This window comes from Abrus precatorius, unplaced genomic scaffold, assembly GCF_003935025.1.
Source record: "Abrus precatorius isolate BTA unplaced genomic scaffold, Abrus_2018 Scaffold2, whole genome shotgun sequence".
Taxonomy (NCBI): domain Eukaryota; kingdom Viridiplantae; phylum Streptophyta; class Magnoliopsida; order Fabales; family Fabaceae; genus Abrus; species Abrus precatorius.
In genome coordinates this window covers 20,227,353-20,299,441 of record NW_020874362.1, presented here as the reverse complement: position 1 = coordinate 20,299,441, position 72,089 = coordinate 20,227,353, and the positions used below count along the sequence as shown (strand labels likewise).

Here is a 72,089-nt window from a genome sequence, read left to right as displayed (position 1 = left end):
ACACTCCAGAGAGCCCCAGAGTTCAGGACCCTACGCGTGTTTACTCTTGTGAACGATAGTAATCACTATGCTCGCGCGTGTTTACTCTTGTAAACGATAGTAATTACTATGATCGAGAGTGTTCACTGTCGTGAACGAGAGTAACTACTCTGAAGGCGTCAACTTTTCTATATATGGATTTTTACCGTTTAGGGTAGGGGGACTTTTGCAGAACTTTTTTCTCTCAGATATACCACAAATTTTAAGATACTCTTGGAGAGCCTAGGGTGGCCTTGGGTGACAGCCAAGGGTCCAACCTAGGGTTTGATTAACATTTTCTCCTTGCTTCTCTTTGATTTTTGTATTGATGTTATTGATTTCTCTTTACTTTCATTTTGCAATTGTGAGACCCATCCTCATGAAGGGTTAATTTTCTTGTAATCTCTAATGAGTTCATATGAATTCTTGAATTCTTGTTTTTTTAAATGTTAATGCAAATCTTTTTCTTCCATGAATTTCTTCCTCCCAAACTCCTGAATTGAATTAATGGTTGAATGAGGGGAGCATTACGTAATGAACCCTAATTCGTTTTAAGGAAATTCTAAATTTGAATTGCTTAATTCTTGTTTAATTCCAAGATTGTGTAATCAAGGAATGAGAGATTGGAGTTCATTGGATTGCTTAATTCATATGAAAACATAAGGTTGATTTTCGCTTGTTAAATCAACCTAATTCTGGGAGGAGAGGAAGAGTATTAAATCTTGAGAGGAATAGGGATAGAGTTTATATGAATGAACTAGGGGTTACTACATTTTATCGATTGAACTTTGCAATTTAATTTTCTACTTAAGTTGATTGAACTTGAAATCACAAACCCCCCCCCCTTTTTTTTACTTGCTTTCTAAATACATTGCACACTACATGTTTGATATTTGGTCACTTGTCCAATGATTCATGGGAGACGACCTAGGCTTGCATCCTAGACTACATAAATTTTTCTGCATATTTTGATGAAGGTTCACGATAAATCTTTTTGCATAACAAGTAGTGAAAAATCGTTCCATCAATTATGCAAAAACCAAAGTACAATTTCCTTTGAGATTTTCGCTGTAGCGAGAGGGAGTGTTACTACAGCGAGGGATGGCTCGCTGTAGCGAAAGTGTCGTGACCAGAGGGGTATTTGAAGGGTTTAAAATTTGGAAAATCAATTTCCCACTTTTCCTTTTGAGATCTCTCTCTATCTCTCAATTCCCAACTCATTCTTACCGATTAAACTGCCTCCAAAGCAGTTCATGAGTTGGATTGAAGGTTGAGATTATGTTTGAGATGCTTGGAGGTAAGTTCTAAGAGTTAGGATTTTGATTTTTCGTTCCTCTTCTTGATTTCTCAATTTCTGATGGAATTCTTCTATGTGTTTAGGATGAAATCTGTGTGGCGGAGGTTTTCATTGTTGATTTACATTGTGGGTCTTCATTTTGAGGTAAGGGGGACTCTACCTTATCTTCTTATGTTTGAATCCGTTATTTTGCTATGTATTGTAATGTGAATAGTTGGGAATAGGTGTTTTAATGGAATTGATTTGATTGTAGTGAGATTGTGGTGGAAAGATTGTATAGAACATAGCGTGATTGATGTTTGAGTGTAATGTGGTAGTTGTGGTGGGTGTTGTGTGTGATGAAATGAATGATTATGTGATTGAATATTGTGTGGTGGAATATGGATGTTTGTGCCTGTTGGATCTATTCCTTCAAACACAGCAAGTGTACCGAGTATGTTGCAAGCAATAACCGGTAGAGTACCGGAATATCGTCCTCAAAGAGTAATTCAAATGTATTAATTAATAAGATACAAATAATTGAGCTTATATACAATAGAATTGGTGAATGATTTTCATGAAATATTAAACAACAACTAAAATGTAAAGCACTAAAGTAAAATATGGTAAAATTTAAATTAAAAAGCTGGGATTGAATTTCATTTATCTCCCCCTATATATACTAGTAATCCAGTGACAAATATAGCAATCACTTCCAATGAATTTGATGCAAAACACGAAAGTCATATATTTCAGTTCCTTGAAGATATATTCCTAAGACAATTTCTTAAATTTTGATTCCTCAAACATTTAATAAACTATCCAGCATTAAAACCAGGATTTAAAAGCAATCAACAACTTGGAATCTATTCCTAGAACAACCAGTTATTGAGTCTCAATCAGATCTAGATCTAAATAATATCTTCCCAAACATAACTCAGATCTGAATTCCAGAAACCGTCAAATAACTAGATTCCACCATTAAAACAGATTGAGATCACCAAATCAGTAGAAATGAAGAAGAAACAACTATATTTATATAAACTACTAAGAATACATCAGGTTTGAAGATTTACATTCAATCCCATACAAGGTTTAGCTGCTCATGACAACCATATTAACAAAAATAGAGATACAAAAGGGGTAAAACATCAAAACTGAGTATTCCTACTCTTTTTCTTTGCCTTGCGCCATTCTGGAGCTCTGGAAAAATTATTTTGGAATAGTAACCCCCTTCTAAACATATAAGTTTGCCTTTTATACAGGTCTGCTCGAGCTCATTCGCTACAGCAACAGTCCCTCGCTATAGCGAGAAATGGAGATAGAAATTAGGCCATTTTGATTGCCTTTCGCTGCAGCTAGGATTCTCGCTACAGTGATCCAAAAATATCTCGCTATAGCAAACCATTCTCCCTGTAGCAAGAGGAGCACAGAATCACCCTCTTCACAATAGCTTTTCTCACTACAGCGAGTGTGTCTCGCTACAGCAAGAAACCTCCAGAAGCTGACTTTTCTGCAACTTCATGCTTCAATTACTTCTTCTATAACTTTTTCTAATCTTCTTCAACCTTAAGTGATGTTTCTTTTGTGATTCTGGCTACAAAATAGATCAAAAAGAGTTTAAAACCATAAAATTGCATTCATTTCAAAAAAATATATATGTGTATTTGTAAAAGTTCCAAGTTTGAAGGGAATTTAACAAGATAATCCAACTTTTAACATTAAAAGTATTTAAGTCACCAACTAAAATCACTTATTTTATACATTTATCAGTGCCTTCGATTGAGAATGAATAATATGAGATGAATGAAATGTGTGTGTGGAAGGCATGATGAATCGTAAATGTAAATATGTTTGAATCTGTTGGAAACTATGAATGGTTCAGCGATACACTGGGGTGTGAAAGATGGAGACAGTAAAAATACCTTGGAGAAGAGAGGGCAGTGGTGCACCAACAGTGAGCATGGGTGCACCACAGGCCACACACTCTCCTTCTGACTCAGCTTCTGATGAACACCTTTGCTAAGGGGCCCATGACCGTATACGTTGTATCCGTGAGGCGAGGTTATCTGACAACCATCCATAGTGAGAACTGAGTAAGTCTCTAAGGTTGAGGGCATTAGGAAACTGTGATCATAGTACCACAGTGAGCGTGGCTATGTGCAGTGAGCATGGCTACATGTAGTGGACACACGTGTGTGTATGAATTGATTGATGATGCAATGAGCGCACATGTTTGGTGAATTGGAATGGAATGTTGAAAATGCATGATTTTACATTTGTTTGATATGTGATTTAAAAAATGTTAGAAAAGTGTATACTGCGTAAGGTGAGTCTCTATATTTATGTGTGATAGTATGGAGTACTCATCCTTACATTTATTTTTCAAGTGACTAAGACGATCAACACCGAGCCTAGTGAAGGGATGGATGATACTGCTATAAGACTTAAGCGTATTTATTTTGAAATTGAAATGTATTAATTAAGTTCTGTAACAATTATTTGATTTAAATTGTAATACATCCTTATTTTGAAATACTTTATTGAACTATGCATTGGGAATCATTTAAATGAAAGATTTTATTATTTCCATTTCTGTGAAATCTATTTATTTCAAAAATTAAATTAAAGTGTTACAAAAGGGGTAGAAAACTTTTGTTATTGCTACAAAACTTTTGTTAAATGACCAAGCATGGTTGTGTAATGCTTAAAAATGATACATTACCTTTGTATATTTACCTCATACCAACCAAAGGCTTGCAAATAAAAAGATAGGAGAAAATGAAATTTAGATTTTGTACAAGTCCAAAGAACGTTGTTGTATATAATGCCTGTTAAACTTAATATTTAACTACACTCCCAACTATGATAACTGTTTATATTATAAGTAGGGTTGAAGAGAAACTTGGATTGAAGAGAGAGAAGTGCAATTGAGAAAGTTATGGTTAGGATTACTGGGTCTTGTAATGCCTCGAATTTTGTAATATTAATTATTGTTATTTATATAAATCTGAATGCATATATATGTGTGTGTGTGTGTGTATAAGTATATATGAATGTTAAAAATTTGCATTGGATATGTGATGATGGTGTTTTGCATGTAATGAGTATGAATATATGTACATATATATATGTTGTGGATGAGTGAATATATACATGTGTGTACGCATGACTGGATAGGGCTGAAATGGGCTTAGTACCTAAGTGCATGGAGTAATTCTGAGCTGTTCGCTGCAGCGAGAGGGCCCTAGGAGGAAGGACCAGAACTGTCACCTTCTCGTTGTAGCGAGAGACATCTCGCTGTAGCGATAGAGCGACAGTTTGGGGTGCATTTTTGGATGCAGTCTTGCTGTAGCAAGAGTGTCATGACTAGGAAAGGATTTAAAAGGAGTTAGGGTTCGGGGAGGGTTATTTCTCCCTCTCCCTTCGAATTCCCTTCGATCCTCTCATTCTCAAACCCTTTTCTACCGATTATATTGCCTCCAAAGTTGTTCGGGAGCTTGATTGAAGGTTGAATCCGTGTGGAGAACGCTTGGAGGTGAGTTTTAATGGTTAGGGTTCCATTTCTCATCCCCCATTCTCTGTTTTTGTGGTTTCCTTGGGTTCTCATGGAATTCTTCCATGTGTTTAGGCCGAAATCTGTGTAGGGAGCAAGTTTGTGGTCGAATCTGAGTGTGGGTCTTCAATCAAGGGTAAGGGGGAACTCTACCCTACTCTTTTTATGTGTAATTGATTGAATATGGAGTTGTGGTTGAGTTAGAAGGTAGAAAATATGCAAAGAATGAAAGTTGATTGAGAATTGTGATAAGGGCCATGTGCCGTGAGATATGAATATTGTGTGTGTTTGCCCAAAATGGATGAATGTGAATTGTATGCTAGATGTTGCATGATAGAATGAATATTGTGTACAAATGTGGGCCCGAGGGCCGTGTAATATAGATGAATATTGGCCATGTGCTGTGTGATGTGAAATGAATGTAGGCCTAGTGCTGTGTATTTGAATGTAATGTGGGCTAAGTGCCGTGTGTAAGTATTATTATTGCATGTGTGAATGGAATATGTGTGAATGAGCGTGTTAGCGCCGTTTTAATGTGCTGTGAATGGTTCAGCGACACTGGAGTGTGGAAGATGAGGACGGTAGAAATACCTTGGGGAGGAGAGAGTGGTGGTGACACAGACTGTGGAACGGGTGCACCACGGCCACACACTCTCTTCCTGACTAGACCGCTGACTATTACCTTTGTTGAGCGACCCGTGACTACCCACGTTGTATCCGTGAGGTGGGGGTAACCGGCGACCATTCATAGTGAAAATATGTGATCACAGTGCTTCAGTGAGCGTGGTGGCGTGCCATGAGCGAGCGAATGTGTATAATTGTTAGTGCCATGAGTGCATCAGTGATGAATTGCATTGAATTGTGTGAAAATGTTGTTTATGTTTATCTTGTGTAAAGTATATGCACGGTGAGACTCTATGCTTGTTGTATGCTGAGTAGTGTAGATTACTCACCCTTACATTCATTTTTCAAGTAATCAAGACGATCAGTACTGGACTCAGTGAAGGGGTGGATGGAACTGCTATAGGACTTAGGATATTATTTTGAAAATTGTTGTATCTGAATAAGTCTTATAGCAACTGTTTAATGTAATTTGTAACCCCTTTCTTTATTTGAAATGTTTGATTAAACTTGGATTAAAAATGGAAATTTTATTATTTCAAAAATTTGTGAAATTCTTTATTTATTGAAATTAAATTTAAGGTGTTATAGGTTTGGGAAAATTAGGATTGAAAAGGTACATTAAAAAGGAGATGAAAAAGAAAGATTTTTTTACAAATAAAAATTTATAAATAATAAACTATTAAAAATAATAAAAATAAATAACATGTCGATGATGAGTTTTATAAAGAGTGATATTTTTATAAAGAATAAAAACATAATGATAAGGTTTATCTTTGTGAATGTATATTGTGAGTTTACTTATAGTTCTAGGATCTACTTAAAATATTATATTTTATGCTATAATTATATGACCTGAGTACTTTAAAATTAAATTTTTTTATAATTTTAAAGTATTATAATTTTGCATGATATGAAATGATCTACAAGAAAAAAAGTATAAATTAAAAATGATTGTTAGACTATATACGTAAAGTTAGAGACAAAATTAAAAACTGAATTAGGAAAGAAAGTTTTGCTAAGTTTAGATATGAAAATTAAGATGAAATAGTTATTAAATTTAATGAGGGATTTAAAGATAAAAATATTGTTAAATTTAAAATAAAAATTAGATTGAAAGTGTTATTTAATTTAAATATGAAAATAGAAATAAAAATAACATTAAATTTAAAGATAAAATTATAAATTCATCTCAAAATTAGAAGAAAAAAGAAAAAATACAGAAACTTCTATCTTTATTAAAAATAAAATCAATCCCTTAATTTAGATACGAAAAATAATAAATAGATAAGAAATGATTATGTCTCTAATTACGTGTGCGGAGTATATGCTAATTTAATAAAGCAAAACCATAATTGATTTAAAAGAAACACTTTAGATAAATTATAAATATCTAACGTTATAAAGAATAACAACTAACCTTTGTCATAGATTATAATATTTATAAAGGACAAACCTTTTGACCTCGACTTCGATTGGAGTATTATTCTCATTATTTGTATCCAGGTTCTTCCATTCATTGATTTTTTTAAGATAAAATTCTTTTCTTTGGTGTTTGGGAAAGAAATTAACCACCATCTTAGGCAGTCACCGTCAAACCACATAACAAATTCGAGTCAAAGCAGTTCAGCCAATAAGGCAATGAACTAGGCATCCACTGATGTTACAATCCCTTTCCAAGAACCCTTCAAGGTTTCATGGTCAACTCGCATAAATCTAAAGAGGACAATGACAAAAGTGCACTAAATCAGCATGCATCTTCTCCCAGGTGTGCTTTAGATAGACCAAATTCTATAGATATCGAATTTAAATAGCATAAAGTAAGTGATGCAAAACTCTAAATAATTTCTTAACAATTATTTTCCAAAAGTCATGCACTTAGTTTAGAATTTGCATAAAGCTTGAAAGATAGGATTAATCACTATAATTTTTTACTTAATCAAGCATTTCTATCCCATTATTAGTGGGTTAACATGTTTGCATGGCCAACCACAACATAACATATCAAGCTGTTTAACCAATTATGCTCTACATCAAGCACCCGGTCTCGTTCAGCTTCTTTATGGCACGATGAAATTTTAAACGTACACAAACTCTCTGTTCGTTCTTTATGAACGTGAATTGTGCTAGTGAATCGGTATCATATAGAACAAAATTTGCTACAGAAGCTAATAAAAAGGACTTGGACCCAATCGCTAAAGCCTAAAAGCAGCAAGTTTTGGGTTTGACTTCTGGAGTATGCAAGATGATGATAACTTTGTTTATTCGGATTGCAATATGTCAGGTTTCGGTATGTTAAACTACTTTGCCGACTAATCTAACTCTTCATACCTTTCTAATTGTTATTAATTAGAAGGATCATGATGAAAAAAGTTCATGATAACGAGTGACATTTGACCACTAACTAGGGTAATGTAATAAACACGTGTCCTTTATTTAAAAGGTTAAATGATCACTCTCATTCTTTTTATGTCATGTTCAAGATTCTTCTTGGTCTACAGAAAAGTAGAGGAGGAGTGGAAACTAAAATCTCTACATTTTTTTGTCACACTTTTCTCTTCTTTTTTTTTCTTTCTTTCTGTTTTTCTTTTTTCTGAAATGAAACGGAGCATAACAATATTCCTACCGTTAATTAATTACTAACTAAAAGTCTCATTCATAATATGCATGTGTATGGTAATGAATATTGTTCAAATTATGAAAATTTTGATGTTTAGAAAGAAAAGGATAAAAGAAATATATTACAACCTCTTGATGTATTCATAAATTCTATAATTATAACTCTTATTATCTTAATTATGATCTAGCTAACTAGGTTAATAAATCATAATAGAATAAGGAAACATAATAAATAATCCTATGAGATAAAGAAGAATTAAAAAATCAAAACAGAGAAAACTTTAAGATTTGATAAGTTCTTTTATTTAGATATTTTCATATATTTTAACAAATATGTTTAAAATATATAATATTTTGGATCTTTTGTTATTCAAAATATTTTTTATTTTCATATTTTGTCCTTATATTTAATAAAATAGTCTATAAAAGATTTACTAAAAATAACTAAAATTTAAATAAAATTAGCTACTAATCATATAATTATTTATAATATTTTATATTTTTAATTGTAATAAAATCCCTTTATACTGTGTGTGTGTGTGTTTTATGTATGATTAAATGATTTCGAGTGTTAAATTTAATAAATTAATACTATTGAATATAAATTTTATCAATTATATTGTTGATTTGTAGTATATTATCATGATAAATTGATAACTATGTACATCCAAAATTTTATAAAATATAATCATTTATCGATATAAACCTCAATAATAATAGCTTATTTATATTGAAATAATATGTCATACATTAAAATAAATTATAGCAATTAATTATTAATTAGTTAATTTTATAATAATATAAAATTTTGTAAATTAATCTACTTTATCAGAATTTTAAATTTAACGGTTAGATTTACAAAATTTATTTTTTAAGCATAACTTATGTTTATTTCATGCATATTTAGAGATATTTTTACAAAATAATTAATCTTTAAAAAATTATCTTAAAAATTGTAAGACAATATTCATTATAAATAAAATAGCTCAACCTGATATATATATATTATATTAGAAAAGAAAAAACGATACTCCACATTATTATTAGTATGTCCGTGTCTTGTAAACCGGTAAAGATAAAGGAGTTTGGAGCAAATTTCTATGATAGATTCATGCAACATTATTTAATTTATCCTAAAAGAGTGCAGAAGATGAATACATAAGATGTGTTAGGAAAACTAAAAGGAAGGAAGCTAGCAAGCAACAAATTAAAGAAACATAATAAGAATAGAAGAAAAGTGAAGCAATGACCTTAACTATGACTCATTTGCAACCAGCCACTTGAAAAAAAAAAAAGAAAAAAAAATATATATATATAAGTGTTCTTATTTAATTGTTAAATTATAATGTGTTTATCAATTATTTATTTTAAAGTTTAACGAAGGAATAATATACTCTTTTTATAATTTTTTAACACTACAAATATTTTTTATTAGAGATAATGTTTAAGTGATATAAGATCATTATGAGTAACAAAATTTTCTCTTTAAATATTTAACATCAATTTTCTCGTCAAACCTTATATGCAAAACTTATATGAAAGGATAGATCTGGAGAATTACTATCAAACCTTATATACAAAACTTTAGTAGATTTTAGATGGTATAAAGATACATTCCTTACTAGAGCTTATACTAGGAAACATAGTCAACAATTTTATTTTATTTTTTTAATTTTAGCAGATCTTCCAAAATCCTTAGGAGACAAGATTAGAATTTTAATTCCTAATGGGATAGTTTTCTATGACAAATTTAGTTATGAAAAATTTCTCTTCCATTCAAAATGTAGCCTTAAAAATTTGTTAAGATAACAAGATCCAAAGATAATTGGCAAGGAAAAAGACACAAGATAGAAAAGATTTAGAGATTTTCTTTGAACAATTTAGGTTACCAAAATGATAAAAAAAAATATCTTAAAAAACTACTAAGCAAGACCATGAGACCAAGTTATATAGAAGAAAGTCAATGAATTATAAGAAAGATTTCAAACCAAGAATTTTAAGAAAACAAAAACTCAATCATTAGTTATAGCGGTAAAAAAAAAAAGACATACTAGCAAATATTATAAACTTAAGAAGAAAATTAGTAGTTTTAACCTTGAACAAACACAAACTATAGAAGATTAAATTAACAACATTTTAGCAAAAACATTTTTTTAAAGAAAGCAAATCCCTTCCAAGACAAGGTCAATTCAAATTAATGAAAAATTCATTCAATATTATTAAAAGATATTAAAGATCTCTTAAATAAAGAACTTATTAGAATCAATAAGAGTCTTTGGTCCAGCTTGGCCATCTACGTTAACAAATAGAATGAACTAGAAATAGAAATTTCTTGACTAATTATCAATTACAAACTTCTAAATCAAGTCTTATAGGATACATTCTTTCAAATTCATCTCAAACATGATATGAAATCAAGATATTGACATATCCAAATCTAAGAGTCAAACAAGTATAAAACTCCTTTCAATGTCCTTTTTAGGCAATATAAATGGAATATAATATCTTTTGGTCTAAAAAATTGATGCTTATGAATTTTTAAAAATTATGAATAATATCTTTAAAAAATTATGAATAATATATTTAACTCTTACTTACAATTTGTCATTGTTTACATTAATGATGTCTTAAATTTTTTCTAAATCCATCAACCAACACTTCATACATGTTGATATATTTGGTAGGATTGTTAGTCAAAAGGCTTGAAAGTATTTAACTTAAAGATTAGTCTTTTACATACTAAAATTAGATTTTTTTGGTCATATAATTCATCAAGCGACAGTTACCCCTATTATTAAATTGATAGAATTTTTTAAAAAGTTTTCAAATCAAATTATTAACAAAAATCAATTCCAAAGATTTTTAGGATGTCTTAATTATGTAGGAGATTTTGTCCTAGTGTGATTAATATAAAATATTTACATGAATATCTTAAGAAAAATCTTTCTTCTTAGACTAACTACCATACAAATATAGTCAAACAATTAAAACTTCAGGTAAAGACCTTTCACACCTTTATATTTCAATACTCTAAGCTTATAAAATAGTAGAAACAAATGCATCAAACCTAGGTGATGGTGGCATTTTTAAACAAAATTGAATAACAAAGAACACACAATTGCATATAATTACATTATCAAACAAAGTATTAGAACTCTACTCAGCCAAAATATTTTACTATTTAAAAAGAAGTTTTAGCAATTGTTCTTTGTATTTCAAATTCAATTTGATCTACTTCATCGAAATTAAGTAGAGTTGATTATAAATAAGTCAAAAATATTTTACAAAATAATGGTAAAAACCTACTATCCAAACAATTTTTTACTAAATGACAAGTAATTTTAAATGACTTTTTACTATTCAAACATGGAAAAGGTCTAACCACACTTTATTATCAACAAGTTTTAGCTCGTGATCTAATATTAGAAGAAAGAGATCAAAATTTTAGCTTCAATACAAATAATGTTTATGAATGGAATATAGATGGAAAAACTAAGTACAATATCATGAATATGCTTAAGCATGTGACTATGATTATACTTGCTACCCAACAACTCATGACAACTCTGAAAAAGTTTTAGTCAATATTATAGAGTCTGGATTCTCTACCAACTCAAAGGATAATGACATAATTATCAAACTCATAAAGCATATATATATATACACACACACATATCAAACTCTCACTAGTGTAAAACGTCAAAAGACTTAAATCTTTAGTTAGTGAATTTGTCAACATCCTCTTGATAGTAATATACTCAATCTGAAACTCGAGTACTTTCCCTCTAATAAACAAGTACTTTTTTTTATCAAAATGCTTTAAATGAGAAGAGTTTTTATTATTTAGACAGAGAAGTATTGCAACAACATTATTACATTATATTACAAGTGACTGAAATATACTTTTAACAATGCGAAAGGCAAAAATTAATTCTTTAGTCATGTAACTTGATAGGTAGTCTCATAAAAGTGATATACTCTACCTTTATAGTAGCAGTTGTAAGTGTTTGCGTGATACTCTTTCAAGAAACAACTCCTACCATCATAAAAATGAAGCCTAAAGTATATTTACATGCAAAATTAGAAGTTGATCAATTTTTTTTATAGCTCAACATATAATCTTTTGTGTCTTGCAAATATATCAAGACCTTCTTCACATCTTTCCAATGACTTAAACCTAGGTTGCTCAAGTACCATCCTAAACATTAACTACAAAAACAATATCAAGGTAAAAATAAACTTGAGCACACATTAAATTACCAACAACAAAAGCATATGAAATCTTTTACACTTCAACTAACTCTATCATCTTGAAGACATTAAGATTTGAAGAGTTTCTCACCTCGTTAAATAGTCACAATACATGGGAGTAAGAGTACATATTAAGCATTCTAAGTATTCTATTAATGTATCTTTTCTTAAACAATTTAAAAGTACTACAAAAATGAAAATACCTAAAACAATCAAAATATCACCAAAATCTTTTATATATTGAAATGGTTATTCAATATATTCTTTATTTCATTCAAGACCATAATGTTGTTGCTAGCAAGAAGAATATCTTCAATCTACAAGGCAAGATGATAAAATTATCCCCAATCAAATTCATGTATGTTAGAGACCAGAGTAGAGTAAAATATTTTAAATCATGTTAAAATCGTATGTGTGTGGATTTGTTTTTCTTTTTCATGTGATTGCGCTTTCAAAGATAGAGAATACAAATAAGTTTAGTCTTTTCTTTATAATTATAAATGTTTGAAGAAAAATAAAGGAGTGGCTTATGTTAAGTCTCACTTTAGAGTATGCTTTTTTGTAATATAACTATAATTTGTTTAGAAATTTATAAAATAATAGTGTATTTCTTTTTAAAATATCAAAATAGGAAAGAAAATAGAAGATTATTTAAAATATACAGGATTTTGTTTTTAAAACATCGAAGAAGAAAAAACAAAAACAGTGTATAAGAAAAGAGATCAACAAAAAGGAACCAAATTAATTAAATAGGTTAAAAGTGTTCTTTGTAAAAAATTAATGAAAAAGAATTTCTCGTAGTTGAGCAGGTAAATAAATGCTTAATTAATCGAGATCGTGGATTTTGGACCCCGTTATGCACAATACTTAATGAATTATATGCGCATGAAGTTGAAAGATACCTTTTTATATTCGATTTGATTTTTGTAAAGTATGATCTACATTTCAAAGTTAATGAAAATAACAACAATAATAATAATATTACAACGAACACGACGATAATGATGATAAATTTGTTAAAATATTAGTTGTTAATTACAAATTAGTGTTTTATATTTTATCACTTAGAGTATACCCAACAATTCATTTTAAAATATTTCAAATCATAACTAAAAGTATTCATGGAATGGATTTGCTTTTGTTTATATCCTACTCAAAATTTGGATGGATCAATTATTTGAATTTGAGTTTAACTCAATCAAAACTTAATAATACATGAGACAAGATTAGATTAGAGGACATAAAATATCAATATTAATATTATTTATAATTAAATTACAAATATTTTATGATATATTTCAAAATAAATAATATTATATAAATACTATTATTCTAAAAAGTATAGGACACTAAGCATAATTAGGATGACTTAAAATATAACTCAAATTCATCCTTATAATATATCAAGTCTAATTTTTAATGCTTAAACTCATCGAAATTAATTTCAAATTAAATTAGATTAGTAGAAAGAACGAGTGATCAGTACCCCTAAATTACAATAAATAGCTGCAGTAATCATCTAACTAGTTCACAATATATTTTTTATGTTAATATTTGTAACATTTTTCCATAGGTAAAAATGTCTTGAGTTATTGCATGTTTGTGGTTGGTACAATTTGAGTTGCGGCATTATATATTTTTTAAACAATGAATAATATATATATTCGGATAAAAAGATTCTTAACCCAATATCTTTTTGACGAATATCAATATTTTAAACATGTATATACACATATCAACTCTTAGCCTAAAATCATTTTTCCAAATATAAATTTTAAACACGTGTATACAAAATTTGTTATCAGCTCACGCAAATCACAAATTGCAGCAAATATCTTTACTTTTTAGGCCGTCATGAATCAATCCAAAAAGTGTGGGAAAAGAAAGTCTCAAGATCGAGAAAACCACGCTCGTGCTCACCCGAAACACTTTAAACTATAGCCAAAAACCGATAACAATTTTTTTACTTCTAACCACAGTTCTTCACCGTTCCAAAAGTGTTTTCTTTTTTACATAATTATTTTTTAACATTAATTTATTTATAATTTAATACTTTTACAATTTCAAAATATAAATTAAGAGGAGCATTTTTGTTAAAGTAAAAAAAATTAAGAAGAGGGTCTCACAATGAATAAAACACAATAATATAATTTTAAAATTTTAAAGTAACAAATGTTTAAATTTATCTCCTTATATCTTATTCTATGTAAAACTAATTCACATTTAACTCCAACACGTTTTACTTTCCTCCTCTCAACTTCTGTAAAGAAGAAGAAATATTTTAGAAAGATCTTGCTTATTAATTTCTTTTAATTTTTCTAGTTTATCCTAAACAAATAGTAAAATATTGACATTTTCATTTTCTGCCACTATCCCTTCTTTGAGTTGTTTTCATAAAACAAGTGTTACAATTAATGCAATAAATTTTGAACTAACTAAAATGCATTTATAAACGTGTTCTTAAAACAAATAATGTGGAGAGAAAATGCATGAAAGGATTAAGTGTATAAAAATGAAATGGAAGTCATGATCTTTGGACACCCTTTGGAAAAGTTGTTCGTGTGGAAGACAAGTGATTCATAAACATTTGGATTTGGATTCCCCAATTGGCATGATAATTTATTTAAATGGGATCCTTAGCTTTTTAGCCTTTGATGTCAAAAGCAAGGCTAAGTTCAACCGCCCCTAGAATCCTTTTCAAACCTAGCGTTTAATAGTTTAGATGGTTTAACTTTCCAGTTCAATTCATGTTCAAGTGACTATATAAAGGAGCACATGTCCCATTTCTTTCACAACCATTAAGCATCACCAAAAACTCCCATTCCTTTGTCTCAATATCTTTACTTTGGTCATTTCTGTCTCCTCAACTTGTCTTATACTTCCCACTTACTACATCTATACTCTTTAAAAAAACACTTTGAATTTTAGACACTCAAATAGTTTTTATATGTAAATTAATATATATTTTTTTATTTCTCTCTTCCTCCGATCACATTGCATCATCTACTATATTTATTATTTCTCTCTTTCCTTTAGACACTCCTTAAAATATGGCCAATTATTTTCCTCTCTATCATATCCCCCACTTAGATAGAGGTATAGACCTCCCTACAGTGGAATCATGCGAGAAAAGCTGAAACTCATCAACTTGTACACTTTGATTGGACTCTTAACAGGTATGTATGTATGCTTCATGTCACAAGCATGCATTATGTACAGCAGTTGAATATAAAAATTATTATAAGTTAAAATCTGAAGTGGAAAACTTAAATATTTATACTAATTAATAATATTTTATAGAATTTAAAATTGACAGATCTAATATTTAAATTATTTTCTATTATTTTTATAATCATATAAATCAAATTTCACATGTTTAAACGTCTCTAGGTATATTATTTAATTTTTTATATTTAAAAAACCTAATACACATTAAAATAAAGTAATATGAAAGAAATATTTATGCTTTCGTATGAAGTTTTGTACTTTATAAAATTGATATATTTAATAAAAACAGTAAAACAAACAGTTAAATTGATTAATCTTATATTTTATAAAAATTATTAAATAATATAAATGTTCAAATTTGACACTTGATATTAATAAATACTAACTCATTTATAATATCTTCTAACCTTTCCTATTAAAGATGTACTTTGAAGACAATAATTTATTTTCCCACATAATCTTCTGTTCAATATTTTTTTATATACAACTTTTGTTGTTTCAGATTGTATCAAAAATAATTTGTAACCTATAAAAAATTAATGAATAAAACATAAACAGGCAAATTAAGTCCTTACTAACCCTCACAAAACAAAAAATGAGTAAATGAAAAGTTAATCAGTAAATACGTTAGACTTAGAATTTCTTTGCCATTATTTTATTATTTTGCTAAATTTTATTATGCAAAAGTTTTCCTAATGATAGATACAGAGTGAGGGATGCTACTTTGTTAAAGATTCTTTCACTATTGCGCTAAGTGCGAATTTAAGCGGACTGTGATAAAGCAATATTTTTTTTGGCGATATTAATATTTAATATATTATAAGTATGCCTAAAGTGTTGAAAATGACCTTATGTTTGAAGGAAGATGTTGGGATCTTATCTTAAAAAAAATATTAGGGGTGTCAAAAAGATATTTCGTAAATTTTTTATATATTTTTTTATTTGTAGTGAATTGATATTGCTGTTTGAGCCAAAATAAATGAGTGATTTTTATTTCTTTGACTTATTTAATAATCATGCTTAAATTTTAACATATTATTACTAGTATATTTTTGTAAGATTACTCGTATTCAAACCATTAATTGCCGTAAGTTAAGGAGAATGGAATCCATGTAAAGATGTGAGATTCTTCAAAACAAAACCAAAAAAGGTTTTTTGATTCTCCGGAAGATATCTCTAAATTTAAAAGACTTATTCAAACTAAAAACGCAATATATAAAAAATGAAATAATTTAAGATGTCTCATTTCCAACGTGATATTATGTGCGGGACAAGAGTTAAATAAAAGTACATTTTTTAACTTCATAAGCTTGACAATAATGTAACTAAGTTTGAGATAGATTTAATAGATCATTTTAATGACAAAATGTATCGTATAAATAATTATGTCATTCATATTATATATAATGTAATGATAATGAATTTAACCATCTGTTGTAACTTATTATCTATGATTTTTAATATATATATATATATATATATATATATATATATATAATTTATTAACAAATAAAAGTTCTCAAGTGTAATTTTTTTTTTATCAATAAAGTCCTTGACTAACAAAAAAAATTAAAATTTATATTGATCGTATGATATATATATATATATATATATAATATTAATTTTTTACAAATAAAATTATTTGTTAGTATATATAGGGATATAATCTTTTCACACTAGTGTAAGTTTAAACACTTAATTTGATTTTTTATTTAACTTATATTTAATGGTTAGTGGAATAATAAATTATAACTCATTAGATATAAGTTAAATGAAAGACTCAAGTTAAGTGTAAGTATTTTTAAACTTATATTGGTGTAAAAAAATTCTGTCCCTATATATATATATACTAACAAATAATTTTATTTGTAAAAATATTAATACATATTATCAATATATCAAGTGTTAGTATAATGTATAATTTGCTACCATAAACTTTTGAACTTTATACTAACAATTTATTTCAAGTCACATAAAAAATTATACTATTAAAAGTTATCTTAAGACTTAATAATTTTTTTAGTAAATAATATTGTTTTTTCTGTAGTTTTGTTAATTCACATTTTGTTGGTTAAACCTTCAATTTTATACTAAAAATTATTTTTATTAAATAAAAATTATAGTAACAATTATTATTCTAGCATTTAATAATTTTTATTGGTGCTCTTAATTTATATATTTTAGCTTCATATGTACGTTAGTGTAATTATATTGATTATGTTTATTAAGTTGAATAGACACATTTGTTTATTTGAATTATTTTATTTTTAATTCACATGAAAGTTACACGTTAAGAGAAAAGATAATAACACTCTTCACACTCTTTGTTATTAAAGATAATTTATGTAAATCCAATTAAATGAGGACAAATATTTAGTTTATTTCACACGAAATTCAATAAGTATTAAAAATTTTAATCAATAATGGACAGTATAAAAAAGTTCCATAGAGCATATTCAGTTTTTTTAGTTTTAATACAACTTATTATATAAAAATATTTTTTTTAAATTTCAAATTTAAATTAAACGATGATGTTATACCTAAACAATTTATTCAATACCAGGTGATCGATTTAACAAAATAAAATAAAATAATATCACTTTAATTTAGTTTTTGGTCAGCACCTCTTGGGTCAAATGACCTAAATCTAAATTAAGAAGTTTTAGTAGGCTGAAAGCCCAGTCAACCCAACCCATTTAGTTGATGGACCTGAGAGAGAGTGGGCCATAAGAGAAGCGAGATAGCTGCAGTGCAGAGGGAGGGAGCGATTTGGACAAAAAATAAATAAATTTATTTCTTATAATTAATTATTTTTGAAAATTAAAATAATTTTAATGAATATTTAAAACTTGTAAAAGAATACTTTAAGCTTTTAAAAATGAATTAATGATAAAAAATATTATGAATATTTTTCAATAAAGAAAAAGAAAGGAGTGAACAATCAATCAATCAAATCTGGAAACTGAAAAAGACACAAACAGACGCATAGCTGCAGTGGGTTTGGTTACCACAATAAGCAACAGCTGGCCAAGGCAAAGACAACAACGCTCGTCAAAAGATCGACAAGCTTTGACAACAAAATGAATAATAATATATTTTTAAAATAAAAATACATTTTATTGCTTTGAAACATTTTTTCAAATAAAAATGATTGTTATTAATAAAAAGTATTATCTGAAATTTGATTAATGTTAGAAAAGGGTTGTCTAATTAATGAGTTTCCCTAACAACTTGTGTCGGACCCGATTTGCATTCAGAATCGTGTGTCGGCCACACATCGAAAAGGCACACATGTTGTGAATACTCTTCCTTCGAATATTTGCAATCAAAGGTACATTGCCCTCTTTTATCATTGCCAATTATTAAATGCAATAAAAGAAAATCCCAACAACTTAATGGAAATGCTTTATTAGCTTCAGAGAATATTAATTATTCTAACAAAATCTTCACAATTGGTAGCGTGTTTTTATTACATCTAAGATGCCATTTTTTATTTTCATCAATTCAATTATGTTTTTCAATCCAATTCATCATCCTTTAAATATCACCTCATTCCTTTGTTATCATAATTCCTACATAATACAAAAATGTTTTACAAAATCGAATTGGTTATTAAAGAAAAAAATATAGTCATATTGGAGAGAAAAATATTTTTTTCTTAAATATAATTAATGAGACCTACTATTATAATAAAAGTAATAATTAATTATTTTTTATTAAAAAATAATAGTTTAATAATATTAATATATTAAACTATATAATTTTTTATTATGTATATTTTTAGAATTTTATTAACTTTAACCCTTAAGACTGAGTTTAAGTATTTATTAATAAAAAAATTTTATAAAAAAATATACAATTATTATATTAAAATTATAAAAATATAATAAATATTTTTTTAATAAGATTTTATTATTATTAATTACTTATTTTTAATTTTAAGAGCAGCTAACATCAATAAAATTCGTATTTTTAATAGTATTAAAAGGAAATTGATAAAAATTATATCTCTGTTACAAATATGTACATAACTTCATATATGAAATCGATGAATATTTACTGTATTTTAGATCAAGTGATAATATTTTTCTAATAATAAATTAATTTTTATTTTCTTATTATATCATAATTATATTTTTATTACATAATTGTGTGATATAAGAGTTAGCTTAAAATAGTTTAGTATTGCAAATTGTAATATAAATAAAATATTATAACACTGTTTCGATTGAATTTGATAAATATTTAGTATGAAAATCGAAATTGACAAATGAACTTGAGACCTCTTATGTAGGTAACATTAATTAAATTTAATTACATTTTTAACTCTCATACATTAATTTATATGCGATTTAAATCTTTAATTTTGATTACTTAATTTAATTTTTTAATTGTTCAAATTTAATTTCCCAGATTAAAATTTTATTTAATAATTAACAAAATATAATAAAATATAACATATTATTAATTTATATAAAATAATAAATAAAATATATAAATAACATATATGAAATACATTGTTATGTTTATTTAATTATTTATATTATATTTATAATTTTACTAAATTATAACATATCACATTTTTATTATATTTTTATCAATTATTAAATGAAATTGTAAGATATAAAATTATATTAAATATTTTAAAATATAAAAGATTATAATGAATTATAGATAAATTAAATTTAAGAACTAAGCTCCTCAATTGTCACACCAAAAGTACATATTGAATGCAATATTCCTGTTACCGTATTACCACGAAAAGTTGCGGTGATCTAGATCGAGTAATGATTGAATCAAGATTAATCTACCTCGGCATATAACATGAAACTTAATTCTTAAACGATAGAATTAAAAAAATATATCTTAAATAAGAGTATTTTTAAATATTAACTAATAATTTTTTATGTATTGTACACGCATCATTAAAGTAAATTAATATTTTAAATAAATATTTAACAACCAATTGACATTATAAAAAACGCTATCATTTGATGATACTTTTTAAAATAGTCTTGTTTAAAACTTAATATTCACCTTAAAGTAAATTATTTTCTGATTCTATAACATATTATTTAAAATTTAAGGATATAGTTTATTCTTGTGTTTTTGTGACTTTTTTTTTATTTAAATTCTTCTTTTATTTTAGTTTTGATTTCTCTATTTTAGAAAAATATTTTAATCTCTTACACTAACATATATATATATATATATATATAACATCTTATTGATTTATATTTTAAAATATAAAAACTAATAAAAAATTTATAAAAATATATAAATCAAATGCATATTCTAACTTTTTCTTTACAAGGGTCAAGTGGAAGCACCACTCTCATGTTATGTTATCATGCGAGTCAAGAATATACTATTTTTTAAAGGTATTAGTTCAATGATTCTTTATATTTGTAATATTTTTCAGTTTAAATAATTTTTAATTTTTTAAAAGATATAATATTTTAATTTTAATTTCTATAGATTTATTTTTAATCTCTCTAATTTTGTAAAATTATTAATTTTAATCCTTACTTATATTGGGTACATTTATAAACTTATAATATTACACTTAAATTTTGTCTTAATATAATTTTTTTTGTATGATAAAAAATTATTATTTAATTACTCAAATCAGCCTCTATTTTTCTCCAAAAATAGGACAAAATTTATATATTACTTTCTGTGTATTATTTTTAATATATAAAATTTATTTTAATAAAAAATTATATTTAATATTATTACATATTATTAAATTAAAATTTTAATTAAAGAATAGCACAAAAATTATTTATAATATTGTATTTAAGAAATAATACTAAAACCATATATAATATTTTAAAATTTTTATACTTATAGTAATAAAAAATGAGTTAAATATATTTTTATTTCTTACATTTCAGAAAAGTTTTTAGTTCTATTCCCTCTAAATTAATTTTTTTTTTATGTTTTAAAATTTACTTGCTGTTGTAATTCAATAAAAAATTAATATTTGACAATATTTTAGTGCACTAACTTAGTAATAAAGATAAAATAAAATAATTCAGAACTAAAAAATATTTTAAAAAAAATTAAAATTTAATTCTATGTAGCAGTTGAAAAGGTAGCAGCAACCTTACTTATTTATGAGTGCAGGATTTGAATATATGAGTTGAGCAGTCATGAGGAACAACTAAGTAATCACAAATTGCAAGGGAGAGGGAATCGAAGATTCCACTGAAACAGTAGCAAATGCGCGGACACGGATTGGTGCTCAGGTCAAGGTACGCTTACTCAATTAAGTAAATTATCGGCCATTATTCCATATCCAATGGATGACAACAAAAAATTTAAAGAGCCATTGTGAGATACGTAGCTTAAATATCATTTGATACTATCATTTAAACTCAACTCATCAGTTAACAAAGTTTTATTCTATTTTTAATACCAGATTATACTTAACAATTGCAACATAGATTTATTGTGAACAAAGATTTTTCTGTAACTATTTTTATTGCATTTATTTCCTATTGAATAAAATGAAACATAATATATACATTTCCACACACTATTTTTTTTTCCTTAAAATGTATTATATTGAATTTCTGCTGACAACTTGACATGTACAAACAGACAGCTCTTTCCTATTGCATAACCTGAAATAGCCTTTCCTAAACGTATCTTTTTATTTACTCTCTCATGCTCATCGTCTTTGCCTTTGTGAGTTACTGTCAATTATTTATATGTTTAGATGCTCTAAACCCAAAAAATATATTACAGCTAATAAGATATTTTTTAAAACAATTGATCATATAAAAATATGTAAATAATTCTCAGTATGAACTTTAACAAGAATTATTAATTATTCTTTGATTAATGAGTTAATAATTTTACTGTCAATGGCATCTAGGGTTGGCATATATCGAAGTTTTGATTTGACCATCGAATATGAAATTAAAAATAAATTTATATTCGCCTTGTTTCCTACATATTCTACTAGTTCATTTGCTAAATTTAAGAGTTAATATACATCACAACAATATTTAATTACATGGGTGTAATAAAGAACAGAATTTATACATACAAGTTGTTAATGCACTATGAAAAGGTTAAGGACCAATGAGATTCAATAAAATCTATGCAAGCATCTTCTATTTTGTTTGGGGTAACCAAGATTTTGATTTATACGAATTTTACACATTTACGTTTTTAATCATTATAGTTATTTTTTATATTAGTTATTATAGTTTATTTAATTACGATTTTCTAGTTAAAACTTAGTACTTGAATAAATAAAAAAATTACATGGACTAATTTTTCATGAAATAAAGAGTACAATTTTTATATAAGAAAATCATGAAAATATTAATTTTTTATTTTTCTTAACAGCTTGAAAAAAAAAGAAAGAAACAAGCTCACAACTCCACTTTATTTAATAATTAATATACAATGATAATAACTACCGTATACAGTCAAGGGCATAAGTTTCATGCGAGGCATTGATTTATGAGGAGAAAAAAATACAGAAAGAAGAAAAGACAAAACAATGAATGAAAAAGCATTTGAAAATAGATTACCAGGTGGTTTAGGGAAAAAAAAAATGCAGGATGTGCAGTTATTAACCTCACCATTCAATTAGTTTTCTTTTGATGCTATATACTAAAACAATATATTTAATATATTGTTTTATATATAATATTTACTGTCAGTTAAATTTTATATATTTGAAGTTTCAATAAATTTCAAAAAATAATAAAATATTTAGTTAAAAAATGTGATAAATAATATGTTATTAGTATTATCGATATTAAAACTCTAAAAAAAATTGCACTTGATTTTACATTTTTCCAATTACACGGATTGATCATTGTATGTTATGTTTTTCTTTGGTCATAGTGGTCAATAATTCGTTTAGGGTTTAGGGTTTTTATTTTATTGGTTAATTAAAGCATTATGGTAACTTTTTATGCTTTTTTATATTAAATTTAATTTAAATACACTAAAATATAAATATTTTTTACACTGTCACTCAATTATAAATATAAGTAAAAGAGAGGACGAAGGGAGAAAAGCAAGAAAAGGATGAAATTCACAGCCAGGGTTCTCGGCTTGCTATTGAATATTGAAGCGAGTGAAGGAAGTGAATAGTGATGATAGAAGATTCTGAACTTTAATATGAATTTTGGTGATAATAAAATGATAAAAATTATAATCCAAGTGCGCTTACAATTTGAACTCCAGTGGACCTACTTCCTTTTTGAGACTTAGGAGCAGGTAACAACAAAGGAAGGTCACAGTTTGCCATGCCCTGGCCCCCCTGGTTGGTCTACACAACGTCCATGATGTTTCTATTTAACCCTTTAAGTAACTCTGACCCAATTACGTACTCTTTTTTATCCCTCAAATTCTTATACCACTGTTTTATATTAAAATCAAACAGAAGAAAAAAAGGTCACAGAGAGGGCCTGAAAAATTGAAACATATTTTTTGTTTACTCAAAACATAGTAACACTTTATTCTGTCATTTATACTATATTTTAATGTAATGTTTTACAAAAATATATTAAATTTTTTTACTAGCATTCTAAGAATATTAAATTAATAAAAATATTTTTAATATTACATGTCTAAAGATCTAATGTATTAATCATGATAAATGTTACACCTTTTAATCAAAAATCATCGTTTATTAATTTTTTATTATATAAATTTAAACATTGGTCTCTTTCTTTTTCCTTTTAATATAATTTTCCGTCTTCTTTTATATCACAACTCGCTCTGTGGTTGCTTCTCCAAGTTATTGCTCAGTGCTGTTGCTTGCTCTCACGAAAAAATACACCTTTTATTCTGTCATTCCTTCTTCTTAGTCGCCCCTAATCCTAAAATCTAGTTCAACCATATGTTAATGTTATTAATATCATAAAATAAGTATCTTTTTTACACTGTTACGGAGATATTAATTTATTATAAAATCGGACAATCTTCATCTTCATCGATAATAGTAACAGCAGTAGGGAATGTAAGGGTGGCGACTGAATTTTTTTTTTTCCAAGAAAATAATTCTTCATCTAGAAAAAAAATTCAAACTAGTTAGCTTTAGTCATAATCATAAAAATAAAAGCCACTCATCATTGTTAATTGCAAAACTAGTATAATATTGTGATGTTTTGTTCGCTTTGTCCTTCTAGAACCCTGCCTCTGCCTCAGCCTCAGCCTCAGCCTCAGCCTCACTACAAAGAAGCGAAGAAGCTAAACGGCGCAACGTAGTGGTTGTGGCTATGGAAGACGAAATGTACGGCGTGCCGTCTACGGTGGAGTATTCGGATAAGGCGTTGATGACGCCGGAGAATATATTTCCGGCGGAGTATCATAGCTTCCTATTGTCCTCCGGCGGCCGTATTCCGATGTTCGGATCCGACGAGTTTCTCTCCGCCGCCGCCGTAACTGTCACCACTGGCGCCGAAACTGAACCCTACCCCTACACCACCACACCCGAAATTCAGCGCCACCACGACGCTTCTTCCCTCATCAAAGCGAAAATCGCTTCTCACCCTCACTATCCTCGCCTCCTCCAAGCCTACATCGATTGCCAGAAGGTAATTGTTTTTTTCTGTTAAAAGTGTTTTGGTTTCCGTTACTGCAATCGATAACTGTCTCTTACAAATGTGGTTATACGAAACCGTTTTCTGTTGCGTTTTCAGGTGGGAGCGCCTCCTGAAATCGCGTGTTTGTTGGAGGAAATCCGACGAGAAAACGACTTTTGCAAGAGCGACGTTGTTTCCACGTGTTTCGGAGCCGATCCCGAACTCGACGAGTTCATGGTCCCCTCTTTCTTCCCTCTCTCTCTTACCTGCACGCCCATTTATATATTGTTACATATATTAATCGAAGCCACATAATCATGCAATTTGTTTATTTTTGGCTGTTTTGTGACGATGGTTTGTTTCAGGAAACCTACTGTGACATGCTGGTGAAATATAAGTCTGATCTGACGCTGCCTTTTGACGAAGCCACCACCTTCCTCAACAAGATCGAAACGCAGCTTAGCGATCTCTGCAGTGGTGCTTCGCTTCCAACCCTTTCTGGTTAGTTGTAGTCATCGTTTCTCTTACTGGTCTTTGATATCTGTGCTAGCTACTAGCGCTAATATTAATACTTCTATGCCACTCTCTCTCTTAGTTATCTCGTGTTTTTGGGAGCTCTAGCATTAATTTCTATTGCAACAAATTAAACTGAAAACAGTTTTACTAGACCCAGGTTTAGCTCTCCCGTTTTAGATTGGAACTTTCACATGGAGCTCTATCAACTACTTTCTTTTGCAATAAAACCGTTGATTGGCTGATAACATGAATAGTATTCCTAGTATAATGTTAACATATGCTTCCAAATAATATGTACAAGATGGGCAGCTTTTGAAATTAGATAAGGGTAAAGAAACGAAAACCCTAATGAAACTGTTTCACTGCTTTCTGCAGTTAATGTGGTGTAACTTTAAAAACCCCTTGTTTGTGTATGCTTTCAGTCACTGTGAGACTGTAACCATGCTCCTTTCGTTGTTGGGAAAAAAAAAAAAAGTTTGAATTGTTCTGGTCATTCATGGGCTGCCAACAGTGTTTAAACCTTCCACTTTTTTTTGGTTCTTCTCCTTGTTCTTCCCAGTTTCATCTTTATGTGGGTCTTTGAATTAATTGCTGGGTTCTTTGTACTCGTCTTGTTTTGTCTATATTGGAGTTGTTCTCTTCACACTCTCTTGTTTACTCGTATTTCTGTTTCTGTTTCCTGCCAGTGAATTTCTAGTTTCACGATCACCACTTTGCATTTGGCCTTCCAATTTGGTTCTCGCAAACGTTTGTGGCAGTTTTTCCCCGATACTTGACACTGACCAATGAATAGATAGATCATGTTTTCCAAACACCCAATGGTCTTAGAGGGACATTTTTCGTTCCCTCAGCTGTTATTACCCTTGAAATGGTCTCTTGTATTCGTTTAGTCTTCCGTTCATTTGTGTCTTCCAGCTCATTGACTGAGATCTGTTTAATAGTCTTCCACGGACAAATCAGTATTAATGATTCTACCCTCAGAATACTTTATAGTATTGTTGAGTTATGATAATGACGCATGACTTATATTTGATCCTGTTAATTTGTTTGGAGCGTTTTTCTTGTTTCAATAATAGCGTTGTTATCTTTCATTTCCTTTATTAACTCCTGCCGTTGTCAACTTATGGAAGTTTTGACTTTCCTCAAATTCGGGCAATTCATCAAGGCAGCTAGTGTAATTTCTTGGTAGTCGTTGGTCATTATTTTGAAAGTGATGACATTTTTTTTTGGACGCCATAAACTATTTTCAGATGACTTTTTGGATCTGTTAAATCCTACTTGTTATATCTGAAAATCACGTGCTGTCATATTCTCTAGATGATACTATATTAAAACATGTTATTCAACACTGAGTTAATGCTTCGGCGGAAACACACGCCAAATGAGATGGTATCTCATCCCTTTTTAGGTGTGTAAAGTATAGATCGGGGGTTTTCTTCGTTATGTCCTTGTTGTATACACGAAATTTAAGGCTTTAAATGTCTTGTTTTAATATCGTAATCTTCCGATCACCCCCTTTTCGATTTGATGATCATATTTGACGTGACTACTGTATCAGCATGTAATGATGTTTGCTTTCATACTTTAGTATCGAGTTCCAGCAGAGCGTGAGTGATGCAGGTTATTGAGAGATTAGAAAAAGGCCCTCTTGGAATTATCTAATGATATTGTCTGTCTGGAGTTAAAGTAATGTGAAGACTTTTGCAATTTTATAAAACATAAAGAAGCTTTGTTAAGAAATTTTTGTAAATGAACCCAGCATATTTGTGGTTACGTTTATTCTGAGCATTCTTACTTTCAAAGAATTAAATTTGTGAAATTTCTAATTATGTTAAATAAGGGTTGAATGCATTGCCTAAGTATAGGAATCTTGCTGGAAATTGAGGCTTTTCCATTTCTTTCTCATCGTTTAGAGTTAAATATTAGTAAACAGAAGTAAATATGGGGTACGTTGATTTTAACTATACCTTACCGTGCATATTTGATTTATGCAAAAGAATCAGTTTGCTGACTTTGTTGAGGCTGGCATACTGTGGGTTCAGGTGATTAATAAAATTTTATTTGTAACAGAAACATTGCAAATGTAAAGTATGGTCAGGTTGGTTATGGCTGCCAACTAACATAATTTATAGTTTATGTTTGAAAGTACTGATTACCTTTTAAGTGGTGATGTTTTAGCTTTTAAATGGATTTGTATTGCATGCTTTGATGGTTTCTCATTAATCATTCTTTTTGCAAACCTATCTTTTGCGAACGTGTGTCTGCAAGCGAATTGACAGGACTGAAACTCTGATTTCTTTCTCGTTTGTTCGTATGATTTTTAATTTTCCGTTGTACTGCAACCACTGCAGGCATCAAATTGGCCCTTGTATTTAAGAGAAGCAAACTTTTTGGTGCTAGCGTGCATTTAAATAAGATGCCGGTATGGCAGATTTATGTATCATTCAAAGCATTGGGAGGGCATTTAATTCGTTTGGGTTGATCAAAATTTGTTACTGACTTGAAGCTCTTGCATTAACTTCGGGAGGATTTTGCTAACTAATGTCTAAGAATATACTAGTTAAGAAATTAATAAATAAGTTTTTTCTTTATTAAAATTCATAGTAAAATTATGTTAAAAGTCATAGTAAAAATATATTAATACTATTTTGTAATAATTTTGTTAGTTTTAATTTCTTGACACTTGTTAATGTTTGTTATTTTCAAATTATAGCTTTTGGATATTGTCATTGTTGGCCTCTGTCTTGTATTTCAATTTGTATTACTTTCTAGTCTTCACAAACTACTTGATCTTCTACGTGAGAATAGCTTTTGATTTTGATAAGATCCCCTTAATTGTCCGTTTACTCATCTACTGTTTTAAAACGAATCAATCACATGTATCCTCCTAATTTTGAATATTGTTATATTTAGAATCTCTGCATCTTCTAAATATGTCAGGTAAGTCTTACGAATTCTCGCAACTGTGGTATAATTATTCACTAGGCATCTGAAGGAACTTGCATATTGTTTTTTTCTGGCGTTGCTTTAATTATCGAAGTGTGAAATGGTGGATTCATGGTACATGAGGGAAATATATAACTATTGCCTAGCACCTTTGCTTAATTTAAACCTAGATACGTGATTCTCCAAATTTGTCTCTACTTGTTTAGATGAGTAGTTGATCCAGTGGGAATAATTAGATCGTATGGGGTATGTTTATACGGTGTTGTGTTGTGCTTTTATTTTATAAAAAAAGTTACATGCTTGTTTACGGCGAACTTGTATTGTAAATTATACAAACCCTAGGTATGGAAGGACGAGGAAAAGCATGCTTTTTGTTTATCTGCTGTGGTATTGTATTCTTTAGCTAATTAAAAATATTTATTATCACTTTTATTTAAATGATTTTATTTAAAATGTTACTTTTATCTTCGTCAGTAAAATTAATGATTAGAATACGAGTTTAATTATACTTTTAATTTTCATCTTATGTGATTTTAATCTTAATTTTAATTATTTATATTTAATTTTGTTTCTCAGTTATTTAAATGAAGTTTCTTAAAAATTTCATTTAATAATTAATGAAAATATAATAGATGAGAAACATATTTATATAAATTAATAAAGAATAAAACGTATCTATAAATAACAATAGTAGATGACCTGTATATAGAATATAATAATTTTTTTTAATTATTGTATGTATTTGTCTTTTAAAACCTATAACAATAATGTATTACTTTTACTAATTATTGGATAAAATTTTATTTAAATAACTTCAAAGCTATGATAGATAAATGAAAAGTTAAATAAGATAAAATTATAAATAATTTTAAAAATATAATTAAGCTTTATATTCAAATATAAAATTCTTAAACTTGAGTGCGAGTCGTTTCTTGGGGATGATGTTTTAATGCCTTTCCCCCATTAAAGCAAAATTTCTGAGAGAGACGAAGATTGTAAAGTAAGATGGTTTTCGTAAAGAATATCTCATTTATATGAGAAAAAGAATAAAAATAATCGCGCACAAATTAAATATAGAAAGATAGTGTGAGGGAATGATTTGCAGGTATCATATGTATACCCATGCTGCAAATAACTGGACTTTTCTATGTCATGGTTCTTTTCCAAAAGAACTGCAAAAGCATGAAATGTGGAATACCTGCGAGGGGTAGGGCAAGTGTAAATAATTAATTATAACGTATGGGTGCATTAGGTAGCGAAAATGGAAAATCCCGTGGGCAGCGGGTGATTTTGAGAGTTAAAATGTTCACATGCACTCCCGGAGTTTTCGCTGAGATGAAAAGCTGATGGAACGTTCAATGCAATTATAATCTTCCCCACGCACTATGCCCTCCCTGCGCACTGCTCGCATCTGCGTAGCATAGCGTCTGCCATCGCCCTTCGATATTTTGTTCTCTTCTGCATCATTATGGTTCTCTCATTCACCCTCTGGATCTTGCATAACCCATCACACTTGTCAATCTCCAAATGCCATTTCTTTTTGGGAAACGGGCCCCGCCTTTGCAAGGAAAGCAATCTTCCAGTTTATACTACTTAAAATAAATAATCTACGGTGTTTCTTTTCAGCACCAGTTCTTCGTTAGCTCAAACCAGTAAATTTCGAATCAACAATCATAAAGATTGAAAGATGAGAATTGTTATGGAACCAAATGATGATAATTTATTTCAGTTATTATTAGCTTTATTCATTTCTATACAGTGTGATATAACTTTCTTGCGCGATAGCTAATTCATAAACAACGTTGGTACGAAACAAATTTATTGTAAAAAGTTTAGGAAGCATAAAGTATGTGAATATAATTGCTGATGAAATAATGGAAAACACTTGTCCAATTTTGTCCGGTGATTTAAGAAGACAAAAGAGAAAAGAATGGATGTTTGGGCCCTCATGTAGCTGAAACCTAATTGGTTATTGAGCACTCGTGTTGTTTTGTTTGTAGTTATACCGTAGTTAAGGTATGAGTTTGTCTTCACTGCTGAGTTAGGAACAATAATATGGCTTAGTTTTGGGGAAGGCCGTTCTGGTTGCTTCATTGTAAACTTTTTGAGTCACTCCGCTTTGGCACTGATGGCTGACAATCGATGGAACCTGCCACTGACACTGATTTTCTTTTTCATTTCTGTTTATTAATTTTTTCCAACCTAGGTCAGGTCAGGTCTGGTTGTACACTGTACTCCTATGTGGCGGTCAAATCCTTGTCGGATTGAGTGGGTATCAGTAACTTGTACCTGCATGTGGCCTACTACCCTAGCACTAAACAATCTTCGCCAAAAGACGTGTCATGAAAAAGATGACATGATAATGCACAAAAAAATTATCACTAGTATATATACACTTTAAAAAAGAAAGAGAAAAAATAATAAAAAATATAATTAATGCTAGAAAAACATAGATAAATATCAATTAGATGTAGAAATTTATATGCAAATAAATAAGGCAGTTTAACGTGTGTTTTTTATTCTCGACGAAGAGAAATGATTGGTTCGATGGAGAAAATTAATTTTAATTCTTTTAAAAATAATAAATGGAAAAACTTTGCGGTTGATATTTACTAGTAGTAAAAGGTTATTAAATAATTAGAAATTGTAGGAGTTAGTAGTATACTCATTTTAAAGGTTAATTTTCTTACAGTTGCAGACGAGGGTTAAAATGGGCAGGAGAAAAAGAATGATGTTATATTTATGATAGAACCGAAAAACTGTAAAATATATGTAAAAGAAAATGGGTGTTAAATGAAATAAAAATTCGTTAATATTAAAATACTTGATTCTCGTGTTGAGCTAAATATTTGTGACAGCGTGTAGTAATATGTAGTAAACTGTACTAGAAGTATGTAAATTATGTTGTCATTATGGGATTATTGGGTGTATAACTTACTAAGTTTGAGTTTGGGACAATTCCTCGCCGCATTGTATATGATACTCCTTTTTTGTGTTGTCCTTTTGGCATCCTTTGAATAGAAATCTGGGTTTAGATTAACTCAATTTGAGTAAATATTTAGTTTTTTTTTCCTTTTTTCAGTTTGTTAAGATGTAACTTATAATGAATAATAATATTTTGCTTTCTAAATAACCCTTAAACCAACATGTACACAGATGTCGTGTTGCTTTTATGACTGGTTTTGCTTCTATTTTGGCTAGATGATGGGGGCGTATCTTCAGAAGAAGGTTTTAGCACTGGAGATGGTGATCCCCAAGATGGTCAATTACGGGGTGAAGATCGAGAACTTAAAGATAGGCTTTTACGTAAGTTTGGTAGTCATATTGGCTCTTTGAAATTGGAATTTTCAAAGAAGAAAAAGAGGGGTAAGCTACCGAAAGACGCCAGGCAGACTCTGCTTCAGTGGTGGAACACTCACTACAAATGGCCTTATCCCACGGTAAATTTTTTCATCTTTTGAGCTTCAATTTTCTTGGTACCTGTGGTGTAGAAGATTTGGATTTTGCTCAGTGTTTGTAAAAATATGTATTGGTTTATCTAAGTTGTCTAATAGGATAAATAATTCCATTTTAAGTATATTAATGATTTATTATAAGTAAATTAATGAATTTAAAATATTATATTAGCAGTTATATCAATTTTTTTATTTAATATATTATAAATTACATTCCATTAATTCACTTAAGATAAAATTATTTATTTTCATGAGATAACTTACACAAAGGTATTATCATGAATTACATGTAAAACTTTGTTTGACAGCAATTAGCGAACTTAAGTCTAAGCTTACATATGAAAACCTTGTTTATCGTGGATTATCCAGGAAGGTGATAAGATTGCACTTGCTAAGTCAACTGGGTTAGACCAGAAGCAAATTAACAATTGGTTTATTAATCAAAGAAAGCGTCACTGGAAGCCATCTGAGAATATGCCCTTTTCCATGATGGATGGCCTGAACGGACGGTTCCTTAATGATGAATGAGGTTGAGGTATGCATGTGCATGACTCGTGCATTCTCAAATGTATATCCTGATTAATTATTGCTTGTGCTTTCTTCTGTAAATTCTCAAAGCAGAAGGGGTTGACGATGAAATGCCTAACTACTTCCCTGCAAGGAATGGGGTTTGATAGTGTAATTTATTCGCTTCAACGTTGTATTTTTGATAAATAACTACTGATGACATCGTGAGTGGAATGCTTTCGTTGTTTTGTTTCATCATATGTCGTCTATTTATTTTTAGTCGGCAAAAATATTTTTATAAAGGGGACCAACAAAAGCGACATTTTCAGTTCGTGTATAATACGACAATACCCAGCACCAATCAATCTTGAAAGATAATACATATATAACAAGGGTTGAACGTTTGTAAAAGCTGTGGCGAATTATTCTTCTGATTCAACAAAGATACGGTAAGAGGAGAATTTGAAGTAGAAAATCATACTTAAAATGATTTAGGTGTCAACTTGAGAGTTTATGTAAACCTGTGGAATGTCCGTAAGAGTTTATTTCGTATAAAAATGATATTTAAAAGTTCATAATAATAAAATAAAGTTCATAAATAGAGTTATACGTTTAAATTGTCAAATTATATAATGATAACGTGATTTATGTGTCATAATTATAGATGTAATATTTAACACCTTGCAGAGAGGAAAGAAAAGTTGTGTTGTGATTCCAAATAATATTATTCTGGTGAGAAAATCATACTTAAAAAGTCAAATCAGATTATGATAATTTGATTTTGGTACCATAATTACAAATGTGATGTTTTACTATTAGTGGAGAGGGACGAAAAGTGGTGCTTTCATTTCAAAGGCTTCTTTTTTACTTAAATAATATAATTTTTAAAATTATTTTTAAAAATAGAGTAAATAAAAAAATATTTTACTGCTTGTTATTTTTTTTGCCATGTCAAATTGAATTTCTATAAATGATAATATTTTTTTTATTTTTTAAACTAATATAGAAAGTTTGAGTTCGATACTCATTCTAGTAATGACAGGTAATATATGTAGATAGAGTATTTTTATTAAGCGATACTGCTTTAGATTTTGATATGTTGCATAACTTTTTTTATATTTATAATTTTAATTTTTTTAAAGTCATGTCACTTGTTAAAATTTAAAACAATATCGTCCAAGAAATGAAGATATTCTCTTTGCGCATGTCATGTATCATTATCTGAGTATCGAACTGAAACCTTTAATACTAGTTTAAAAAAAAAATATTATCTTCCATTGAAGTCTAATATACTTTTGAGGTGACCAAAAGAAGCACCAGATAAGAAAATAATTTTTTATTAACCCTATTTTTGAAAAATTTTAAAAATTATATTATTTAGATAAAAAATTTCATTCTAAATAATGTTATTTTGGTGAAAATAAAAGGTAATTTTACCTTTAGTTAAATTCTTAAAATCTAATGTAAACTCATAAGTTGACTTGAGTTTATCTAAAAAGGACTTTACATGCAATTTAACAAATTTGTGAGTTAAATTAAGAGTTTAACAACCATAAGAAAAATTAAGAGAGGATTTATACTAATTTATTGCCAACTACCAGAGTCACTTTTAAGTAATAACACTTAAAATATATCTTTTACTATATTAAAATTAGGTATCGAGATATATATTTGGATTCTTTTTACAACAAGTTTTTTTTTTCAATTTAGCTATCCTAGGTATTCTTAAAAGTCTCTACAAATTGTCTTTCCAAGTATTTAGAAAAAAAAATTATAGTATTATCTTAATACATGAAAAGATGAATAATTATAGCAAAATGGACCTAAAAAATGAACAAGAAATTTTAGAGTTATTAAGTTTCACACACCATAAATATATGATACGTATACATTAAGTATAAAGTTGTATTAGGCTAACCAATCATGAGAAAATTACATAAATTTTTATGAGTGTTATAAATTATTCTTAATATGATAAGTGATGGTGATATATATGATCGCTTGACTTAAAGTTATTACAATTCTTACATAAAGAACTTATGTTCTTATCCATCAAACGTCACTTGTAATAAGGTAACTATAAAATTGGAAGTTAGATATATTATAAATTATATAAAGAAATCTAAGTGGTTTATATGAAATTTATCCTCATAGTATTTATAGGTTTCTTAATAAAATCAAACTATAAGATGTATAACCATACTTGATAAGATAAATGATTTTTTTTTTAAAGTATGCAACATTAAAGAAATAAAATTATACTTTACAAGGTGTCATGTTTTATGTTTTTTGTTCAATTAGATATATAAATAAATAAATTAACTATATAGTAAATATTATGATATAAATAGAATATGCTAATTTAATAACATTCTTGATATTTGTATGATAATATTTTATTGTTAGATGCCACTTATTATTATAATTTTGAAGATAAATAGTTATATTTAATATCATAATTAAATATCAAAAGACTATAAGGTTATACACTAAGCAAAACTTTTAAAAAAAAGTCAAATGCTAGTTAGATTAAAATTATACATTATTGAGTTAGACTCATAATGAATAAGACTAAGAACTAAACCACACTCATTAATTTTTTATTTTTTCTATTTAGAAAGAGCATAAGTTACAAAACCTTAACGTGTGTGACCATATTATCTTCGTTGGTGTTAGTATAGTGATAATGGAAGACTTTTTAGTGAGAGTGTTTGTGTGAATACTAACAAAGATATAAATGTAATTGTCACATTGATATAATAATGTAATTCTAAGATGTGGATGTATGCTTTGAAATGTGTATCTCATATATATATATATTTAGAAATTAATGTTTTTGTTATCATTATCATACACACAATTTTTAACAAAATAGAATGTAACTTCATGGTTTGTTTCAACATTTTCTTAGGGTGTTTTTTTTTTTATTATTAATAGGTCATAGAGCTTGAATTGATTTTTTTTTTTCCAAACAACAAAAAAATTTAATTTATTATTAAGTTTTCCTCCACAAATATCACTAAAGTTTTCTCAGATATGATCAGAGTCTAGTTATAATTTTTTTTCCTAACTTATAAACAAAGGATGATAGATTAGTTACCTTTTAATTATTTAAATTAAGGTTATTATTGAATGTTATGAATCTATTACAAATTTTCCTAATAGTATCCTCATATCTCTTAGGATTTATAAATATAATTTTATGTTACCTCTTACGATGAGTGGATTATATTTCTCATCTCTTACATGTTTATACTTCTTCCATCTTTTACTGAGTGCTATTATAATTGCTGTTTATTTTTTTTAGAAAATCCTTCACATTTGGTGTTTTAAAATTTTAAAACTCAAGAAGGATATTTTATTTATTATTACCTCTGAAATCCAAATCAGAAACTTGTGACTCATTTGTTTCACTATTTTGCACCTTATATGTATACCTTTCATGCTGTCTACTATGCCTTTTCACCAAGAATTTGTGACATTCATCTTATCTTGATTTTTGAGTCCCTTACAAATTGATAAATTCTACTTTAATAAATCTTAAGCTCTGTTGCATCCATTTTGAAATACCAAACTTCACTCACTTACATTGCCAAGTCCTATAGGTTATACACCTTAAGAGATAATTAAGAATGATTAAGTGAGTACCTATCCGCTTCACCTTAGAGCTAAAGAAAACCTAATATAGACAACTGAATTACATCAACATAAACCATTAGACTTCAAAATTAGACTCAAAGTAAAGAAAGAGAAGGAAAAACTTAGGTAAAGTCCTAGATACCCAAAAGAATGTTAAACACAATATGGACACCTCCCACAAACATTTGTATGCCTACATAGTCATCCCTAATGCAGAAGCTAGAAAATGATTTTGTTTGTTTATACAAATGACCAAAAATGGTGTTTGTTGAAATTTAGTATTGAAACGATAATTAGAACCATGAACATTCATCATGCATCGTTAGCATAGAAAAGAAGGAGATGTCAAGGCAACAATGTGACAACTGTGGAATGTCTGTTTTCTAGTTCGTGAAAGAACCTTAGGGATAGTGTTCATGAGCAAGTGTACTATCGAAAAGTAATAAAGGGTTCTAAAATAAATTCTTGAAATATCGTCTCACAAGAATTGTTTCTATTTACTAAGAATTTATTAATTTAATTGTTTGAACTTAAAGGATATGAAACTAAATAAAACAAGAATTCAATATATGAAAGTGAATAAAATATAATTAAAAATAGCACAACCTCTAATAATAAACTAATTAAGAAGGACCTAGGGCATATGGTTTCACTTTTACAATTATTTATGTTTTCTTTTAGATTAATTCTAATTTTAGTTTTCTTATTATTGTCAATCACTCATACTAAATCTATTAACATCCAATGGTCATGCAATATTAACAGTTATTTTCCTAAGTTATTACCCCCAATGGTCATGTAAGGTGAAAGGAAGAGAAAGCATAAAGAGCCTATGAGCTGTTAATTTAATAACAATTAAAAGAAAAAAACTGAGTTTGGTCTACCTAATTATTTGTCTCGTTTTATCCTATAATTCTATTAACTATATGCAGTATGGTTGCTTAAGATATAATTAATTATGATATATTTAAGAGTTATCAATTTTAAACATACAAATATATAACAATAAGTGTAAGAACAAGATTATGAACCGTTGCCCCTTAAGTCCTTTTTATAGGGTTTAAAAACCCTAAAATTGCTTAAGAGTTAGACTTTCCCTAAGCAAGCACAACCATACAAGGTAATATGCACGATTTAGGCATGCTGGCTGTAATGAAACCATATTTTTCAATTAATTTGGGCAAAAAATATACCAAAAAAAAATCTAATTGTGACATTTCATATTAATTTGTACAAAATCATAAAAAATAGTGTAAAAAATTGATAAAATAATGATTGCACATAAATATATAGGCTGTAAAAGCATGCCAAAATACAAACTTATTAAGGAGATGACACAATAGCACAAAGTAGCTGATCAGGGTCGGGTCATGCCGCCAACAAACTTTCGCTAATCACAATGCGAGCACCCATTACCAAGATCATAGTAGTTCCATTCCTGAAGGACACTTTTATGGTGTGGTTATAATTATGAATATTGAGAATGTATGTGCTTTGGTATATTTGGGAATGAAGCCCTCCGACCACCTTTGACTAGAGGATGGTTGATTAAAAGGGAGTATTTGATATGAAAGACGTGCATTATATTATTTTATTCATCTAAATTGCTTGGAATTATTGCATCATGCATCATATTTATGTATGGGCACCCTATGTATGACAATTAAATTATGTGTTGAGTCCCTTTTAAATTTTAGTTAACCTATGGCAATTGTCAGATAAATTATGCCCTATATTTAAACTCACCCTCTTGTGTGTTCTTGCAATTTTTTTCTCTTGGTGTCTATTTTATCGCATTCTACATATGAGTACAGATCAGGCAAGAATTTGGGTCCTACCTAGTGAAGAGGACATATGGATCTACGAGCTGTAGTCGTATAAACGTGTTTACAATGGATTGATTATCTTGGGTGTGAGACCTATGACTGACGAAGGCCAGAAGCCTTATTGACACAACATATCTTTATTCCCTTACCTGAATCAGAGTGACATCTTCCTTTTTCTACTCCTATTCCTTCTTCCTCATGACTTACAGACCAAAATTCTCCCTTTGACTCTCAAAAACCTTCAACCAGCACCCTCATAGACATTGACCTTGATCCTGTTCCAGAGCCTAAATGGAAGGATGTTGAAGTCATTAAGTTCTACATTCTCCTTTTTGCTTGCCCCTCTATACTTATTCTTACTCCACCTTCTGATAAGGCGAGACCTTCTATTCGCTATCGATCACTGTCACTATCTTAGGCCTTATCCCTCTCTACCGCCTTCCATAAAATGGAGAAACAGTGATGATGAGCTACCTCTTGGCCCTCTCCTCAGATCTTGAAGCGACATTCCCTCACTCGAAATTATAGAATTTGACCTTAGTGAGGATTTTATTCCATTGGATGAGTTTTTGTAAATTTATTCTGAGGTGTAGTTGAGAACTATTCTTAAGACTTAGTCATTTATTTTTATTGTGGACTTTGATGATTTTTGTAAAGGTTAAATATGTGTTGGTTGAATTTATATTTATATTTTGTTATGAATGTTTAGACACACTACTATCACTTGGATATTTTGAACTTCTCTCTCTCTATACAAACACACACACATTTTTATTACATACATGTGTTGATTTTGGAATGTTGTTTTATACCTTTATGTGATGTCATTTGATTGAGATTAGATTGACCATGGAATACCTCCATGCGTCTTGCAACTTATGTTATTTAGGTGCCTTTAAGATATGGATGATAATGATCAATGATTGTGACTCTATCTTTTTTAGATGGATGGAAAGCCAACAACGACTTTATATATCATTGTCTATATGTTAAAATGGCCAGGTTTGATATTCAAATAGAGAATGAAAAAGTTTTGATATATGAATGTGTGTGGACTTTTGTAACTGTGTTTATCAGGTGGAAATTTATTGGAGGTTACTCCTCTTATTTTTCTCGTCTATGGTGCAACTAGATATACCCATGCGTGATTGAATTGTGTTTAACCTATATTTGTAGATTATTTGCATTATGTGAAAGTGGTTTGGTTTCAAGTACTTAGTCATGACACTCCGTATATATCTAGTATGCATGAAAGAATGGTAGATGGTCTAATAATTGTCTTAAAAATATTGCATTAGAGAAATACTTCTTTTCTTTCTTGCCTTAAGGTAATTTTTTATATCTAACCTAGTGTATAAGTTTTATAGTTTGTAAGTGTGCTCGCAAGTTGATATGATAAATTTTGTTGCAGTCCAAAATTCTTAGCCATATCAATTTCATATGCTTGGACCAGGTTTATCTTATAATGTAAAGCAAGCATGTGTGTTGTCTTCTCAAGTTGTATGATGTAATTATTTTCTTCTACAATCTTATGTATAACAATTTTTTTTTTGTTCTTCCTTGAAGACATTCCAATTCTTGCATAACAATCAATTCTAGTCTTAGCTCTATATTTTGCAACTTGAGAATCTTTTTTATCTCCCTTTTGAAGACCCTCTTTATAATAAACATATCTACATGAAATGATAACATCATTTTCCTTTCACTTATTGAAGCATTGCTTTCTTGTCCTCATATTATATTTATTCCAAAATTTTCATGTCTCATCTACACTTGCAAACTCTAATCTAACTCTTGACTTTCATCCCATAATATTAGTAATCATATTTTCTAACAAAAAAAAATTGACTTTTTTTAATGAAAAACCATACCTAACATCATTAAGTTGTGCTTGGTAATGGAGAAACAAACTAAGCTTTGCTAGAACTATGAAAAAGGGCCTCCAATATTGTATTTGAAGATGACGTTTTGTTTCTTTTAGCTTTGAGTTGTCCCAATGTAGTATTTTTTTTTCTAGAAAAATGGGTTTGGGTAAGTATTTTTTGAAATGTATGTTACACCAATAAAGTTCACCAAAATGACAGCTTAAGAAAACAAATTTCACTCAAGCAAGATATAACCCCTTAAACATATAGTTCTCACTTAAGTGCCTTTTAGTGTGCACTTAGAACATATTTTTTTTAACCGACCTTGATTTACTTAACGCTTAAGTGTACTTAATGGTTTAAGCGATTGTAGCTACGATTATTGGTGACCTTTTACATCCTAACTCGCTTGCTAAAGCGAGTTAATATTCACTTAAAAATTTTAAAAATTATATAAATAAATGCTATGCGCTTAAGCGAAAATATCGACATAATGTATTAAAGTAAAGAAATAACAAATTTGAGTAGTTACTTTTCAAAATTGCATAAATTCAAAACTTTCCCACTATTTGCTTATGTTACTATCATTTGCGAAGTACAACTTCTCCTTTCTTTCATCTCTTCATCATTCCTTCTTTAAGTAAGTTCTCCTTTCAATGCAAAAGGTGTGGTTTAATATTCCTTATGGTTATGTGCATTAAGAGTTTATTGTATAAATTTTTGAGTTTTAATGGTTTTAGGTTTATTATACAAGTTATAAATTTATACAATAAAGTTGCTTGAGGGTTTAGGGCATGCTTAAGCGATTGTGAATGATATGTTTATCAATTTATGTAATATTTCACTAAAGTGTAAAATTTGCTTAAGCGATTTTTGTTGGTTTAAGAGGATTTTGCAATATGCATCATTATGAGAGTTGTTCATACATCATGCTTAATTATATTATTGTGATTTTGTAGAAATAACTCCAAATAAGTCTATTCTCTAAAGAAAGAGGCAACATACAAAAGTGGGAGTTCACTTTGCAAGAACCTGAGAACATACTACCTTAAGAGCAACCACATGCTATACAAACATCGACCACTTCTGTTGTTGTTTTTGACATATTCAAGTTTAGGAACTAAGGTAAATATAAAGGTTTTTAGAATTAAAGGCAAGGGAATTGTTGTTTGAACGAAATGTGTGCTTAGAAGAAGAAAAATTTACTGAGTTTACAAATGAAATAAATAGGAGGAAAAAAATATTTCTTGGCAAACCTCTCAAATACGATTGGTGAATACATAGTTAAAGAATTTTGTGTTAATGCATTGTCCTCCTCACCTTATAAGAGAGTTGTGCCACTACCAATAGAGGACAACGCACACAACTGTATTTTTGGATGGGAATGTAGCTAAGACATTGTGTATTTCCAACAAATCCTATGAAACAAATCATGAAGGCAAGTCAATGAGCTTCAAGAAAAGGAGTAAGATTTGGACCTCATTTTTGTTAACATTACTCTAACCACTCATACATCAGATGTGTGCATGCCTTGAGCCTACATCATCTACAACTATGGAGAGGATAACAATGGACATTTCAACTATAACATCTGAGGAGATTTACCAGTTTGTGATGTCCAACCCATCCCTTTCAAAAGTTAGAACAGAACTCTTAAGATTTCTAACATTGATCACTACTCTTTGTGCTGCCCAAGGTGTTTAGATACTAAACCCTTCTATATCAACCATCAAATTGAAATAGTCCATCAACACCCACTTTATCAATAATTATTGCACCAACCCATTGAAGTAGGGACATGCACCTTCTCATCATTTTTCATCAGTGCCACTAATAGAACCACCATCCATCCCTAACATGACACCCATGGAGTATTACCTTACACAATATCTAACTCAAATGTAGTAGTAGATAGAGGTTAATCATCGCTATACACATATCCATTGCCAAATGGTGGCAAACCATCTAACATACACACATTTGAATGAATCATTTTACTACTTTTCCTTACATCAACATCAAGGAAATATTTCAATATTCTTATGGCCTACACCTGAAGAATTTGCAATACATGTCTCATGGTTTGGAGACACCTTATCTTTTCAAATGAGCCCAACCAATATGAAGAGGATGCAAGACATGAAGAAAAAGAAGCAAAACCAAAGGCTGATGATGGTGGTGATGAAGGAGGCCACACTGAACAAGGAGTGACAAAAGAGGCTCAAGAGGATTAGACTAATGAAGAGCAACATGGTACGAAGGAAAAATACCATATTTATGAGGATCAACCTGTACATAATGGTGTTGATGAACACGAACTATGATTTTAGTTTTATTTTTACCTTATTTTATTTTAGATTTTAGTAAAAGTTTGATTTTGTTTCACAATGTATTTTGTTTGAAGGACCTCTCATCAAAAGAAATTAATTATAAAATTTCTATGTATAATATAAATATCTCTTTTCTCATGTTTATTCTTTTCTAAAATTTGTTTACTTGTTGTATTAGAATTCTAATATTTTGGTACTTTTCCACTTATTTCTATATTATTTGCTTAAGCAAAGTAAAATTCATTTCAGCGCACATAATTCGCTTAAGCTATTTTTTTGTCACTTAAATAAAATCAATCTCGCTTAAGTTATTTAACTTTTGCTTAAGAGAATGTAAATTTATGAAAGATTGTACTCTCTATTCAATTTTTGCTTAAGATGATTACATTTCGTTTAAGTGAATTATAGTTTACTAAAACATAACTTTTCTCACTTAATCCAATTTCACTAACCTCAATAAGTGATCTTTGTACAAAAATTACTCTAATTGGTTAATACTTGCTTAAGTAGTCATTTGCTTAAGTAGATGTTTCCTCACTTAAGCGAGTTTCACTACAACTATTAATTAGTTGCTTCAACATTCGTTTAAGCTAACCTCAATGTTTGCTTAAACTAATCTATTTTTGTATTAAACATAAATTATAAAAAAGAATTAGACATATATTTTTTATATAAATTGTAAAAAATTTGGATTCATAATGGAATATGATTTTTTCTTTTTCTTTTTTATTATTATATGTCTCTCAAACAATTATACTTGAGTTTGAAGAAAAAAGCTTGAGCATTTTATCATCAAAATTCAATCTTTGATAATATAACTTTCTCAATATGTTTCATAATTTATAAAAAAAGAAGAAGAGGGTGAGTGAAAATTTTAATTTCAAAAGTAAAGTATTTTTTTTATCTCATAATAATAGAGATATCAAAATCATTGAAATTAGTTCGCCCATATTAATTTAATATGAATTGAATTATAATTAATTCAATCTAAGTTCACTCACGTTAAGAAAAATGAACTTTAACTCAACCTAGTAATTCAGTGAGATAGCTCTTCATTTATATAATATAATTTTTTTAATATAAAAGTTATGTCAAATGAACTTTTTTATTGAATAATTAGCATAGAAATATTTGTTCGATAAATTAGAATAATTTATTTATTAAAGTATAGTATAACATAAATGAAAAAATGTATTTAATATATTTTAAATAATAAATTATATAGGAATAATATATAACCTATTTGTATGTTCTGTATGAAATCTAGCGTAGACCAGTTATTTCTTCCGGTTCTTTTTGTACGTTTTTGTATTGACTTTTAATATAAGATTATTTACAAAATTTTAGAATTATTTAATATTCTTTATATATTTATCCTTCGTTATTCAACCTTTCTAATTTTTTAATAATTAATATAATAGTAAAATTTAACTTTAACTAAAATAAATTTAGAATATTATTATCTTTTAAAAAATTAATATATTAATTATTTTAAACATTTTTAAGTATGTATTATTTAGTTAATTTTTCTATAAAAAAGATTAAGAGAGTACTAGTTAATGTTTTATGTTACACACAATAAACTTTTCATTCATATGCATAAAACTAAGGAAAAAACTAAGGTGCAGTACTATAAATACTGTTGATGCTATTTTTCAATCTGTGTTTTGGTTTTACTTTAGTAATATGTATTGACCTTTAATGTTAATGTATTTACCTTTAATGAAAACTTTTGTTATGCTTATTACTGTGAAACTTCAGCTTTAATTGAAGAACAACACCAACACATTTAAATTTTGTCCTAAAAGTAATAATCACAAAGCAGTCAGGTCACCCTTCTCCGACGAGGAGATTCATATTCATATTACTATTATTTAACATAGAAAAAAAGATTGCCCCTGAAAATATTGTACTCGACATTATTTAATTTTATACAAAGTTTACTGTTGATAAATATAAAAGAATATGAGATTACTATATTAGAAAATTTGATTATTGTAATGCTTTCTTAGCTAAGGCCTTTAAGAGGACGGATAAATATTTCAATATCTAAACTAAGTAACCTCTTACCATTTTGTTTTCATTTGTAGGTTTTTTTTAATTTCCAATAAGGGTATTCCTTTATTGATATATAATAAGTTCTAGTTGAATGAATTTTTTGAGAAACTTTTATAGAAGAAATATTTGTATTAAAATAAAATAATTTTTTTCATAAGTTAAAAATGATTTATCTTTTCAAATTTTAGAGAAGTTAAATGAGAAAACTTTTCAAAAAATAGAAAAATATAAGTTGTTTCTAACTTATAAGAGAAAAATTATTCATTCTTTATATTTTTTTTTCCTATTTTGACTTTTCTAAAAGATTATTCAAAGTAGCCTAATTTTTTTTTTATTTACACAATATAACTAGTTTTTTTAGCCAAAAAATTTGTGGAGGTCTACATTTATCAAAAGCTTCTGCTATAACCATAAAAAATTGCTGTTATAGACTCTTACAAATTACTCATGTAAGAGTATAAAAGAATGGAATAAGAAGTACTTTATTTATTAAAAACCAAGTCATTTTAACAAGAGATTACCCCATATTGGCAAAAAAGTCTCATTTGTATGAATTTATTTGAACAATTTTCTTATTTCAATGAGCTTTACTTGTTTTTTACTTTTTACTGACAGTTTTTGTGTCCCCAACCTTCATTCAATTGTAGATGGTTTGTATTCCACTGCTACGAAATTGTGGTTCAATACTATTATTACGAGGAGGCTATACAAAAGGCAAAAATAAACAGATAAGGACTTGAGCCATTGATGGTAGAATTTTATTTGTCATATTAATTGAATGATTCAAGAGCTATTTTCTGATGCCAAAATGGGTAGGAAACACTAATTTGGAGAGACTTGCCTTAGAAGTAGGCTTTTCTTCTGTCCACCATTATGAAATCAATGGGGGCTTCATGGGGGTGGTGATACGTTAAGTTAGATGAAATTAACGGAATTTATTTCCTATGCTTTGTTTTCTCTTTTCACCCTTGATTGGACTGTGGTCCAGTTGTAAAAGAAAAAAAGAATTGCTAAGCAGTGCTTTAAGAGGAATCAATAAATAAATAAATAAAATTATTGCAAATTATGTTAGAAATGTATTGAAGATAGTAAGGGGAGAGTATTATTTTGCAGTTTTTAAAAAAATTTCACTTTTAATGTTTTAATCGGCAGTCGGCAATTAGTAGTATTTGTCAAAAAAAGAAAAAGAAAAAGAAAGATAATGCAATCAATCACTATTAATACATACCAAAGCACAAATAATAGTAGTTTGTAATAATAATACATTCTTCCTTCAATGAAAAATGGTATCCAAACGTGTAATTTATACACCATTTGCTTCCTATTACTTCCTTGGGGAATTTGGCTTAGCAGTTTTCCTTGTATGCAGCCATTGAGTTCAAATGGTAACTATTCAAAATTTCAAATGCATTGCTAGCAACCTTCATTCTTCAACCAAACAAAAGCCTGGTTCATATCTTTTTGTTTAGTGTGGTTGTCTCTGCATTCTTTTGGTTACCTAGGGTAAAATGAGCTATGAGACATAGTAGCCAATGAGTCTGCTGCATTGAGAGGGTAAAATTGGTCATCCTTTATATCATGGAAGAGTTCCATGGTACTTTCATCAATGAAAGGTGGATTAGAGGGTGCTGCCAGGTTCTCCTCTTTCTTTGTTAGCATTTGTAGTGCCTTTGACATAGTTGGTCGTAAGGAAGGGATTTCTTGGGTGCATAAGAGTCCTATGTGCACCACTCTTAAAATCTCATTCTTAACATTGCTTCTGTGATCCTCCAACACTAGATGTGGATCAATTAGTTGTTCTGCAGTTCCTGAGTTAAAATGCTTCCATGTCTGATTTTGACAGAAGATGAAAGAAAAGGATACATTAGTTCACCATGCAATCTTGTTTTGATAAAAAGATATGTACAGTGGAAAAACAATTTGAACAAGTTAACTTATATTGTGCAATTTTACCATTATAATTAGGCTATCTGAATATTCTGATGCTTTGCTCCTGTTGTTCTGTCTCCCAGTAACTATTTCTAGCAGCAACACTCCAAAACTATATACATCAGCCTTCTCTGTTAACTGACCATGTGCTAGGTACTCTGGAGCCATATAACCCCTGTAGGCGCATACATATATAAATATGAATATACCACTATTTCAGATACCATAAATTGTAGTTACTGATTTCCTAAAATAGTGCTTGGTTTATCCTAAAATTTGTTCAATGATGATATGTTATTAGTTGTCAAAAAATGCATTATTGGTAAGAAATACTAACAAAGTTGAGTGTTCCACTGTTTGAATACAATAAATGGTATAGGTAGTACTACTAATTTGTTCAAATTGTTATGTTATTGCTTGTCAAAAAATGCGTTAGTGGTAAGAAATACTTACAGAGTTCCAGCAATAGCTGTACTAATGTGGCTCTTATCTTCTTGAAAGGACCTGGCCAAACCAAAATCTGCAATTTTGGCACGAAGCTTTGCATCCAACAAGATGTTGCTGGCTTTGATATCTCTGTGAATTATCCTAATTTTGGAGTTGTCATGAAGGTAAACCAGTCCTTCAGCTGTCCCAGTGATAATGTCGTATCGCCTGTCCCAGTTTAGTTCCCTAGCTTTTCTTTTATCTAGCATGTATAGAAAAAAAAAATTGTGAAAAAATTTTAATTGACATTTCATGAATAAATTTGAAAAGAAGGCATTTTCAATTTTGAAAAGGGACATCATAATCCTCGAGTTTCAGTTATTACCAAATATGAAGCGATCAAGACTTCTGTTAGGTAGAAATTCATATACAAGTAGGCTTTCAGGTCCTGAACAACTGCATCCTAAGAGTCTTACTAGATTCTTGTGTTCCACACTACTAATTATGTTGACTTCGTTGTAGAAATCTGCTGCTCTATGTTTGTTGTTGAAATATAACCTCTTGATAGCAATCTCTCTTCCATCAGCCAGAACTCCCTGCAATAGCAAATTGTTAAGAGTGGCTTTGATATGTAAAATGGCAGTGGAAATGTAGGTTTGTAGAGGCAATGATTACTTTATAAACAGTTCCAAATCCTCCTTGCCCAAGCTTGTTAACTTCAGCAAAAGATTCAGTAGATTTCACCAGTGTAGAGTACTTGAAGTTCAAGCTATTGTGGTGAAGGCTCTTAGCTAATTTCTCAACATCATTTGAACCTAGAAAGAAGAATGAAAATTGAGATAAGAAACGTGTTGAAAAGGGTTTTGATATAACACAATGATGATTTCACATTTTGTTGATGGGGCAAGGTCATATTACTACAAACAATTTCAAATATCTACGATTAGGGGACTTGAAATGGTGTCATTGTGTTCTTTCTTTGACATTCTTTATAAAAGCAAAGGTATAAATAAGTCATTTACCTCTTCGTTTCCTTTGAATGTATTTGAGTTTGCGGATATAAACCACAATAGCTATTCCAACCACCAAAACAACCACTGCACTAACTACTGCAATCACTATCACTACTACATTACCTGCACAAGTCAGCAAAATAAATTCATAATCAAGATTTACTTGTAAACTTTTCACAATGCTATATAAGTTTCATCCTAACACAATAAGCATGAGACGTTATGAAAATAGCTTATCTGACAAGTTATTTTCAGTTTATTTCAGTAAGCCTCTTTATATAGCTTATAAAAACAAGCTCTTTTAGCTTATGTCAGTAAGTTATATGGTCTTATTTATGATATAAACCTATAAGAGTTTATTGAATAAGGGCTTAATTAAGTTGTTATCCAAATGAACCCAAAATCATAATACTCAATTATAGTGACGAAAAATGCAACTTAATGTACCTCTTGAACTTTCATTTTCCTGTTCCTTGTTGAGAAAATCTGTGTCCGAGTACCTCATGAAGCATCCAGTGTTCAGTGCTCTCCCTTCTGACCAGGGCAAGCACCCCAATAAGGAAGAAGATGCATTCTCAAGACAAGCTTTACAAGACCTTGTGTCCAAACTCCTCCAACAATTAGCCAAAACATAAGCTGAATCATTTGTTGTTCCTGACACAACCACCTTCTCCCTAGCATAACCTTTGTTGTTTGGTGCAGCTTGAGTTGCACTCAAAACAGCCTTCTTTGCTGCTGCTTGAAAACTTGTGTTCTTCTTTGTTGAGTTTCCACAAACAGACTTGTCCCCTGGTCCAATATACTCATTATAGAAACTATAGTTTTCAGCCCTCATGAAGCAACCATCAAGGTATATGCGACCACCATTATAAGGGAAGCACTGTGGAAGAACTGTGCGTGCCTCAGCATAACATAACACACAGTCAAGTAATGAAAGATCTCCATAGCACTGTGCCATCCCGTAGTTAGTGTCAGGTCCTCCTGCGCCTACAACTGCTGTGCCATAACCAGTGTTGCGCATTTGTTCACTGATCTTCTCCATAGTTGCAACAAAATTTGGAACAAAGATTGTGGTGTTGTGCTCTAGCTTATGGTTGCATGTTATTTTGACAGTCTTGGCCCTTGGTTCTGCCATTACTGTTTTTGATAGGAATAGATGCTTCGTGAGAAGAAAAACAAGGCACTGAAAATAGACAAGATGGACTATTTTCTTCATCTTTTAGATGATTGAATCTGAATCACTTTCTGTGGTAGTGATAGTTGGGCTTCTCAACTAGGACCTGCAGGAAAGGAGGGTTTAGAATATGTATGCTACATTGCTTCTGATTATAGAAGAATATTTGACCAAAACCAATAGTGCACTTTATATGTTGGAAGACTAATCAAAGTCACTTCTGATCTTTTTGGCTTTTTATAAGTTCCTTTTAGCTTATTTCACTAAGTTCTATATTAAATTTAAAATTATAAATTTAAGATTAAACTCATGTATGATAGACATTACACTTTCAGAAGATAAGAACTTATATTTAGCACCCTAATTAAAATTGTTGAGATATGTTTCAGCAAGCCTAACTTCTACTGTTGAAGGCCATCATTAGCACAAAGAGATGCTATCCCACTAACGTTAGATTACAAAAGTTTTCTATTCCTAAAGAAGAAAGGCACTTGCAGACAGGAAGCTACGAAGTAGTGTGAAAGGACAGGAACCCAAGTCGGCACACAACTTTCTTGTTGCCATCCTTCAAGTTTCACAAGAAGTGGGCATTAAACCAAACCACCCCACTATACAAAAGGAAGATCATGAGCATGCTTTAGCAGCAGTATTGTTTCACACTTGCACAGCTATGAATGTGATTGACACTGAATATTTTCAAAGAAGAAACGTAAAAGGTGGGTGTAGAAGCCATTTCTTTGACTCTTCTTACGATGGCTCTTCAAAACAAGTTGCATGTGCTACCGCGGTGTGAATGCTAAAAAGCTTCTAGAGACTTCGTCGGTGTTGTACTATAATCCCTTTCACACACACATGTCACAACTACCCATGCCCGTGATTTTCCAGAAAATAAAATTAGAAGAAGAAGCAGGAATGTATGATTAACATGCACGACCACAACTTCATAGCTCTATGAAAAAAGTCCCAAAAGAAAACCAACCGACAAAGGGGAATCAACACCAAAAATGTTTGGGACGATGTTGGTGAGGAAGTTTGTGAAGAAAAGAAGTAAAGTTCTTAGTTCTTACCTGTGCATGGAAAGCATGAACTAAATTAAGCTATCCACGAGATCTCACATCTCTCAAATTTCCCTAACGTTGGAGATATTGAGTTTGGACCAAGTCAAGAAGAAAGGCTTAATAATGAAGCCAATGAATAAGCAAAGATAATGTGGTTAGCTTGAATGTTGGTTGAAAGTTGAAAAAGAAGCGTTGATGGTTGAAAATAAGAGCACGACAGCGTGGCATTTATCAGTCTCTAAGTCAGAAAGTGCATCTACGCGGTTACGTCGGGCTTTGATTATTGAAACAACGATTCAATTTTATTACGTTTTTGCCATGCTTCTTTTTATATATAAATCTCTCCGTCAACAATCCAAAAATATTTTATTTTGATGAACATGATAGATAAAAAAACATTAAAATAAATAAATGAACAAAAAAATACTATAAAAAATTAAAATAAAAAATAATACTATAAAAGTAACTCTTATCGTATCATACGTTATATGTTTGATTTATATTGAGATAATAAATAAATATCATTATATTATTATTTTTAATGTTTGAGATAAAAGTATAACTCATATTTAAATAATACTTTATTCTTTTATTAAAATTTATGTAAATTTTTCAAATTTTTTTAAATATTTAATTTTTAGTATATATATTAAAAATAATTTTTTATGTACATATAATATAAAAATTTGATATTAAATTATTATAATTTTATTTATTTTTTTACAATTAAAATTTAATTTTTAGTAAGATTTATTATTAAAACAAAAAAAAATATAAGTTTTTTTTAAAATGATTAAATTATTTTTTAATATACTTTTTAAAAAAATTAAAAATATCTTTTTTTTTATAAAATATTTAAAAGGGAATAAGATATTAATTAAAAATATAATAAAAAAATTATCCTATCCCAATGGTTCATAACATCTGACCTTCTTTAAAATAAGAATTTGAACTATACTTTAAGATAAGATAAGTTATCATATCTATTTATTAAAAATTAGAATAAAATATGATAAATTATTATAACTTTTCATTGTTATTTTTTTTTATCTTGTTTTATTCACTAGAAAGTTTTTAGTTTTATTAATTTTTATATGATTCTTTTATGTCTTAAAAATTATAGACACAAACTGTTTTTAAAGGCCTTGATATATCATTGTCATATGCTATAACTTCAATAATTACTTAAATATTTTAAAAACTTAAATATAATTTTTATCCCTATAAATGTAATACATTCTATGATAAATTTTTATAATATTTTTTTTTGTTAAAATTTAGTTCTTAAAATATTAAAATATTAAGATTTAGTCATTTCTATTAACCTCCTATTTCTTAAGATTGAACTGATTAATAAAGAACTAGTTTAATACTTTCATGATATTTCAATGTTATTTAATTTTTTAAATATTTTATTATTTAAAATTAATATTTATAAACAAGCTCTTGAATATATTTTAAATATTAATAAAAAAAAATTTTAACCTCTCTCAACTCTTAGTTTCTCTCAAATAAAAAAACCCTAACCTACTAACACAACGAGCAATTGAAGTCTATAAACAATTGCAAATCAATTATTTTCTTCAAAATCAAAGATATACCACCATCATTTATCACACCTTGACCAAATAGTTAATGCAATAAACTATTAGTCTATATCTCAAACTAATCACCCCCATTTGGTTTACCCAAATACACATCACAAGAAAAATGGCTCAAATGAAACTAACGTGCATGTTGAATCTCAACAAGAGACAAATTAGTAACCACAAACAAAATCCTCTCCTCCTAATTGGGCAAGCAAGAAACCAATAAGGGGTACCAAACCCAAAACATAAGCAACTTTAAAAGCTCCACAACCCTACTAGGCACATCTCTCTTATGCAAGTTGTAACTGCTGTAAAACTATATAAGGACACGTATATTGCTCCAAAAAAATTAAAAATAGATAGATTTTTTTGGAGGATTAGCGGATAAAAATTGATTTAAAAAAATCTAAAATAGTAAAAAATACTGGCTAAATTTTTAGGACAATGGATAAGATGGTAGAGAAAAAATAGTTTGGAGGGTATTGAAAAATGAAAAAAAAATGAGAAAATGACGAAATTTTTATTAAAAACAATAATTAAGAAAATATATAAACAGGAGAGAGGTGTCTTGTGAAAAAAAGAAAGAAGAGAAGAGAAAATTGAGAGAGAAGATAAGAGAGAGAAATAAATAAAAAAAACTAAAGCTCAAAGAGCACTAAAAACAAAGAAAAAAAAAGAGAGGGAGATAGGTAAAAGAAAGGATCAAAGAAGAAATTATGAGAAAATCTCTCCATTCTCAAAGTACACATTCTAAAAAGAATATCATTAGAGAAAAAGAAAAAGAAAAAGAATATAATTTAAAGTTAAGAAAAGTCAACCAAATAGATAAACAAAAGAGCAAAAATTAAAAAACAAATAAAAGTATTTGACAAAAGTGTATTAAATAAGGTTATCTTTCTTTTTTCTAATTCTTTTGGTATTATTGTTCTTGTTTTGTTGTGTTAATTCTATTTTATTTTATTTTTATTTTTACTCTCTTTTGATTCTTTTTTCTAAATGCAATAATAAATCTTAAAAAAAGTAAATTAAATAATATTCTTTATCTCCTTAGTCTTTTGTTTGTATGCTTTTCTTCTTGCATAGTTGTTTTAACATTTTTTCACACCCTTGTTTCTATCATTTGTTTGATTTTTTTTAAGAATAATAAAATATAAAAATAATTTTTATTTTTTAAATAAAATTTAAAAGAAAAAAGTAAAACTTTCAAAAATAAAAAAAATTTCTTATTATGTTAAATTAATAATCTTTCAAATCTCACTTTAACATTTTCAACATGTGAGTGCATTTTGTTTCCTTTAAAATTTAAGTTTTTTTTTGTTTCTATTTCTTTGTTCATTTATTGTTATTATTATTATTATTATTGTTATAAATAAATTGTGTGAATTATTTCTATTTTTTTTACTTTTTATTTTATTATGATTATTGTTATTATTATCTTTGTTATCGTAAATAAATTGTGTAAATTATTTCTATAAAAAAATCACAAATTTAATAGAATTGAAAAGCTTAAAATTAATTTTCTTAAAAATAAAATATATAAATAAAAAAATTTTAATCTACGTAATAGTCAATAAATGTTAAATGAGTGATTGATTCACTTTTTAACATGTTTGTATAGTAAAAGTTTATTGAATAACTATATGTTAACTTGAACTATATGCAATAATAATTTTTTTAAAAAAATTCATGCAAAAATCATTTAATGTTAATTGACTTATAATATACTTTTATTGTTATTTGAATCGTTAGGATTTAAATAAAAGACTAAACAAAAATATTTGTTTTTAAATGAAATTGATAATTTTTAAAAAAAATTCTTTCGTAAAGTAAAAAATAGTCTTTCTCACACGTTAATATAAAATTTTTAAAATACTAAGCATTTTAAAAAATCAAAACTAGTTTTTTAAAGAGCAAGAAAAAATAATATATCAAGCTTGATTTTTTAAAGAATTATGTAACTTTGATTTTTTCATTGAATTCGAGAAATGTATAGAAATGAAAATTTGACTCGTCAAGTCTAAAATAGTTTTATAATTTTTTTTAATTTTAAAATACAAAATATTTATTTAAGATATGTTCTTTATCTAATTTTGAATTAAAAAACTAAAAAATAATTTTAAAATTTTCTTCTTTCTAAAAAATAAAAGTGAAATTGTAACTTTTTCTTAATTTTATTAAGAAAAACAAAGTATCCAAAATAAGTTTTAAATTAATTTCTTTAATCCAAAAAAATAGAATAATATTTTTTTATAAATATCTCATTCCTTTAATTCACATTAAAAAATGGTTTTCTTTCTAAAATTGTGTTTCTTTATTAAAAATATAAAAACTAAAATTTCTTATAAATTATATAAATAAAAAATAAAACTAAAAGAATAATATCAAATTTACAAATAGAAAAAATATAATTTTTTCTCCTGTGGAGTGAAATAATTATTTTTAAAATTTAGTTAATTTTATACAATTAACTAAAAGATAATTGTTTATGCATAAACCATAAACATACATCATCGAATGCTAATACATTTTTTTTACGTATAAACAACTTTTGAATTCAAATTTAGTTTTAAAGATAGTTTTTTTAAAAAAATTCTAACGTTTTATTTGATAAACATTGATGATAACTTTCTCACATCAGTCTTTCTTACATTGATTGTAATTTTTTTTATCTCTTCCTTTTTTTTTATGCAGCAGTTGTCTCATGGTGATCTTCATTCTGACAATATATTAAGAATAATAATAAAATTTAAATATTATAAAACATACGCATTTAAAAATTATACAAAATTTTAAAACAAGATTGAGAATAAGAGGTAAAGTAGATTAAGATTCAATTAAGGGCAAAACATCAAACTTAAATTATTAAACTTGAATTAAAGAATTAATCCTCAAATGTTTATCATTTCATATACAAAGAAATAAAATATAGGAGGACATGAATAAGGAAAACAAAAATAATTTTGAAAGTTCAAACCTTAAACCTTAAACTTGAAAATAATAGCGAAAGTAATTTTAAAAGTATATTAAACATGCTTAAGGAGATGAAAACTAAGCTATTTATAGTATTTTTAATTAGATCTAATATGGTAAATATCAGTTAAAAACATAATGAATGTTAGATTATTTTAATAATCTTATTATAGTAGCTTATGTAACTTATAACATGACTCTAATTAATGATTTAATGTGATGGTTGTTAAATATAAAATATAGAGTCATTGAGAGTATAATTGTAAATACAATTATAAGGAAACTCTCCCTTCTCCCTTCATATAAATTAAAGAGTGGTTACCAAATAAGGGTTACGACATTCTCTATTTTTTCACTTTCACGGTCTCTGAGTAAGTTCACGTAAACGTAAGAAAAGAACTTTCTCTCACACATCTAAGAGGAGCTGAAAGAAGAAGGAAGAGTTGGAGAAAATACCAAAGGATCAACGATACCAAAGAGAGAGGTAACATCAAGGAATAATGGATTCAGGTTAGTGCTCTCTAAACCTTTAATTGTATGAGAACCATATATTGTGTTGTGAGAGCAACGTAATTCAAGATCATAAAGGGAAAAGGTAATTTCATAATAGTCATTGCATAATGGAAATTACATAATGGATTAAAGAAAATTCTAACAGTTGGTATCAGAGCTAGGTTTTGAATTTCGTTGATTCTCCATAAGAGATTGGTTCTCCATTAAAGTTTTCTCCAAATTACATGAACCCTGGGTATTTTATATGATAGATTGATATTATTTTGATGTTGAATAATTGAAAACCCTAAGATTTTGGTAGCTAAAAACATTAGATTTTGAATCTGTAATATGAGCAGGACCATATATCAGTGAGTAGGGCCATGCATCAAGGAGCAGGGCGATGCATCAGGAACAAGCACGGCCATGCTTCAATGAAGCACGACCTTGCATAATGGACACATGGCCATGCTTCAGGAAGCAGGGGCATGCATCATAAATGAGCATGACCTTGCTTCATCGAAGCACGACCATGCATAAAGTAAAAGCACGGTTATGCATAGTAATTTTACGACAGAATAAGGAATATAATTTATAAAATATATAGATAATTTTAGAATTACTTCAAAGTAAATTTTACTCACCAAAGTGATTAAATTCTCAAGTTAATTAATTCTAAATTACATTATCATAATGAGAACTTCACAATTTAGTGCTTAATTTTAAGGGTAGCTTATTAGTCACCAAAGTGACCTGGCTTTAAAAGTTCTTTAAGCACTTACTTGTGTGTTGTAAATTGTTCAAAATTGTTTGATGCTATATGGTAACATAAAGGGTGAACAATTTAGCTCATTAATTATAACACTAGGAGATCACCCAAAGGTGGATCATTGCATATGATTAATGACATTAAGGAGACATGTAAGCACTTCATAATATGTTTGTATATCCAAAGATGACTTGCATATTGGTTTAAGTGACTGATTGTCAATTAAAGTTGTTTATTAGCATCATTATAGATAAATTGTGTATTTAGGCATTACCCAAATGTAAACTTAGATGCATAATTGATGACAGTTGACTGTCCGAATCCATTAAGTTTATTCAAAACATAAATGTTTAAGCATGTGTTAAATATTTTAGTCTCTATGAATATGTATGGCATGAGCAATGGCGTAGTCAAGTTCAATGGGCTCAATTATGATGATTAGGCTGAACAAATTCGATTCCAGCTAGGTGTTATGGACTTAGACCTAGCAATCATTATGGAACAAGAGCCTACAGTCATCACAGAGACCAGTACTGAAGAGGAAATGACTCTTCATGAGGCTTAGGAAAGGTTGAATAGGCTGAGCTTGAGTTTGCTGAAGATGACTATGGCTGAAAATGTGAAGCCATCAATGCCAAAGACTGAAAATGTTAGGAAATTTATGGCAAAGGTAAAAGAGTATGCACAATCGGACATTACTGACAAGTCCATTACAGACACCCTGTTGACTGAGCTGACTACTAAGAAGTTTGATTAGTCACGGCCCATTAATGACCATGTGACTGACATGATCAATCAAGCGGCAAAGTTGAAATCAATAGGCATGGAGGTAAAGGAATTCTTTCTAGTATAGTTCATTTTGAACTCACTCCCTCCTGAATTTGGTCAGTTATAGGTGAATTACAACACCATTAAGGATAAATGGAACATACAAGAAATTAAGGCCATACTGGTTCAGGAGGAAGGGAACCTGAAGAAGGTGAAAGAACATTCCGTCCATCTCGTATTTCATGAAGGGGCTAGTAGTAGCAAGGCTAAGTCAGGTAAGAAGGACAACAAGGACAAGAAGGATAAGGCCTTATTAAAGGTTCGTGAAGGCTGAATTTAGAAGGGCCAGAGGTGTTTCTTCTGCAAGAAGACTGGTCACTTCAAAAAGGATTGTCTGAAGAGAAAAGTTTGGTTCGGAAGGAAAGATATATATTATGTTTTAGTATGCTTTGAATCAAATCTTATTGAGGTACCTAAAAATACTTAGTGGTTAGATTCTGGTGCAACTACTCATGTGTCACATGTAATGCAGAGATTTCTTTCGATTCACCCATAAGTGGAACTGAAAAGTTCTTGTACATGAGAAACAAAATGAAGGCACAGATAGAAGGAATAGGAATTTACAGATTGATCTTGCATACTGGTTGCTGCATAGATCTAGAAAAGTGTCTTTATATTTCTGAATGTGCTAGAAATTTGGTAACGGTACCTTTTCTTTGTATAAACACTCATACTATTTTGGATCTGGTACATTAATTGATGGTTTATATCGTTTCAATCTTAATGTTAAATTTGCTGAATCTCTATTTCATTGTGAGAATTCTATTAGCAGTAATTTGAATGTTCATAATGAATGCTCTGCTTTCTTGTGGCATCAAAGGTTATGTCACATATCCAAAGAAATGATGATGAGGTTAATGAAAAGTGAAATTTTACCTTAATTAGATTTTATTGACTAGGATGTATGTGTGGATTGTATTAAAGGAAAACAACACACATCAAAGAATCCAGCCACAAGAAGCAGTCAACTTTTAGAGTTAATACACACTGATATTTGTGGTCCGTTTGATATCCCATCTTGGAGTGGTGAAAGATATTTCATTGCTTTTATTGATGACTATTCATGTTATTGTTATCTGTATGTGTTGCATGAAAAATCTCAATCAGTGGATGTCTTATAGGTGTTCATTGATGAGGTGGAAAGGCAACTAGATAGAAAGGTAAAGGTTGTGAGGTCAGATAGAGGTGGTGAATATTATGAAAAATCTGATGAAAGTGGACAATGTCCAGGTCCATTTGCAAAACTTCTGGAAAGTTGAGGCATATGTGCACAATATACTATGCCTGGTACACCACAACAAAATGGTGTGGCTGAAAGGCGGAATCGTACTATCATGAAAATGGTTAGGAGTATGTTGGGTTACAGTTCTGTACCTATATCATTGTGGATGTATGTATTAAAGACCGCTGCGTATCTGCTTAATAGAGTTCCAGGCAGTTCTAAAGACTCCTTATGAACTGTGGATAGGAAAGAAACCCAGTTTAAGACATCTTCATGTCTGGGGTTGTCCAGCAGAAGTAAGAGTGTATAATCCATATGAAAAGAAGCTTGATGCTAGAACCATAAGTGGTTATTTCATCAGCTATCCTGAAAAATCAAAGGGGTACAGATTCTTCTGTCCTAACCATAGTATGAGAATAGTTGAGTCTGAAAATGTAAGGTTCATTGAAAATGGTCAGTTTAGTGAGAGTGGTGAAACACGAAAGGTGGAAATTAAAGAGACATGTACGGAAACTCCTGTAGTTGGTGTCTCTTCTCCAGTTGTTGTTCCTCTTGTTGTATCACAGACACACAACATAAGGAGGCAACAAGTTAATGTTACAAATCTATAAGAACAACATATAGAGGATGAACCAGCTGAAAATGCGCAAGTCACAAGTGAATAAGAGGAAGGTGAACCACAAGAGATAGCATTAAGGAGGTCTGTAAGGCAGAAAAGACCTGCTATTTCGAATGACTATGTGATTTACTCACTTGAGCATAAATGTGACTTGAGTATTGATAAGGATCCAGTCTCATTTAAGCAAGCCATGGAATGTTACAATTCTGAAAAGTGGTTGAATGCCATGAAAGAAGAGTTAAAATCAATGAGTGACAACAAAGTATGGGATCAAGTTGAGTTGCTTGAAGGTTCAAAACGAGTCAGTTACAAATGGGTCTTTAAGACCAAACGTGACTCAAAAGGCAACATTGAGAGATATAAGGCTAGAGTTGTTGCTAAAGGATACACTCAAAAGGATGGCCTAGACTATAAAAAGACATTTTCTCCAGTTTTAAAGAAGGACTCTTTAAGAATTGTTATGACTTTGGTGGCTTATTATGACTTAGAGCTCCACCAAATGGATGTAAAGACCGTCTTTCTGAATGGTGACTTGGAAAATGAAGTTTACATGGATCAGTCAGATGGCATCTTGACCGCAGGTAAAGAAAGTATGGTGTGTAAGTTAAAGAAATCAATATATGGGTTGAAACAGGCTTCCAGACAATGGTATCTTAAGTTCAATGATACCATCACGTCATATGGTTTTGTAGAGAACACTGTTGACAAGTGTATCTATATGAAAGTCAATGGAAGCAAGTTCATCATTTTAGTCCTGTATGTTGATGACATTCTTCTTGCTACTAATGATGTTGAGTTGTTGCATGATGTAAAGAAATTTCTCTCTAAGAACTTTGAGATAAAAGATACGGGTGAGGCTTCCTATATGATTGGAATAGAAATATTCCATAATAGATCACAAGGATTACTGGAATTGTCTCAAAAAGGATACATCAACAAAGTATTAGAGAGATTCAAAATGAAAAAGTGCTTATCAGGGGTAGTTCCAATTCAAAAGGGAGACAAGTTTAGTGAAATGCAATGTCCCAAGAATGAGTTAGAGCCGAAAGCAATGAATCTATTCCCTATGCATCAGTGGTCGGGAGTTTAATGTATGCTCAGACATGCACTCGACCTGATATCAGTTTTGCTGTTGGAATGTTAGGCTGATATCAAGTAATCCCGGAATGGACCACTGGAAGGCTGCAAAGAAAGTCCTTAGGTATTTACAAGGCACCAAGGACATGCTTACTTATAGGAGATCTATTCACCTGGAAGTGGTAGGCTACTCGGATTCATACTATGCTGGATGTGTAGACTCAAGGAAATCGACCTTTGGCTACATCTTCTTGTTGGCTAGAAGTGCGATTTCATGGAAGAGTGGAAAGGAGTCCATTATTGCTACGTCTACCATAGAAGCAGAATTTGTGGCGTGCTTTGAGGCTACTATTCATGCTTTGTGGCTGCGGAACTTTGTCTTAGGGCTTGGTATTGTTGATAATATAGAAAAGTCGCTAAGAATGTACTGTGATAATTCTGCAACCATCTTCTTCTCTAAGAATGATAAGTATTCAAAGGGAGGAAAACATATGGACTTAAAATACTTATCAGTAAAAGAAGAAGTGCGAAAACAGAAAGTGTCTATTGAGCATATTGGTACTGATTTAATGATAGCGGATCCGCTAACTAAGGGATTGCCCCTTAAAACGTTTTTTGACCATGTTGGTAGAATGAGCATTATAGACAAGTCCTTGTTAGCATGATTGTGTGATTCACATATATGTGTATAAATTGTTTTGCTCATATTATTGTAGACATTTTGGAAATTCAATAAAAATATTGTTTCTGCTTGTTTACTTGTTATTTGAATTGTATTAATGTACATGTATGATTTGAGTTTGATAACAGGTTGAGTGTTAAAAACACATCAGAGTTACAGTTTTAGTATGACTGATTAAAGCTGTTTTGATTTGAGTTGATTCTGTGATACTTAGAAGGAATCATGTTGTCAAATGACTTGTGACCGCCATGATCCGATCAACTTAAATTATTAAAAGAGGATGACTTGATATTATCAATGATATGCGCACTTACAAGTCATTGAATCTTCAAGTCGTCACATAGGCCAAGTGAGAGATTGTTAGATTATTTTAATAATTTTATTATAGTGACCTATGTAACTTATATGACTCTAATTAATGATTTAATATGATGGTGGTTAAATATAAAATATAGAGTCATTGAGGGTATAATTATAGGGTATAATTATAAATACAATTATAAGAAAATCCTCTCTTCTCCCTTTATATAAATTAAAGAGCGGTTACCAAATAGAGGTTACGACATTTTCTATTTTTTCACTTTCACAATCTCTGAGTGAGGTCACGGTAAACGCAAGAAAGGAACTTTCTTTCAACCATCCGAGAGGAGCTGAAAGAAGAAGGAAGAGTTGGAGAAAATACCAAAAGATCAACGACACCAAAGAGAGGTAACATCAAGGAATAATAGATTCAAAAGTTAGTGCTCTCTAAACCCTTAATTATATGAGAACCATATATTGTGTTGTGAGAGTAATGTAATTTAAGATCATAAAGAGAAAAGGTAATTTCATAATAGTCATTGCATAATGAAAATTACATAATAGATTAAAAAAAATTCTAATAATGAACCCTTAATATAATAAATTAGGCTCAATAAAATTGAAATTTAAAAATTTTTGTGAACAATTACAATGGTTCAACTTGCACGGGCAAATATCACCCAACTTAAAAAAAAGCTTTCTAAAGAAACAAAAACTATTTCAAAACTTAACATGTAATTCACAATTAGGGATGGAAAAAGGCTAGGCCGCCTGATAGGGGGGCCTGGCCTGGTTTAGGCCTGGCCTGACCTGTCTTTTTTAATAAACAAATTAGGCTCAAGCCTTTTTTAAGGCCTGTTTAAGTAAACAAGTCAGGCCTGAGCTGTTTATAAAGCCTGTTAAGCCTGACAGGCCGACCTGTATAAATATATATATATATATATATATATATATATTATAATTTAAAAATAGAGCTATCAAAATATATTTAAATAATAAAGTTATTTAATAATATATTTTTATATTCTTAATTCTGTTATTATTAAATTAATATATTATGTGATAGTTTTATTTATTTATAATTATAATAAACAGAAATTATATTATATTAAAAATTAAAAATATTTATACATGATTACACTTTTTAAATAATAAATTTATTTAATAATAAATTTATTTAATAATAAATTATTATATTTAAACAATTTAAAAAATAGTTAAGTCTTTGAACAAGAATAAGACGTAATCAAAACTAAACGAAATAAAATTTAAAAAGAAAATAATAAAATTATATTAACATATTTTTTATACTCTTAATTTTATTATTATTAAATTAATTATTATATTAATATATTATGTTAAAATTCTTTTTATTTATAATAAATAGAGATTGCTTACATCTGAATTATATTTTATTTGAAAGTAAAATTTATAAAAAAATGATAACAAAATAAAATAAAAAACTTATTATAATATATATATATATATATATATATATATATATATAATCATACCATGTAGCAAATAATATAATTATAAATAAATTATATAATAATATATATTTTTATAACTTGCACATGTTTTAATTAAATTATTAGTCAATTTATCAATTTATATGTAATTTATAAGTATGTGTTTTAATTTATTGTATCAGTAATATTTTCTATATTACATTAATATTATAGTGTAGTTAATTTTATATTTATTTGTTAATTTAAAATAACAAATTAATGAGACAAATAAAATTAAATATTTTGTAATTATTTTTTAATTTAATAGTTATTATTGTTTTCATTATATATATATATATATATAGTACATTAAGTTTAAATTTTTATATTAAGTTTTATCACATATTTTTTAATTAAGATAAAAATTTAGAAATATAAGTTATTTTAATTTAAATATAAATTTTAATAATTCTTCCTATGCTCATATATTATTTTTCTATATCTATAAATTTTATAATATAAGTATTTATCATCTACAATTTTTATAATGACGATATTTATTTACTTTTTAAAATATAATATTTTTTTTAGTTGATTCAATAAATTTTATAAGTGTTATTTTTTGTAATTATTTTTTTAATTTAATAGTTGTTATTATTGTCATTATATATATATATACATATATTGCAGTAAGTTTAAATTTATTTTTTTTAAAACATATAATTTTCTTTTAATTGATTCAACAAATTGTGTGAATGTTTTTTTTTTTTATCAATTTTATGTATTTACTATAACTTTATTTATTAAATATAAGATGTCTTCAAATAAACAAAATATGTTTTTAAAATAAAACTAAAATATTTACTATTTATATAATTTTAAAAATAAATAAAAAAATATAAATATAAATTTTATTAATATAAAATATTTATAATTAATACTTAAATAATATTTTAAAAATTATTTATAAAATTATATAAATATTATTATAATTATTTAATAATTATTAAAAATATAGATAGAAATTAAAAAAAATATATAAACTAATTTAATAATAAAATATTTATATTTTTATTAATATTAATTTAATAGACATTGTTAACAGACTTCAAGCTCTAAAATAAAGCCTTTAACAGATAACAGGTCAGGCTCAGACCTAATAATTATGTTATAGGTCAGGCCTATTTAGAGTAAAGCTTAAAGTATAACAAACTTTGATTAATAAAACCTATATGCCATATATTGAAAACGCAGAAAAATTATATTGACAAAGTTTTCGATGGCTCTAAATTGCTCAACTGAGAGCAAAAGAAGAAAATAAGGGCACTTAGGGATGCACACAATCCCTAAACGTGTGTGCATAAAAATGTTTCAGGAGAAAAATTGTATAAGGTAATAACTCATCTAGGCTCAATCAGACTTTCAGTGATGGTGTCCCTTGAAGATTGGGTGTTCGATCCAGTCTGAAAATTATATCCAGGTAAACCAGATTTGCTGAGATCTGAACTACCAGAGTTAATAAATGGTGGCTGTGTTGGCTGAGGAATTTCATGATTGTTATTAACCATTTGAACGACTACTGACATTGATGGCCTCAATTCTGCAGATGCTTGTGCACAAAGCAACCCTATCTGAAGCACTTGGCATGCTTCCTCTGCAGGACAATCACCCTCTAGGGTTGGATCAACAATTTCAGATAGCCTATTTGATCCATAAAGATTCCAAACCTTGCAGAAAAATAACAGAGAAATGATCATCAGCCAGGTAAAGTTCTAAGAACTGTGAGAATGCTTGTCTTGTTAAATAGCACCTCCAAATGAATTAGTTCGTAGTAGTAACATGCCAGATAAAAACAGTTACCGTTTGCAGGAGAGATGATGAATTCATAACAAAAGAACTGTTTCTTTTGCCGGATACAATTTCAACAACTAGAACTCCAAAACTGTAAACATCTGCTTTCTCACTCAACTTCCCACCAACTACATACTCTGGAGCCATATAACCCCTACATATGAACATAAAATGAACTGTAAGAGAATCGTGCAGGAATAAAATATGAACTGTGCTTTAATTTTATATAATCAAGAAATGAAAAGAAGGGTTAATTTTAATTTAATTTTTTTTTTTAACACAATATCGAAGTGCCTGTCAATCATATATGAATATTTGGACTGTAGTACACGATTGCTTAGACACACTGCATAGTAGTGATGGAAAGAAGATTAAGAGTTTTTATGGAAAGAAACAACCTTGTCATGTAGACAAAGGAATTATCATAATACAACGCAGAATAGATCACAAACTTCATTGAAGAATATAACTAACCTAGGCGTTGTCACCAAACATAGTGAGTATTTGGTCTTTCACAAAGCTAGTAAGTAATAAAACAGTAATTAAAAGAAAGCAGCCAGTATTTTGATTAACGAAAATTCACCTTCCAGTTATTTAAGGCCTATGCAAGATATACATTGATGTGAAAAGTGTCATTCGCTTACAGTGTGCCGGCAATAGCCGTGCTAATGTGAGACTTGTCTTCTGGAAATAATCTAGCAAGTCCAAAATCAGCAATCTTGGGTGTGAAGTCCTCCTCAAGCAGAATGTTGCTTAACTTTATGTCTCTATGAATGATTCTCACAGGTGATTCCTCATGAAGATATGCCATTCCCTCTGCAATTCCTAATATGATCTTCTCCCTGATTTCCCAAGTCAGCAGCTGAGAAACCCTTCTAACTGGAGCAGTTCAAAAGAAACATAATAAGTAAAATTTATTTAAAGGGAAAATTGTTTAAGATTGGATATCAGATATAAAGTTACAACCAGAAAGGTGATTATGGAGGCTTTGATTAGGCACGTATTCATAAACAAGAAGGCTTTCGGGTCCTGTAATGCTGCACCCCAAAAGCTTCACAAGATTTTTGTGGTTAATGCCACTTATCAAATTGACCTCATTGAAGAAATGATCTGCCCATTGTGCTGTGTTAAAGCTAAGCCTTTTTATGGCCACGGTTTTTCCATCTGGCATAATTCCCTTTATGGAAATAAAAAAATATAGCAAGGAAAATAAAATGTAAGCAACAATTAGATTGCCCAAATTAAGACATGAGGTCAAAAGACACATACTTTATAAACAGAACCTGATCCCCCTTGTCCTAGTTTATTGTCATCATTGAAGTAATTTGTTGCTTTCTCAAGAATCTCATATGACACATTTAGCTTGGACTTATTCACCGTGTCCAAAAGTGCACCAAACTGTCTTCTTTCTGATGTAACAACAATATTACAATTTTGAACAATCTTCAGCATTTAGAATTTTAATAATCTATCATTCCTAAATCTAAATATCAAATATTGATATACCTCTTCTCCTTCTCATCACATTCTTTTTTATAAAGAAAGCAACTGTCACAACAACCAGCAGAATAGCGAAGGCAGCAGAACAAGCAGCCAGAATTTTAGCCAAACTCCGGTGTCCTAACACACACAGTAATACAGCTTTAAAGTAATGAAACATTTCCTCAGAAAAATGGTCTTTTGTAGTGTTTTATCACAATAATTCCCATTGTCAAATTAATAATAAGAAACTTAAATTCCATATCAAACAAAAACACACACATCAAGGACTAAAGCACCACCTGAAATTGCCACCTAATAGAACAAAATCATTAACACATATATACCTAAAATACTTCATATTTGGTTGCATAGCGAAAATCAGAGTATAACTCACCACGATTTCCAGCAACAGCAACATCGCTTGAATTGTTATAAAACTTCTGTGAGGAATATCTCAAGTAACAACCAGCATTCAGTGCCCTCCCTTCTTCTTTTGTTTTACACGAAACAATCTTAGTTACAGCATCTGCCAAACATTTCTGGCAGTCACTACCCCTCACAAATTCCCAACATTGAGCCAACCCATAAACAGTCACATTCTTTCTACTCACCAACCCCACAAAAAAACCATCGTTTTTGGGCGCCAACTTGCTCATGTTTCTGACTAACTCCAAAGCATTGGCTTCATAAACATCGGTGTTATTACTTCCGTTACACACGGTGGTGTCTTGGTTACTTAAACTCTCGTTGAAGAAGTTGTAATCATCGTACCTGAGATAGCACCCGTCGAAGAAGAGTCTACCGCCACGTGTCCCTTTTTGAAACGGTAAGCAACTGAGAAGCTGTGTCTTGCACTGTGCGAGGCATATGTTGCAGTCCGATTGAGAAAGGTCTCTCATGCACTCGCCGAAGGCATAAACGGTGGCGTTTTGGGAGCCATTAATTACGGCGCCGTGTCTCTGCGTTGTGGTGAGAGGGGTCAACGCGTCCATGGCGGCTAGAAAGTTTGCGATGAAAACTTGGCGTTGAGAAAGTGATGGAACAGTTCTGTTGGTGCATAATTGAGCTGCTTTTTGGGCTCTTGGGTCGGAAAGTGCAGGGGTTGCAAAGAAACAGAGGAAGATAAACACAAATGATGATGATGATGAAGAAGGCATTGATTGTTTGGGTTTTGTTGATGAATAAGCCCAGAAACTTTGGCGTTTGAAGAGCTAGGAAATAGTTGGTGAGCCAAAAACAAGGTCGTCGAGAAAGGAAGAAAAGTGAGGAAGATATATAGTAAAATAACGGTGACAGGGGATATTGCCTGTTTCAGTTTACTTTGGATAAATTACCCGTTGAAAATTTAACTCTAAAATTTGAGCATTTAATAATTATAGAAGTTGAACACTTTTAAATATTAAAAAAATGAAATTGTGTATAAAAAGCGGAAACGACCTTTTTGTAAGAAAAAAAAATATAGGTTTCTTGATTTTTCCTAAGAACTATGGAGGACAATTTTATTTTTTTTAATCATTGCCCTGACTACTTAAGGATAGAAGACAGACAGTTAAGAAATTAGTAGGATTTGTTTTTATGCTTAAAAAATATCATATTAATTTTAAGTTATAATTAGAGTGACAAAATATATAAATTAATATAATAAAAATTTAAAATTGTGTAAGAAAATATGTAACTTTTTTAAATTTATAACTATTTAATAATATGATATAATGAAAATAATATTAGATCACATTCTCCTTGTTTGGGAGGTTATAAAATACTCCTTTTGTATTTAATAATTTATCCAACAAATTGAAGTTAAAATAAACTACTCTTTTCGGCCTTACCGTTATTATTTTAAAGTAATGCATACTTTGAAAATTGTTGATTATAAAATTATTACAATAAACATATTTTTATTCAAAATTCAGTATATAATTGTAAAATTATTTGGATATTTAAACAAATATCAATAAATGAGATATTATTGTAAATTTTTTTTGAAATAACAAATATTTAATAATATATTGAAGCTAAAGAAACCGAGTGAGTGGCAATTACGGTCAACGGGTGGTGCAGACAAGGTGATCAGTTGAGTTGACCCTGAAAAGAAGACAAGGTCGGTTACGGCACGGGAATAGCAAAAAAACATATAACACTGCGGGGGACATAGTGGTGGGACCGTTGACTACGTGTCACGTGATGAATGGGTAGTTTCAGAACTAGAAGAAAGTTTGTTACTGTTAAAAGAATAATGCTATGGTTATTTGACTAATAATAATAATAATAATAATAATAATATATAATTTAATTTAATTATAAAAATAATAAATAATTTCATATATAATTTTTTTATTTTATCATCAATTTAAATTAAATTTTTTCTCTTCTAATTTTTTTTCCATGATGACAAGTCCCCACTTTATGATAGAGTTTTAGATTACTGCATGATAGAGTTTCACATTATTGGAGATTGGGATTGCGATTGGTCAGAAAGAGTTTGAAAGATTGTTTATTGACTAAACCCTCACTTTAGTCCCTGAGAGAGTTTGAGTCTAACATTTTAGTCCCTGAAACATTTAAAATATCACGTTAGTCTCCAACTTTCTTTTCCATCATGAATTTTAGTCCCTGACATCAGACCTCGTTAAGAAACTTTCACAGAAGACTGAACTGTCACGTTAAGTGCTATATCAGAATTCCACTTGATAGCAACAACGTCATTTTTAAAAGCTGACGTGGCACAAATAATTGCAAAATTGTGTTGTTGTCATTGAAACCCCTTTTACTCAAATTGAATCACATATTTCCTCATTGTTGTCGAAGAACCCTACCCTAAGTCCACACAAAATCTCGCTCAAATTCTTGTTCGTAGTTGTGTTTAGGGGTGAAATATTTAAAGATTGAAGTTTGTTGTAGTGGAAGAAGGGCCAACAGATGAAGAATTCGATAAAAAAAAAATTCTTAATTCATTGAGTAATTTTTTTGGTTTGGAGACGAAGAACCCTAATTGTTCAATATTTTGGAGACGACAAACCCTAAGTGTTCAATATTTTTGGGACGACGAACCGTAGTTGTTTTCTTTCTCCTTAATTAGTGTGAATGTGGTTATTGAAAAATGCTTTTTGTTTGTTATCGAGAAAACAAAGGATGGTAGGAAGTGGTCCCTGGTAGACAGTGGTCCCCTTATGTTTCTTACTACTTTTTGGTTTTTAAAATTAAAGAAGATAATGTTAATGAAAGTGGTCCCTTTCTGCATGGTTTAACCTATATTTCCATGTGCGTGCATGACTTTCATTGTTTATTTAGTAAATTAGTTTAAAATTGCAAAATATTGTTGAATTTTTTGATAATTGTTTCTTTGTCAATGCAAACAATTAAGTTTTACATTCAATTTTATGCTTTTTTCGTGTTTTCCATTTTCAAATTGATGAGAATGTGGCTCGCGAGATTATCAACCACAGGTCTCTTTGTCACCCCAATATAATTCGTTTCAAGGAGGCAAGGACTTTATTTGCTTACCTGTTGGATCACTTTGTATTGAATACTCTATATAACTAATTATTTGAGCTCATTTCAATAGGGCTTTGATTTTGCAGGTGGTTTTGACCTCACTCATTTAGCAATAGTAATGAAGTATGTAGTTGGAGAAGAGCTATTTGAGAGGATATACAATGCTGGACAGTTCAATGAAGATGAGGTTGATCTTTGAATTTTCTAGTTTATCTCACTCTTTTAGTTTTAGTGCCATTAATATTGTAGCCATATCTCACTTATTTTCCCCTTTGACTGTTCAAGCTAGATATTTCTTTCAACAACTGATTTCTAGTGTCCATTACTGTCATGCCATGGTATAATCATGCTCAAGTTCTTGAAAAATTATTGGACTTCCTGTACTCAGAACTGTACAAAGTGAGAACCTATGCTTTTAGTCTTCTTTTGCAGCAAATATGCCACAAAGATTTGAGGCTAGAAAATACCCTCTTAGATGTAAGCCCTGCACCCCGCTTGAAAATTTGTGACTTTGGCTATTCCAAGGTATTAGATTGAATAACATCTAGTTTCTATGTTCTAATAATATATTCTTTAGCCTTTATATTTTTGGATGTTTGTTATTTGTGGTTTAGTCATCTTTGCTTCATTCACGACTCAAATCAATTGTTGGAACTCCAGCTTATATAGCACCAGAGGTTCTTTCCAGGAGGGTAAATATCTATGTAGGATGAATTTACTCATTACTTAGAATTGACAGGGACTTAATTGCATGAATAATAAATCAGTTAGGGACTAAATTGCATGATTTTTATTCTATTAAGGACTAAAATGAATTTCGTGTTTTATTGCAGGGTTTGATTCCAGCTTTACAAGAAGTGATGCCAGGTGCACACCATAGGAGAATATCACAAGAAGGATAAGGAGATTAGAAAGTTGAAAGAACATATCCAAGAAATGGATGAACTCATCTCTGTTAAACAGTAAAATAGAGAATATGAGTTAAATCTTTTCTTAGTACTACCTCTGGTATCTTTAAGCTATTTCTCTCCTTTTAACCCATTTCCTTTCTATTCTAGAGAAACATTTACTGCCCCTTCTTACTCTCTCCTTTTAGCATATAGACCCAAACATGTGCCTATACCCAAAAGTTCTAAAGGAAAAGGGAAGATGAGTATCTCTTCTTCTGATACTGCTGCCAAGACAACAAACTTGAGTTTATCTTCTAATGACTCATCTCCACCCCCTAAACGATCATCCAAACCTAGTGATGAAAATATGCCTTTCCAAGGTTCTCTTATCATAAGAAATAATGACTATTCAAGTGAATCAGAAAATTCTTCAGTCTCAAATAATGAGTATTCTTCAACGTCATCTGAAGAAATCTCCTGATATTTCTGAAAAATAAAACCTTTATGAATGATCTAGCCAGCATTAACTCTGATTCATATAGTGATTCTGAGGAATCGCTATAAACACTGGCCCAATATGGCCCAATATCAAGAAACATTCCTAACAATATGACCCAATATATAGAAACATCCTTAGTCTAGAAATATCCTTACTCTAGACTTATCCATTCTCTAGAAACATCTCTAATCTAGAATTATCTTATTTAATATCTACTATAAAATAATCTATGTTCTAGAACCATCCTTGTAATACTATAAATACCCCATTGTACTCCTCATTTTAGCATCAAGTTGAATAAGCAAATTCTCATTCTCCACTAAGAGTTTTAAGCTCTAGTTCTCTCTTGTCCTATTTGAGAGATCTAAGCACTACTTGGTCACTTTCCCTTATTGGTTTATGAGCCATTTGGTATCAAGAGTCAGGTTCCCAGCTTCCTACGCTCTTGGTCGTTTAGAATTGACCTAAATTCTCTTCGCTTCTTTCCTTACTTAAATTAGTTTCGATCACTCTTAAGAAGCATTTTGAGTCATTTCTTAACAAGCCAACATCGTAGACGTGCTCGGGAGAGGTTGAAGACAGTGACATCATCAGTCGCGTGAGCACCACACATTCAACATTGTTGTGCCACATATTATCCCAAACCTTTTCATAATTTTATTCCCACCCATACAACAAAATGCCACCAAGACGCCAAAACCGAAGGAATGCTCAAGAGATCGAGATGGACGAGTTACGCCGACAAATTCAAGAACTATAAGAAATTGTGGAGGAACAACAAGCTCTACTCAATCGTCGAAGGAACTCCAATTCAGAAAATGATTCTGAAGAAAGTGACTCTTCGTCTAACACCAGTCACCCACGAAGAAAGAGCACTCGAGGTTACTTCGACAACATCAAGATAGACATTCCTGAATTTGAGGGGAGACTACAACTAGATGAATTTGTGGATTGGTTACAGACAGTGGAGCGTGTGTTTGAATTAAAAGATATTCCGGAGGAACAAAAAGTCAAGATCATTGCTGTTAAACTGAAGAAGCATGCATCCATTTGGTGGGAAAATATAAAGAAGAAACGTGAGCGGGAAGGCAGAAGCAAGATAAAGACATGGGAGAAAATGAAAAAAGAACTCACGTAAGTTTCTTCCTAACCACTACTATCAAGATAATTTTATTAAGCTCCATAATTTACGTTAGGATTCTAAGATAGTAGAGGAGTGTACTAGAAAATTTGAGTTGTTGATGATGAAATGTGATATACAAGAGAAGGAAGAACAAACAATTGCTAGATTTCTTGGAGGGCTAAATCCTAAAATTTCCCAACTTGTCTAACTACAACAATATTGGACCCTAGATGATGTCATCAAGTTAGTCATTTGAGTCAAAAAGCAACTCCCTAAAAGATCAATTTTCCAACCATCATCCTCAAGAAGCCCTTTTACCCCTTGCAAAGCTCAACCATCGCAACCTACAGCTCCAAACAAAACCTTTTCCAACCCTGTTAAAGACACTAGCCCCAAACAACCAACCCAATCCAAATCGTCCAAATGCTTCAAATGTCAGGGTTATGGGCACATTGCTTCCGACTGTCCCAATCGAAGAGTTGTCACTATCATTAAAGGAGAGCCCTACGAAGCATCTGAAGAAGAACCTGAATTCTACCAAAATGATTTCAACAGTCTTCCAGTGTTTGATGAAGAGTTGACCCCAGCAGATCATGGAGAAGCCTTAGTGGTTAGACGCAGTCTTCACATAGCAGCCGTTAGAGAAGAGCCATGGATGAGACACAATATATTCCACACTCGATGCACCACTCAAGGTAAAATTTGTGATGTCATCATTGATAGTGGAAGTTGTGAAAACGTTGTGTCTAGCTACATGGTGGAGAAATTGAAGCTTCTTACTGAGAATCATCCACATCCCTACAAGCTACAATGGCTGAATAAGGATAGTGAAGTCAAGGTTAGTCAACGTTGCCTAGTTGCTTTCTCAATCGAAAAAAAATA

The 72,089-nt window shown here is 29.5% G+C and overlaps 2 protein-coding genes and 1 pseudogene across 2 annotated transcripts; 1 reads left to right on the top strand and 2 right to left on the bottom strand.

Annotated features, from left to right (window-relative positions):
• Positions 1-45,762: 45,762 nt before the first annotated feature.
• On the bottom strand, positions 45,763-48,852 carry LOC113859128 (cysteine-rich receptor-like protein kinase 2). Its single transcript, XM_027491943.1, has 7 exons — positions 48,084-48,852; positions 47,646-47,759; positions 47,299-47,438; positions 47,009-47,219; positions 46,651-46,885; positions 46,222-46,372; positions 45,763-46,098 (listed from the first exon to the last, which is right to left on the bottom strand). Exons 1-7 carry the CDS (start codon positions 48,850-48,852, stop codon positions 45,763-45,765), a joined length of 1,956 nt encoding a protein of 651 aa, XP_027347744.1.
• Positions 48,853-62,991: 14,139 nt separating this feature from the next.
• Positions 62,992-66,447, bottom strand: LOC113858908 (cysteine-rich receptor-like protein kinase 3). Its single transcript, XM_027491702.1, has 7 exons — positions 65,595-66,447; positions 65,225-65,338; positions 64,988-65,127; positions 64,685-64,895; positions 64,363-64,597; positions 63,728-63,872; positions 62,992-63,594 (listed from the first exon to the last, which is right to left on the bottom strand). The coding sequence occupies exons 1-7, from the start codon at positions 66,355-66,357 to the stop codon at positions 63,268-63,270; spliced, it is 1,935 nt and encodes a 644-aa protein (XP_027347503.1). The 5' UTR covers positions 66,358-66,447; the 3' UTR covers positions 62,992-63,267.
• A 1,837-nt stretch (positions 66,448-68,284) lies between these two features.
• LOC113859586 lies at positions 68,285-70,066 on the top strand (annotated as a pseudogene).
• Positions 70,067-72,089: the final 2,023 nt, after the last annotated feature.

Coding starts and splice junctions, on each gene's coding strand:
- LOC113859128 (XM_027491943.1), bottom strand. CDS start 48,852: ATGAAGAAAATAGTCCATCTTGTCTATTTTCAGTGCCTTGTTTTTCTT. Junction 47,220..47,298: donor GATTTGGAACTGTTTATAAA/GTAATCATTGCC, acceptor TTGCTATTGCAG/GGAGTTCTGGCTGATGGAAG. Junction 46,099..46,221: donor CAGATAGCCTAATTATAATG/GTAAAATTGCAC, acceptor TGTCAAAATCAG/ACATGGAAGCATTTTAACTC.
- LOC113858908 (XM_027491702.1), bottom strand. CDS start 66,357: ATGCCTTCTTCATCATCATCATCATTTGTGTTTATCTTCCTCTGTTTC. Junction 65,128..65,224: donor TGTGATGAGAAGGAGAAGAG/GTATATCAATAT, acceptor TTGTTACATCAG/AAAGAAGACAGTTTGGTGCA. Junction 63,595..63,727: donor CATCATCTCTCCTGCAAACG/GTAACTGTTTTT, acceptor TTTTTCTGCAAG/GTTTGGAATCTTTATGGATC.